Source organism: Uloborus diversus, chromosome 6 (genome assembly GCF_026930045.1).
Source record: "Uloborus diversus isolate 005 chromosome 6, Udiv.v.3.1, whole genome shotgun sequence".
NCBI lineage: Eukaryota > Metazoa > Arthropoda > Arachnida > Araneae > Uloboridae > Uloborus > Uloborus diversus.
Genome location: NC_072736.1, coordinates 167408964 through 167481052, shown reverse-complemented (window position 1 = coordinate 167481052; position 72089 = coordinate 167408964).

The window sequence follows — 72089 nt, the reverse complement described above, 5'->3', positions numbered from 1 at the left end:
ACGTCAAAAAGCACAAATTGCAGATAACTGCACACACATGTTTCGGCGTTACAAAGAACGCCTTTTTCAATGCAAAGCTCATTTCTTTTGCATTGAAAAAGGCGTTCCTTGGGGGCCATTCATTAATTACGTAAGGATCCCGAGGGGGGGGGGGGGAATGGTGTTGGAAAAATCTCTACATACCCTTACTTGGGGGGGGGGTCCAACGCATTCTTACGTAATGTTTTCCAAGTCAATATTTTACATTTGAAATCGCCTGGTCAAGTGCTTTGACAAGGATTATATTTCATTTGCGTCTGGAAGGTAAAAAACGCATTAGGATAAGCGGTTTTTTTATTTGTTTTAGAAAGAATTAATAGTGTAAAATGTAATAAAAGAATCGCACTATGTGTGGCATGTTTTATATCGTATCATATACAAAAAAATGTCGAAAACACATTTAGTCCAGATTCCAACTTTTTAGTAAATATTTCTTTGGACAAAAAAGTTTAGTTTAATAATAGTGAAGTGAATTAATTTCGTTTCCAGTGATGTAAGATTCGTTATTTTATTGTTTTTTTAAAACGAAATGGAATATGGAATCTTATGTAAGAATATGGGGGAGGGGATTGAAAAATCTTACATACCCTTACATGGGGGGAGGGGAGTCAAAAATTGCCAAAATCATCCTTACGTAGTTAATGAATGGTCCCTTGTAACGCCGAAACACGTATCTGCAGTAATCTGCAATTTGTGCTTTTTGGCCTTGTTATTTCTTACTTTACTTTTCAGCACAAAGGCATTTATTTATCTTACTGCTTTATATGTTTTAATGCTGCTAAATGTTTTTTTTTTAAATCAAGCAATCGTTGGTGTCTAGAAACGTTTAACCTTTTACCAAACAGGCTTGGTTGGTTTTTGAATTTTCAGCGCATGTAACTTCATAGAATTTTGCAACATTAAGCAAATTACTTCATTCGTGCGTTTTGAGCGGGACAGTCCCGTTTTCAAGTATTTTGTCCCGTTGTCCCCGCACATACTGAAATGTTCCGTTTTCTGAAGTGACAAAACGCATCACTGAATGCTTCAACCAAAAGTCTCCTTCTATTTAAGCATTTTCATACCTGAAAATGACATCGTGTATAATAGGGAAGTTGCAACCTATTAAATGTTCATATTTTGGCTATTGGATATTGTTAATTGACCCTCAAAACTAAAAAAATCACCATCGCCGAATTTTAAAACACCGTGGTTGATTTTCAATGAATTTTTGAAAATCCACGCGCAAAAGTGCGCTCTTCTGAAACGTCACGAGCCTACGTCAGAGGGCGCGAATGGGCAGCCTTTCGCCGAAGATCCCTTGTTTTCGCTAGGGACATTTTGAGCGCGCTGATATTTTTATTTTTTAGAAATTCAATAGTCCTTTTGAACACACTATGGAGACCGGATTCGTTAAAGCACAATCTAAATAATCTTCCTCATGTAACATTAATGATGATATTCGAATATTTGCGAGAGGATGAGAGGTTTAATGTTACAGAAACGCGAGGAGTTAAATGCGAGTAGATAAGCATTTTACATTTCGTCTTCGAAGTCGAATGCGTGACCTTCGACTTCTCCCCTATCGGAAGAGCGCATGACGTCACTTCCTATGCCATTTGACGTCACAAGCGCTTGAAATTTAAAAATTAATTTAAAAAAAACTACTAATCGTATCGCAAAATTTTTTTTACCTATGATGTTCATACATGTTACTCTATCATATAAAAATAAAATTGAAAAATCGAAAACTTCCCTATTGTTTAATGTGTACAAGGTATGATTCAAAAGTTTTAAGACTGACCTCAGAACTAGAAATTTATTGGACATTTAAGTACAGCGGACTAAACTTCTTCAAAATATGATCCTTCAGCATCAACACTACGCTACCAGCGCTTCTTCCACTGTTCTTCGTAGCCCTTCTGGAAATCCTCGAGCGACATACTATCAAGAGCTCTCGTCGAAGCCTGCTGGACCGTTTTTTTTCCGTCGATGGAGCGGAACCGCTTACTTTTTAGGCCTGTTTTGATTCTGGGGAAAGAGGAAAAAGTCACTTGGAGCCAAGTCGGGGCTGCGGCAGTGTTGTCACGTTGAACTTGACCAAAACTTCGTCAGCGGAAAGCGACGTGAGAGCTGTGCTGCGCTGTCGTTGTGGAAAATCCAATCACCCTTGATCGCCGGGCGGACCCGATCCGTCAAGCGGCTAGGTGCTCTAAGTTCTGCTCCAGTTTCGCATCTCCCACTTATCGTCCGAGGTCAATAACACGCACTCACGCAGCAAGCGATGCGCACTCTCCAGTTTCTTAAAGAGTGTTCAGTGTCTGTCAGATCGCAGTTCTTAAAGCGACGTTGATTTTAAAAGTAAATTGAACGAAATTTTACCAAGAATTGCTTGTTTTTTTGAATTTTTGAAATCTGCACCAGACAAGCAAATTTAATTTGTACATTAAAAAAATACATCAATTCTTCATTTTAAAATGATTATTTCTGTTTTTGTTAGTCATAAACTATAAAATTAAAAAAAAAAATCACAAACTTATACATTCAGCATTTATTTGAATTTTGACTTCTTGGATTCAAATTATGTTTTTCGCGACCACGAACTACGAAGGACCCTACTCGTTGAGTTTCTTGTTTCTACAAATGGAATAATTGGCCAAGAAATTTGCACCCGTCATATCTGTACCTCAAAGCCAAAAAGACGTAAGCTACATTATGACAATTTTACAGGAGAGGGGGAAAACTTTTTTCTGACGCATGTAAAGGATGGGATCTTTTATCCCTGCTAAAAAAAATTGAAAGAGACTTCTTTTTTAGAATTACGGGGTTCATAAGGTTCGATGCGAAATAGGAATCTACATACAATACACTCATAAACTGAAAATCGCGATTTTCGTACTTACGTCAGTCTGGCTCTGAGGTACAGATATTATGACTGTTGATTTTCAGGAATAAATAATATGAGGCATCATTCATCAAAAAAAATGGTGATTAGGATGCAGCAGGAGTGCCCCCCCCCCTTCGAGTAAGAGCGCAACACACACTCGTGATTACGAAAAACATAATTTGAGTTAGAGATGTCAAAATGCAAATTAATTATCCCTTTTTTTTTACACTCTGTTCACAGAGGTACCATTTCCCCCTCCAAAAAAAGAAAAAAATATCCCTCAAAACAAATCCCCCTAAAACTTTTAATGGCGCAGTCTGCGTCATGACCCCCCCCCCCCCCCTCTAGGTGGGTACCCTTAGGTTGCGGTAGTAAAGATAAATATTTTATGGCAGATATCCACCAGTAGTACACGTATCGTGAAGATTATTTACAGCGTGTAGCGTTATGTATTGTTATTTCTTGTTAACCTGAAATGATAGGCATTAGTAATCTGGAAATTTTGCATTTAGCGGAAGTTTCGCTGTCTAAGTTCATCTATATAGGGCTTTTCCTCCCGTAAAACGGTTTTTTACACAGAACCCCCCCCCCCCCCCCCCCCCCATTTTTTTTAACGTAACGTCTGCTTGAGTTACGCCCTGAAAAAAAATACCGTAAAGTGGTACAACTTTGTGCCTTAGTGGCATCAATGGGCCACTGTTGCCATGGTGATGAAATCGCTCCTTAGTGGCATCTTTTTCGAACTTACACGAGTTCGAAAAAAATTCACCTGGTAGTGCAGCCGTTTAGGTAACTAAAGACGCCTTATTAGAGATTGCCATTTTCATTTTAAATACCTTAGATACTCAGTCGTTTTTATTGCGTGATTCGACTCACTCGTGCAAGTGCCTAAAGTCTCCTTTGGGAAGACCACTTACACTGTTCTTCCAGATCTGGTAAGTTCAGATTTGCTTAACTATTTTGACAATTACGAATTAAGCCACTTGTTGACTTAAAATGTGTCCATAGTTTACACAAGCTCGCAACTGTTATCGAAAGCGGGAATGTTGGGGTGCAACAAAGGGCCACCTATTTTTCGTGGTTTTTAGTGGCTTGGAGCTTCATTTTATTTTCTTTAGGGATGCCTTCGTCATATTTTGAGTTATTTGTTGTAAATAATGGCAAGAAAAGACAGAAGAAAGTTTGGGGGTTGTATCGCCCGTATTCAGTGTAGAATTGCGTTCCGAAATCCGGACCAAGAAGATTCCCCAGATTATTTTTTAAATAATTTAGTTTGATGAGCCTTGGAATGTGAAATGTGATTTTACATTTCATTTTTCAAACTTTTTGTTGATCTCGTTTAAAACTTGTCAGGCCTACGTAGTTTCTGAGACCTAAGTATTAGTACCTAGCCCTCAGTTTGTGATATTTTTCAAGTTTTCAAATGTTTCTATGTCAAAACCTAGGTAGATAATAAAGAACGTTACCTACAATTACAATGTTGAACTTTAATACTCACTCTAGACTTCAAATAATGGTTAAACCTTGAAAAATTGAAAAAAAAAGGTATAAAAAAAAAAGAAAAATTAATTTGAATTTTGACATCTTGAATTTGTTTCTCTCTTGTTTTTCGCAATCACGAGTGTGTGTATGTAGGCATGTGTGTTTGTGTGTGTGGGGGGGGGTGTTTGTGTGTACGGGGTATGTGTGTTCATGTCTGTGTGCTGGCATAAGTGTGGGGGGGGGTATGTGTATGGGTGGTGTGTGGGGGGGGGTATGTGTATGTGTGTGTAGGCATATGTGTTTGTGGCTGTGTGCAGGCAGGAATGTGTGGGTAGTTGTGTGTGTTTGTGTTTGTGTGTGTATGTGTTTGTGTGTGTAGGTGTATGTGTGTATGTGTGTATGTGTTTGTGTGTATGTGCGCGTGTGTGTGTGTAGTTGTGTATGTATGCGCGTGTGTGTAGGACATGGATGCAACCTGGAGACGGCTTTCGCTATAGGTGCAGCATCGTGAGGAGCCCGCCTGTCCACGGTGATGGTGCAGAGGGTGGCGGTGGGAAAAATCAAAGGAACGTCAAAAACAGTCAAATGAAAGCAATAAGCAATCGTGATTGCTCAAAAAGATGGACTAAAAAAATTTTTTATACAGCTTCGAACAGAATGCAACTTGTATCCTCAGACAACAATAGGCCAGTTTGTGATCATGTTTTCATTGTGTTTTCTAGATTAAAATGAGGTGGCCCATAGATGTTCCCCGAAGGAGTACAACTAGGGGCTACAGGAAAAAAAATTCCCCTTCCTCTTCTATGCAACTTATTTTTTTAACCTCCAACACACAAAGGAAGGGGGTTATAAGTTCGACGTGTTTGTGTGTGTGTGGCACTCTAGCGCCTAAACGGATGAACCGATTTTGACACAAAAAAAAATGTTCAAAAGGAGAGTTGACCGAGAGTGTTCTTAGCTGGGCTGCGCCTTCGGATGACATTAGTTAACGAAGATATTAATTAAAAACCTCTAAAAATTTTCGCGATTTTTGCAGTTTTACACAGAGTAAATCTAAAAATGTATAGAGAATAATGTCACTTAGATATTAAAATAAGTCTCTTTTGAAAGGATTTTCAATTTTCCCTCTTAATTCTACTTGCGACTCAGTCGGGGTGTTTTTAAAATTTTTAATTTTAGCTACTTGTTAAAAACATTTCGTTTGAAAGACGAGACGGAGAGCTACAATTGCTTAAGTCCTTAAATTTCTAAATCAAAGACACACTCGGAATTTTCATAGAAAACATCGAAAAATGGCTTATAGTTAGACCATTTTACGGTATGAATAAAATCAATATACAGACGATTTGTAACAATGCAACGAAAATTTCGCTCTCGTAATCTGAAAAATCAGAGCAACATCAACTTCGGTCAAGTGAAGATAATAAGCAATTCGTAATTGCTCGAAAAAAATAAATAAATAAAATAAAATAAAATAACGGCACACCTGCAGATGCTTAAATTTGGTAAATGTCCCGTTTTGATGGGAAAAATGAATAGTCACTTGATTCCAGGGTTCGTTGATTTAAACTGGCTTGGTTTAAATCATGATTTAAATCAAGTGATTTAAAAAATATATATATTCATTTAAATCAGCTGATTTGAATCAAGTGATATTTTTTAACAAAATCATTAATTAAAATCAGTTCATTTTATTTTTTTAAATTAATTTTGCAATTTTTAGAATGTGTTGCTCAAAATTTAACTACACTGCATTGTACAATCTTAACTTCAACAGGCAAAACTGCATAGATCCCTCTTTCTGTGTGTGAAACAGATTTTCACTCTTGCAATACTGCTTTTACTCCAAAATAACAGTTCAATTCAGTACAGAACCAAATAAAAACTTGCAGTTTTTCTTATACACCATCACTAGTGTAGTTATGAAAAGTAATTGCTCATCGTATTCCTTTACACTAAAACACACATGAAGACGGAAACCTTATTTTTAAGCAAAGCATAAACCAAAACCACTTCTTATCTAAGTATTATAATGTAACTAGCATTCCCGTACTCGGCATTGCTCGGGTAATGGAATTAGCAGGGGTTAACAGTGCCTGGTGCACCTAGTTTCGAAAATCCCCTATAATAATTACTTATTACCTATATTTTTTTCTAATTTTGGGAGGATCCCGGGAGCCCTGGACTCCTTATATATATGCCCTTGTCCTTAACCCATCTTTAACTGTTATTAACGATCCTTTTAAAGTATTGATTATCTTTGCAAACACAGGCCATCCACATTTTATTGTTATACCTATGTTTAAGCAAGAACTTCTTTGTATACAACATTTTTAATTTTTTTTTCTGGTGCTAAAATTATTAAGCTGCTTGATGACCTGACTTTGGAGCAAGCTACATAACATTGGCCGTGTTTGAAAAAAAGTCTTCTCTTAAATCGATCCCTGATACTTTTAATGTCTCTCCTTGTGACTTATTAACGGTTATTGCAAAGCAAACTTTTACAGGAAAATGCACTCTTCTAAATTCAAAAGGATAGTCCGCCTGTGATGATGTTCTTAAAAACCTCGTTTCTAGTTTTGAAAAAATGAGAACAAAAGACTGAAACATTATTATTTGACTTGAGAAAAGCCTCGAAGAATCACGTGAGAAACAAAAACAATATCAAATTTGAAATTCGCATGAAGTACTGAATAATGATTTGAATGGAGGAAAGCCTCCGAAAATAAGGGATTTAAATTTCAATGACAGGTTTTAATGTCACTGAAATTAAGGGGTTTTAATTAATTTCTTCTAAACTAATTGATATTTCGAAAAACCCTTTCTTTTAGTGGATACTTTCGTAATCATGTGGACATGCCTGCCAAATTTCAAGTCTGAGAGTCTTCAGTAGTATTGACTGTGCGTTGATATATATATGTTGTCTCAGGACATTGATTTTTATATATTACTAGTGGTACCCTCACGGCTTGGCCCGTAATAGAAAAATTAAAAGGTCTTATGGTTCGCCTGTATAACAAATAATGTATGGTGAATTTTCTCGCCAATTGGCGCCAATTATACCCATGTTACGGTTCCACGTTATGATAATTTCGTATCTCGCCTGTATAACAAATAATGTATGGTGAATTTTCTCGCCAATTGGCGCCAATTATACCCATGTTACGGTTCCACGTTATGATAATTTCGTATCTCGCCAATTGGCTTGTGCCCATGTTACGGGTTCCACGTTATGATAATTTCGTAAATTACTCGTCCATCTTATATTTTTGTTCTTAAAATTGTAATAGAAAAAGAACCACATCGATTTTTCGAAAAATCGCTTCGGGGTGCACACCCCCATGCTACAAATTAACATTGTGCCAAATTTCATGAAAATCGGGCCGAACGGTCTAGGCGCTATTCGCGTCACAGACATCCAGAGAGACATCCTACAGACATCCTCCGGACAGAGAGACTTTCAGCTTTATTATTAGTAAAGAAGATTATAGATCTTAAAAATGTATTGAATAGCAAGAGAACGTATCTTCCTTTTAAAAGTAAGCTGAATGGATTTGAAGAGTTTCCCAAACTGTGGTTCGCGGTGCTATCCAGCTTAAAACGTTGGTATAGTTGACATTGAAGGACAAGTAACGATATTTTAATACAAAATGAAAGCACATTTATCTTCTTTACTAATAATAAAGCTGAAAGTCTCTCAGTCCGGAGGATGTCTGGATGTCTGTAGGATATCTGTAGGATGTCTGTGACGCGCATATCGCCTAAACCGCGCGGCCGATTTTCATGAAATTTGGCACAAAGTTAGTATGTAGCATGGGGGTGTGCACCTCGAAGCGATTTTTCGAAAATTCGATGTGGTTCTTTTTCTATTCCAATTTTAAGAAAAAAAAATATCATAAGATGGACGAGTAAATTACGAAATTATCATAACGTGGAACCGTAACATGGGCACAAGCCTATTGGCGAGATACGAAATTATCACAACGTGGAACCGTAAGATGGGTACAAGCCAACTGGCGAGAAAATTCACCATACATTATTTGTAAATATACAGGCGAACCAAAAGACCTTTTGATTTTACTATTACGGGCAAAGCCGTGCGGGTATCACTAGTAAGGAATAAAAAAAGTTCTTGCTTAATTACATGCAAGATGCTGCACCCCCCCCCCTCGAAACTCTCGGGAGTACACATTAATTTTGTGTACATGACGAAGTTAATTTTGTTACAAAACTATACAGTCGGACCCCGATTTAACGAACCCCTATTTAACGAATTTCGCGATTTAGCAAATTTTTCTTTTTCCCCGACAAAAATGAAGGCAAAAACTTCTATTTACCGAATAATAAACCCCGAATTAACGAATTATTTTAATAACCGATTTTTTTTTTTTTTTTTTTTTGTTAATATGAGTTAGAAATATTGGATTGTTTTCTAAATGATATACCGATCTTGTCCGAAGCAGAAAAATACTTTCTGTTTTTTGGAATCGGCAATTTTTGACGGGTGAGGGCGCATTTAATGAATAGCGATTCTGGTGCAGAAAGCGATAATTGAACTCCCATTAAAACTTACTTTTTCAAATATGCTTTACGTGGTCTGGAAACTAAAAACATCTCTCATGCAGCAGGCTGTTAATGACACAGTATTTTCTTCTCTCCATAAAGTCGAAAGAGTACTGTGAAACCTGTATTATTACTCAGTACTTTAAAATTTTAAATTAAACTAGTGTGTAATAAGTCGCGGAATCTTTACTAATAATAAAGCTGAAAGTCTCTCTGTTTGTCAGGATCTCTGTGACACGCATTGCGCCTAGACCGTTCGGCCGATTTTCATGAAATTTGGCACAAAGTTAGTTTGTAGCATGGGGGTGTGCACCTCGAAGCGATTTTTCGAAAATTCGATGTGGTTCTTTTTCTATTCCAATTTTAAGAACAAAACTATCGTAAGATGGACGAGTAAATTACGAAATTATCATAACGTGGAACCAAAATATGGGCACAAGCCAATTGGCGAGATACGAAATTATCATAACGTGGAACCGAAACATGGGTACAAGCCTATTGGCGAGAAAATTCACCACACATTATTTGTAAATATACAGGCGAACCAAAAGACCTTTTAATTTTTCTATTACGGGCAAAGCCGTGCGGGTACCACTAGTGCTGAATAAAAAGAGTATACCTTCTAATTTTGAATATGTTTGTGCAGATGCTTATTAAGACTTTTGGATAAGGTAAGTGCAATTTTTATATACTTTTTTCGCACCCCGATATTACGAATAACCCCGATTTAGCGCATAAAAGTGTCGGTCCCGTTGAATTCGTTAAATCGGGGTCCGACTGTGTTAAGTAAAATGCAAACACTGAGGCACATTTTTACAGCTGGGATATTATATTTCAAATAAAATATTTTTATTCCTAAATTGAATTTCAAACAGAATTGTACTTCCATAACTCAAAATAATAATGTAAGAAATGAAAACCAGACAAGAGCTCTGAAAAATATACAGAACAATGAATAAATAAATTTAAAGGAAAAAAAATTTAAAATAAAAAATAGATTCAAGTGTGTCGAGATCTTTTTTTTTTTTTTTTGCTCGCGGGGGGGGGGGGGGGGTCCGCGAAGTTTGTAATTTTTCTGGAGGGGATTTGTGGAGGTTTGAAGTTTGGGAACCGCTGACTTGAAAGTAATTAATAACTACAAACTTTTGAAGATTTTTAAAATTCAAAAAAATCTGATTTAAAGGAAAAAAAATTGATTTAAATCAAAAAAATCTGGCGTTTTTAATTTTTAAATTTTTTTTTATCCGGTTTTTTTTATTTAAAAAAAATAAATAAAAAATTCACGAACCATACTTTGTTTATACCAAACGCAGAACTTAATAAATTTTTCTCCTGTTAATCACTCCCATTCTATTTTGAGTGTCCTATGTCATCGTCACAAATTAATGGGTCGTATTACGTAACGCAGCTTCATATCACTTGTCCGCGGTGTGATGCGGGACTGAATTTGCTGTCCGTTTTGCAATCAAGTTTGGCTGGTTATGTCACCTCTTCGTTATGTTTGTTTGGAGATTACGTGATGAACATTTTTGGTGGCTTTCCAAAACCGTAGCGCAGAATGAATGCATTTGTTTCGAATTGAATCCATTCGACTCGTGCAAGGACACTTGTTTCTGACATTGAAAGGAATTTGATGAATTCACGTCCATTAAAATACCTTTACTTTTGGCCATAGCCAAGCAGAAATCTCGCGTACGATTGAACCCGAAAGGTTTCTATCTATCCCCTCTCGCCTAGGGAAATCTCGCATACGATTCATTCATAGTGACGGCTGTATGCCAGGTTTTTTTAGGCTAGATGCGCTCAAACTGACGGGGGGGGGGGATGAATTTTTTGACATCTGGAATTCAAATTATGTTTTTCGCAATCACGAGTGTGTGCGTGTGTGTGTGTGTGTGCAGGCTGAGTGTGTATGTATGTGTGTGTATGCGTGTGTGTAGAAGATGCCCGCAACCTGGAGATGGTTTTTGCTAGAGGAGCAGCATCGGGAGGGGTCAGTCGACGGCGGTGCTGTAGAGGGAGCGGGGGGGGGGAAATGACATAGGACATCAAAACTGTGAAGTGAGAACAATAAGCAATGTGATTGCTCAAAAAAAAGAAGAAGAAAGAAAGAACAGAAGGAAAAAAAAGGAAGAAGGAAAAAGGGGGGGGGAGGGACTCCGAACAAGAGAAAACATAAAGATAAGGCAAAACTTACTCTTTTGGTATTTACTGTTGTGGCACTTAAAATAGAGTTAATTGTTCTCAAGTAAGCAGTTTCGACTTTTTGTTTCTTTCTTTCCCCCTTTTTTCCTCTTTTCTTCTTTTCCCCTTTTTTCTTTTTTTTTGGGGGGGGGGGTGCGGGAGGGGCCCGGCGACATAACTGACAAAGGAGCCCGCCTTGACTCTCTGCGACCCTGGCCATAGCTTTGGGGGCATTCATTAATTACGTTAAGGTAATTTTGGCAATTTTCGACCTCTCCCCCTCTCTCTCTCATCTTGATAGAGCGTAGGATTTTACGAGCCCCTCCCCCCTATTCTTACGTAAGATTACATTTCGTTTTTCAAGATAATAAAATGACGAATCTTACGTCACTGGAAACACTATTAAATTCACTATTATTAAATTAAACCTTTTTGGGTAAAGAAATATTTACCGAAAACATGGCATAATGCATAAACATAGTGAGATTCCTTTATATTTTACACTATTGATTCTTTGTGAAACAAATAAAAAACAGCTGATCCTAATACGTTTTTTACCTTGCAGACACAAATGAAATATGATCACTGGCCAAACAACTTGATCGCGTGATTTCTAATATAACATATCGACTTGGAAATTTTTTCGTAAGAATGGGTTTCACCCCCCTCCCCCGAGTAAAGGTATGTAGAGATTTTTCCAACACCCCTTTCCCCTCAGGACCCTTACGTAATTAATGAATGACCCCTTATGGATATAGAAGATAATAGCGGATTCCTGAAAACCTGTAAATTCATTGTTTTAAAGTTACTGTACACGGTTTGTTCACAAGAAATATCTTTGTGCAGAAAAGTAAAAGAAAATGTAACAGCGTTAAGTCGCCCAAATTTGCGTGTTTCAGAGCTTCTTGAAACCCCGAAACCAGGGACGCCCCGACGCACAGTGGAGTATTTGACTGAAAATCCTGGCCAAAAGTCCAAAATTAAAAATTTACCCGATTTTTATGAAAGTTTATTCTATGATAGTTGACTAATTGGTGCATCGATCGGCACCTGTTTTGGAAACCTGAGTCACGTACAATTCCTCATAGCCTCGGTAAAAGATGAGATTTCTAAAAGAATTTTCGCCTTTTTGTAACATTTCAGCTGAATTATTGCGTTTCAGTGTGGATTTTTTTGTGGCTTTATAAATGAATGGAATTGACCCAAATAAATTTTACGGGATAAAGAAATGTTAGGGCTTTGTGCTAATTATAAATTAAAGTAAATATTTTTATTTTCTCTTTGTAAAAAAAATAAAGAAAACTTGGTACGGAAGATTTTTAAAGGCTTTTCACCTTAATTTATAACTAGAGAAAGCTTTTTAAATGGGTGTCGGGCTCGGTCGGGCTATTTTGAAAGTTGCATCGTATTTGGCAAAGTCTCTAGTGCTAATTTCTGCAAAAAAATCTTCCGCCTACAACTGCCCTTTTTTTTAATGAATTTTTTATAAAAAAGTGCATAATCCGATCGTTTTGTGACAAGTCATGATTTTAAACTGAATTTACCTACAAAGATTTAATAAATTTGTAAAACGTTTATCAAAAGTACTACTGAATGAAAAAATCAACATATTTAAGCGAACAAACATCAATAAAATTTCAGACACGAGTTTCATGGTTACGAGAAACCGCTTCATCAATGTGTAAAGATGTAAGTTATGGAATAAGAATCATTCAATTAATTTCGAAACGCTTACCTTTATGCATCGCTAAAGAGATTCATTGCACCCATAAAACATGTGTTTGCGTTCAGTTATGTTAATTTTGTCATGTACGTTAATGAGTTAATAAATTAAATTATTTTGTGATCTCGATAAGAAAATTTGCTCTTCCTTAAAATTGAGATAGATTTTAGATAAAATAAATAAATATTTATATTTTTTCAGATCATTGCTGCAAATAATGTGCCGGGGGAGGGGGTCTTTTCCCCCTTATACGTAGCAAAAGGGGGAAAACACCCCCCCCCCCCCCACTTGCTAGCGTTAGGAGACAATTGTAATTGTCTCCTAACGTTCCTACGCTAGCGAGCTATCCATATTTAAGACATTTTACCTACTCATTGTGAAATTAAAGTTATGTAAAATTTTAGTTCCAAGTTTGTTCGTACAATTTTTAGTAGGGACACATCACGCGATGTAAAACTAAGGATCGACCCAAGATACGAGTACAATATATACAATTCAAAAACAAAGAGCTTTTGAATATTCATTTTCGAGTGTTTTTACAGTTATAATATCCTAGTTCATTTTTTTTTTTCAATAGAGAAAAGGTTCTTTGTAACCCCGAAACCCTTGTCTTTAATTCTTTTTGTGCATGATTGACTCAGGGTTTTAATGATTGAAACCAAACGAAAAGAATAAAATTGTTTTTTTTTTTGGTTTCAAATTAGTGTTTTGTACAGAATACTAGGATTTTTTAACCGCTTTTTGCTTTTTTTTTTCCTCGAACAGTGCACTTAATTACATATCTTCAAAGGAAAACAGCCATTCGCATCGAACATGTTTACTTATCACTTGTCTAAGCATTATTGGCAAAGAGCCAACCGTGGCATTCATTTCGGATCGAGTGAAAATTATTGAAAATTTTTATTTCAACTCATTGAAAAAAAATTCATAATAAATCAGTGAAAGAACATAATTTCACCGTTTTCGCTGTAAATGAAGGTAAGGTGTTTATATTATTTCCTTAAAAAGTTTCAGAGCCATAACATTATTAGAATATTGGATGCAAGAATTTTAGTTTACATGGATTGAATAATTGAAAAAAGTCGAAAAAGTGACCTCCCTTTGTAAATTCTTAGAAATTCGGTTAATTACGTTAGAACTTCAAACAAACCATAATCTTGAAGAAAATTATTTTTCCTATCTAGTGATGCATTGGGTTTTTTTCTACGTTTACTAGGATCGTTTTTACGGTCGTAAACATGCAAAAGTCTAAACCGTGGATAAAATATTAAATATTTCATTTTCTAATTCAAATTTAAAAAATCGAGTTTCAAATTGTAACATCAGACATTTCAGACAACTTGTATACCAAGTTTCGTGTCTATAAGTGGGATAGCTTCGCCGTACAGCGCACAAACGCACACAAGGGTGTCGCCTTCAGAAGAGTGAAAATTTCAAACTAGTTTTGGCCAGGATTTTCAGTCAAATACTCCACTGTGCGACGGGAGATCATGAGAAGTCACTGTGACCTCCCAAAAACTTCCTTATTCAGCAACTTTTACCAATGATTTGGAAAATTTGGAGACACTATTTCAGCATTGATGCTCCTTTTCCTGATTTTTATTTTTTACTTCCTTTTACAAAAAAAGGAAGTATTGTATTCGCGAAAAAAATTTTCACTCAAAAATCGGCCTTAATTTCCATTTTGCTCACCCCCGAATGAATGTTGAGTTTTTTTTTCAACCCGGCCACATGCGAATAAGTGCCTAAGAACGTACAAACACCCGAAATGTCCATTTTGACATTCCCCGAGGTAATTACAACGAGTTTTCGCGTGACGTCTGTATGTACGTATGTATGTGTGTATGTGTGTATGCGTGTATGTATCTCGCATAACTCAAGAACGGTATGTCCTAGAAAGTTGAAATTTGGCACATAGACTCCAAGTGGGGTCTAGTTGTGCACCTTCACTTTTGATTGCATTCGGATGTTCCAAAGGGGGTCTTTTACACCTTTTTGGGGTAAAATCATTGTTAATTTCAATGTATATTCAAGTGGTGCTATAATTTGGCAAACACTTGGCAACATATCGCCAAGCTTTTGGTCGCCAAGTTTTGTCGCCAACTTGGCGATGAATTTGGCGGATTATTTTTTATTTAAATCTGGTTTCAAATAGGCCATATTTAACCAATGAATCACATTAACACTGCCAATATTGGGAAAATATATCTGTATAAAACTGTTTTCTTTGCTTCGGTTCGCAACAGACTTGGAATGAAAGTATTTAAAATGTTTTTTTGCTCACTCTGAGGCACTATTATCTTTAAATCGGAGTAAAAGGAAGTCATGTGATGCACACATCAGCTCGTTTTTTACTTCCTTTTTACAAAAAAAAGGAAGTATTGTGTTCGCGAAAAAAATTTCACTCAAAATTCGGCCTTAATTTCCATTTTGCTCACTCCCGAATTAATGTTGAGTTTCTTATTTTCAACCCGACCACACGCGGATAAGTGCCTAAGAACGTATAAATTCCATCCGAAATATCCATTTTGACATTCCCCGAGTTAATTACGACTTTTCTCGTGACGTCCGTATCTACGTATGTATGTCGCATAACTCAAGAACGGTCTGTCCTAGAAAGTTGAAATTTGGTGCGTAGACTCCTAGTGGGGTCTAGTTGTGCACCTCCCCTTTTAGTTGCATTCGGGTGTTTCTAAAGGGGTCTTTCGCCCCTTTTTGTGGGGAAATCATAGTTAATTTCGATGTATACTCAAGTTGTGTTATAATTTGGCGGACACTTGGCGATACATCGCCATTTTGGTCGCCAAGTTTTTTCGCCAACTTGGCGACAAATTTGGCAAATTTTCTTTTTCTTTTTAATTTGGTTTTTCTTTCTTTTTTAAAATCTGGTTTCAATTTGGCCACTGGTGGTGATATTTAGTGAGTAAAGTATTGAATCACATTAAAACTGCCAGTAATGGGGAAAATGACATTATAATTGGAGTAAAAGGAAGTCATGTGATGCACACATCAGCTCGTTTTTAATTATTTTTTAATGATCATCATCATCATCATAGTTGGCTCGACAGCCCAGGGTGGGCCAAGGCCTTCCTTTGGAGAATCTTCCAAGACGTCCTACTTTTTGCCTCGGTTTTCCAATTTTTAACTTTGAGAATATCGAAGTCAGATTCCACAGAATCCAACCATCTCATTTTTGGTCGTCGTTTTTTAATGATGCCTAATGTTTTTTCTCATTTGACGTCATGTGTATATGATATGTGTGTTTGTTCGTCAGGGGTGCCGGGTACCCATTCTCTCCCCCTTAACCCCTTCAGACCTGGTGTCCGGTATACCGGACATACACTTTAAACAGCTGCTAATCATTTAATAATTGATTTAATTAGTTGATTTTTCTGTAGTTAAACTCTTTACATTCTACTTATTATAATCTGTGAAATAATTTTTCGTTTTGGGATTGACAACACTGACATATAAGGATTGAGAGATAGAGAGTGGCTCATTTTTCCAACCATGGATTTTCATCTAAAAAACGATGTTTTTTTTCCCTGATATTTTCTAAAAAATATATAATCTTTAATTAATCGTTTCAAACGTTTATATTATGTTGTACAATTGTTTGTAGAACATTTTATAATGAAGTTTGTTCGGTATTTTATCGTTTTTGTATATGAAATATTGATTTCAAAAATATAAGTCCGGAATATTGGACGTGCCATTACTCTCCTACAAACTCAAAATTTTGTCTATAAGATACCCTTTACCATAGTACACTGTGCACCGAATATCAACATTTTTGGTCCAATATTTCTTAATTCCGACTGAAGGGGTTAAGTTCAGTGGTTGGAAAAACTACATTTTTTTTTGTAGCGAACTACAACTACTTTATGAAAAATAGTTAATTACAACTACAACTACTTTTTTCGAAATGTAGCAACTACAAACTACTTTTGAAATGTAGTCGCTACTTCGCTACTTTTTAAAAAATAAATAAATAAAAACATACACATACACACCGTTTGAGGATTGAACGAAAAGAATTCAAAACGTGGTTTAGACTAATAAATTTGTTTATTTGAACATGGAATTTTACTAAGAATTATTTATTCTTTCCTTCCTTTAATTAGCCAATTTGTCATTCGAAGCATTTTTTACGATTTTTACGAATACAGTGAACCCTGTGTAAGTTGGACACTCGCGGTGCACTACTTTAGTGGTCAACTTAAACAGGTGGTCAACTTACAAAGGTGGTCAACTTCAGGTTTTACTGTATTAGCTTCAGGAAAGGATTAAAAGTTGAAAGAATTCAACCTTCAAATTTTTAATCCATTCCTAACAGTGAATATTTAATTCAAGAAGTGCAACTTGGCTACTTGAAAATGTAAATAGAAGCAGTCATAATTTAATTTAAATTTTACTCATACATACACATTCATAAAATTGATTTTAGATGATGAAAACATTTTTTAAACAAAATTTAACTATTATTATAGGAGTTAATCTTATAGAGAACTTATATTTTCTGAACTAATTAATTGGTTTTGATCATCAAGTTAGTGGTCCGGACCTGGACACTATCTCCCACCTTATGCCACTGATAAAATGAAGTAAAAGCATTTTTCAATTTTACCGAAAGCCTCAAAAACTAAAATTTTTAATAATTGACTTTTATTAGGTTAATGTATCAACACACTCAATCAGTTTAAAAAAAGAAAAAAAGAAAAAAAAAAGAAACAGAAAAATATGAAAAACGGTACTAGTATTTATAATCGAACATTAATAAATATCCGAAATATGAAATAAAAGCTTACTTCTCTTCAATGTACAATTTTAAACTACAGTGAACTCGAGCGGCAACGCGATTCGGTTTATGCGGAGTTTTCCTCGAGTAACGAATTTCGGAACTAACGCGAATTCCTCACCCGCAACACACTTAATATTAGTTTCGTGAATAAACTTTCCCTTTAGCAATCACTGAAAGCGGAAGTTCCCCACACCGTACTAGTCGAAACATCGCTTTGTCAGTGTACAAGTCGCTCCGCTTCTTTTTCATTCTAAATATGAAGTTGATAATACATCATTTCCCATAAGTTTATCTGAAGTTCAAAAATTGAAGGAAAAATAGAAAGTTTCTGACAACTAAACAAATGTAAAGATTTTCGGTATGCTAGAACAACTAAAGAGTGTGTAGAATATAATTACTGTATCCACTGTACAGTACTATTGTAATGTTACATTTTATTATAGCTACATACTATATGTACCGTACTGTTTCAATTTATGTCATTCTCCTCCATTGAGTTTGTGCATCCTAATAGTGCTTTCATTCAATAACACAGCTTATTATTTATTTATTTTTAATACAGTAAGATTTCAGTTCTCTATATTTAAATTCGGTAATATGAAGTTAAGAAATGGGTTGAAACTGTTTGAGGGATGTTTTTAAATGTCAAAAATTACAGGTATGTTCATGGAAAATCGTATAGATACTTTTTTGAGCCCCCTCCCCCACCCCTCTCAGAACACGCAAACGCGGTACAAAATTGGCAGTTATCGCTTTTTCTTTTCTTTCTAAGCCATGCTCTATTCAAGGCGAATATTTGGGAAATGTGAAAATTTCGATGCCTAACAAACTAACGGCGTCATAGATGGAACGAATGGCATCAAAATAATATGAGGTCAGCTCGAATTTTTCAGTCTTACAAATTTGATTGGTGCAAGTTATACTTGCGTAAAACTTGCACCCGTCAGATTCGCTTGAAACCTCTTTTTTTTTTTTTTCTTTTCTTTCTTTCTTTTTTTTTTTTTTTTTTTTTGAAAATTTATTTAAAAGTAGTTTTCAGAAATCGCTACAAACTGCTTTTTTTTGTATCGAACTACTCGCTACTCTACTTTTTTAAGAAAGTAGTGCGCTACACTACAAACTACTAAAAAATGTCGCTACTACAGTAGCGTCGCTACTTGTAGCGCGCTACTTCCAACCACTGGTTAAGTTCAATGGCGCAAATTCCCCCTCAAATTTTTTTTCAACTCTCCTTTCCTTGTTTATTTTTTATTTTCTAGTTCTCATTTTTATGTTTTTTATTTTTTAATAAGTTTTATTTATTTATTTTTTAAAAATCCTTTTTATTTAATTTTTCATTTATTTATTTTTAATTATTGTTATTATTATTATTTTATTAGAAAAGTTCTGTGCTACGCCAATGACACACACACAAACTAAATATATAAATGAAATAAAATATAGACAGAATAAAAAAAAATAAATTAATAAAATTAAAAATTAATCAATAAATAAATTTGAATAAATAGATAAAAAAATTAAAAATCCCGCCCCCATTTTTTTTGATGGCGCCATAATCCCCCCCCCCCCCCCGTGGAAAACCCTGCTGTTCGTATTTTATTATTCGGTGAAATTGGAATTTCATTTGGCAAATAAAGAATTGTCCCCGTCCCAAAAATTTTAGTTCTGGATGCCCCTGCCCGAAATACGTGTCTGAAGTTTTCTTCAAATTTGTGCGATTTAACGTTGCATATTAAAGACTTTGCTTATTAAGACTCAGTTTGCTTTCTCCGTAACAATGCCTGCGTTTCACTTCCAGTATTAAATTGTTGCTAAAAACAATGATTTTTTTAAAGGTACAAATTTACTGCACAAAATTAAAAATAATGTTTCAACTTTCAATGCAGGTTTTAAAAATCAAAAAAAAAAAAAAAATGTTCATTTTTATGCATTATAATTTTTCAAAACAAACTTCCATTTTTTTTTTCCATTTTGAAAAATATAAGATATTTTAACTATTTCCCTTTACCAACACATTTCCTTTTTTACTCTTTCAGAAAGAAGTAAAAAAAAAAACTAGCAATGGAAAAATTTAATTTCATCATGCAAGTTCAATTTTTAAAAAAGTGTATGTCCAAGAAAAACGTACTTCATAACAAATAATAGTGACCGTGAGTAGATTTCAGCGGCAATTCTCAAGACAAAATTGAGACCAAGTTTTAATAACAAATATTATTTTTAGCAATCTCAATTCTGTGGCTCTTGCAAAAAAGTTTTTATTAATTTAAACGGAAATGTTTGCAATTTCTTATGTCCAAAAACAACCAAATATAGCCGAGGATGTACAAGGATTGATAATAAAAAAGGCCACTTTGAAATCAAATAGAGGCTGCGTAAAAAAGAACAGAAAGGAAACGATTTCCTTTCTGTGACTGAGATATTGCTGTGAGGTTCTTTTTAATTTCCTGTTCGCAAATGGCATTTGAAGAAGAATAATGCTTGGAATAAATGATCCATTTTTTAAACCTCATCCGCGCAGAATGAACAATTCCAGTATGTCTTTGTGTGTGAAAGATTTTGGGTTATCAATTTTGATTCAAAATTTATGAAGAAGAAAAGATATGAGAGATGTTAATATTTGTTGTAATAACTCAGTAAAAAATTTGTTGAAGAGAGCAAACAATAAGCAAATAGAAATTTGATTATGACAAATTGAGCCTAGTTTTTCATGTTTCATGTTGAAACTGCTTTTTGTAAATTTATCGGCTGCTGTATTTTGCATTTATTATTTATCAATTTATGATCGTCTGCTTTGTATTATTTAATTCAACTATAAAACATTCTATCTAATTTCTTTTGTGGAAAAATTTACAAAAAGCAGTAGGTATCAACATGTCGTCGCTTCAGAGCAACAGAAAGATATCTAATCCCAGAAATAACACCAAGATATCCCACTGTTACTCTGAGGCGACGATGGTATTAAATAAAGGTTGGTTTGTTTGGGAGTTTTTAAAAGCTTTTATCAAACTGGCTCTGTCGTGCCAGTTTGGGTAGGACTCATAGAGTAAAGAAATTCAAATTGAGAAGACAGGTCTATGGTAAAAAGGAGATGAAATTGAAGCCATAACTATGGGATTCATCGTGCAAAAATGAGCGGGGTTATGATAACGTGGTCACTTCGTGAGAACGGTTGTCAAATCGCGTTAAGAAATCGAACGAAGTAGCTGGCGGATTGGTTTACATTTTAATTCACGTTTTAATGGAATTCAAAGACGTGCTTTATAAACTTGCAACAAAATCCAAGTTTTAATTAACTACCAATTGACAGGGGTGCCCACCTGGGGGAGGGGGTCATTGCGCAGACTGTGCCATTGAAAATGGGGGGGGGGGGTTGAAGTATTTTCTCATTTTTTCTAGGGGGGCTTTTGCTTTGGGGGGGTCTCTCCGATATTGAGGGGGTGTGCCCTTGCCCTTAGGAGGGTGGGCCCGCCCGCCCCTGCACTTGAGATTCAGTAATGCAATGTTTTGAAACAAAATGTATCCCAAGATCTTTGGTGAGAAGCAGAGGATCTTGGGATACATCGGTACAATTTCCGGCTTCAATTTCTTAGTATAACGTGTCCTCTCTATCTTACTCTGTGGATAGACCCGTCTAAACTGGACGTTTGCCAATTCCATATTACCCGTGGGCAGACTGTAGCTTTTAAAAGCTTTTCAAAAGGATTTTGCTCTCTTTTACTGCCGCGCTAAGCATAAAAGTCGGGTCGGCGCTTTTTATCAAAATTGAGTTTCGGTCACCAAGTGATTCTTTGTCACATATTTTACCTAAATGCTATGTTTTTTGGTCATATGCCAATGGGAAATATTTTTTTAAATATTCTGAAAAAGTTGCCATCTGTATCAAATACATGGAGGACCACAACTTTGAACGGCAATTTCTCATTGTGAACTCAGATGCAGATACGACTTTTGCACGTAACACGGCAGTTTTACTGTTTTCTCTTCAAGGTTACCGACTACCCCAAATATTAAATGCAAAAAACAGAAAAAAAATATCACCCCCACATTTGTTTGAGCAATCACGATTGCTTATTGTTCTCACTTGACTGTTTTGATGTGCTATCATTTTATTTTCCCGCCAGCACCCTCTGCAGCATCACCGTCGACCGGTTCCTCACGATGCTACTCCTATAGCGAAAACAGTCTCCAGATTGCATCCCTATGCTACACACACACGCATACATACACAACTACACACGCACACACAAATACATACACCTACACACACAAACACATACACACTCTCAAACACATATATACACACACACATACAGACACCTACACATACACACACAACTACCGACACACTCATGCCTGCACACAACTACCCACACACTTATCACACTCATGCCTCAAACACATATGCGCAGACACAAACACATATGCCTACACACACATACACATTCCCCACCACACACACTCATACCTGCACACAGACACAAACACACATGCCTACACACACATACCCCCTACACACAAACACACATACCCCCCACACACACATAAACACACATGCCTACATACACACACACTCGTGATTGCGAAAAACATAATTTGAATTCAAGAGGTCAAAATTCAAATTATTATTATTATTTTTTTTTAATTATTATTATTATTATTTTTTTTAAGAATACAACTTTTTAAATAGCAACAGTAAAATTTCTTTTCACTGAAAATTTCTATCTTCAAAAAGTGTGATGGGCGATTTTCGAAAAAATGTTCCGTGCGTAACGCTTTTTATATTATTCAAGTAACAATTGAATATGGGTTTAACTGTTATGCTTTGATAATATATTAAAGCATGTATTATTCCCCAACAGCATTATTTTTTGAAGGTTTTGATTAGCTGGAAGAAATTAAAAACTTAGCGTTACGCACGGGACATTTTTTTTGAGAATCACCCTAATTCACAATACACACAATTTGAGGAGGGAGGGGGGGACTTGTGACCTGACTTTAAATCGCAAAAGCATACGAAACAGAAAGGCCAACAACCCCTCATCTTAGAGGCACCCCCCACCCTCCCCATTTCGAGTTCCCTCATAGCTCCAGAGAAAACTTTTCAGAAAAGAGGTACACATTAACCGCCGCCCCCACTCCCGTCAGAGAAACACATAAGGTAATAAGAAAATCGCTCCCCCCACCCTTCGCACATCTTCCGAAATTCTCTCCCCGTCCATTATCTATCCAAGCACACACGCACACAGACACACACACACGCGGCCCGCTCTGCGCAAAGCTGCAGGTAGAGTCGCAGTGCGGAGGCCCTTCCGCACTGCTTCGTTCGCCTGACCGTAGTTTCCCTCTATTTCTAACAAAGAAGCGACGGAAGAAATTTTTTGAATAAATAACGGATTGTCAGTTTTTGTTTGAATTATCCATATCGGTAGGGGTGCTTACAGGGGTGGGGAGGGGGGTAGGAATATAGCGAAAGTTATGACATCAATTTTTTTGGGGGAGGAGAGGGGGATTTCTAATTTTTTTAAAAAATTTTAATTTTAATTTTTTTTATTGATTTATTTTTAATTTAAATCATTTATTTTATTTTATTCTCTTCATATTTTTGAGCAATCACGATTGCTTATTGCTTTCATTTGACTGTTTTTGACGTTCCTTTGATTTTTCCCACCGCCACCCTCCGCAGCATCACCGTCGACCGGCTCCTTACGATGCTGCTCCTCTAGTGAAAACCGTCTCCAGGTTTCGTCAATATCCTACACTTACACGCATACATACACGCACCGACACACATATACATATATACACCTACACACACATACATATATACACCTACACACACATACATACACCCATACACATACACAAACACATACACACTCACATACACACAACTACCCACACACTCATGCCTGCACACAGACACAAATACACATGCCTACACACACACACACACACATACCCTCCACACACAAACACACACGCTTACATATACACACACACTCGTGATTGCCAAAAACATAATTTGAATTCAAGATGACAAAATTCAAATTTTTTTTTTTTTTTTGTTTATTTTATTTCATTTACTTATTTAGTTTGTGTGTGTGTGTTTGTATGTATGTTATTGGTATAGCACGGAACTTTTCCAATGAAACAACAATAATAATTAAAAGTAAATGAATAATATTTTTGGAGAGAAAAAAAGAGCTAAAAAATAAAAAAGGAAAAGAGGGTTGAGAAAAAGAGGGGGGGGGGTTGCGCCACTGAACTTGGTGGGTAATGGGCACCCCTGGCCTATCGAGGGGAAGAATTCTGGTTTGGAGTCCGAAGGAGTTATCGAGTGGATTTGAAAATGATTAAGATAGGGTTAAAAGTTGGACCGAAAATCTTATTTTCAGTCTTAAACTTAGAGCAGATAAAGGCTTGAAAAGTAAATTTAATTTTTGTCATTTGCACAATGGGGGAAGAAAATAGGAATTTACATGCCTTCAGCCCCAACAAGGAGCAGCGTTTATGACGCTTTTTTTTTTTTTTTTGACTCCCGATCAGTAAAAATTGCACGGACCGATGAGAGGTATTAAAACAAAATGGGGGGGGGGGATATCGAAGAAATGCTACATAATTTTAAATTATCGCAATTATTATTTATAAAGCATAGGAATCTTTGAGAAAAATCACAGAAAATTATAAAAGTAATCACAAAATGCGCAAAAACCAGGGCTGCGGAGTCGGAAGGAAAATGGCCGACTCCGACCCCGACTCCGACTCCTGGATTTTGAAACGCCCGACTCCGACTCCGACTACGTATTTATTTTATATGTTTAATTTTATTTTTTCAACTCCCTCTCTCCCTTCAGGGGAAGGGGAGAAACCTCTAAAAAGAGATTTAAATATTAATTCCTTTTTATGAAAATTTCGCATTTTGTTTTTTATTGTAAACCTAAGACGCATACAACGTTAGAAATTCAATTTAAAAATCAAATTTTCCAATAGTTACGAGTTAAAAAGTGAGATGACTTAAAAATCCCTTTTAAAAAATTTGAAAAGGATTATCTGTAATTTGCCCCCCCCCCCTTTAATGTTTAACAAATTGATATTGATCAAATCGTGTGCTTTCAATTTTTGAAAGCTGTAACTTGAGAGAAAAAAAGCTTTTTTTCTAAATCCCAGTTCTTGAGACGGGGTGGTTTGCCCCGGGTGACACCCATCTGGTAGATGACACCACAAGTTAATTTCAGAGTTTATAAAAAAATATAAATATTTTAATTCTGAAAATTTTCGCGAATATATTTTAAATTATATTTCATCAATAAAATTTCAGCGAAAATAGGGCACATATACGTCAGGAGCTAATTTTACACAAAATACGGGGGTATACAAATTTATACGAATAGCTTTTACTATACCTCTATTTCTTCTTCGCTAAATTTTTAATTTAAATTTTATTGGCTGCTTTAACATTAACCTTAATATGAAGATTTTAAGATTAACTGCTATTATTGAGTGTTGTAATCAAGAAATCATTTACACTTATTTTGTTCCATACTTTTTAGTGAGAACCAAGCTTATAGAAAGAGTCTCAAAAAAGAAAAAAAAAAAACATGAGATTATTTCATCGGATCTTTTGGATTCGTGCTTTCGCGGCATAACTTTTTTGAATTTGCCGATCACCCTTAAACGTTTTAACCTTAGCTACGGGCCTCGACTTACTAATTTGTTACATTTCTTTTACTATTTTATAACCGAGATCGAACAAAACACTGTATTTCTATTTTTATTTGAAAGTGATTAATTGAAAATGTTAGGCAACAAAATCGTTTGCTGACAGTTGCTATTAGTTAAGTTCAAAAGCAAGCAAACTAGGGGACGGCTACAGAAAGTTCGGTAAGCACTCAAGCTAGCTGATTGCCATAACGACTGTTATTTTCACATTAGTATCTTTTTATACATGTAATCGAACCAATTGGTAGTCAGTTTTTAAAAAATGCAAGAAGAATCAGTGAAAAGGAAAGAAAATAAGAAGCCTGGAGTCGGAGTCGGAGTCGGCATGTTTTTGAACAACTCCGACTCCTTTACCCCAAAATCTATCCGACTCCGACTCTTCGACTCCGACTCCGACTCCACAGCCCTGGCAAAAACAATCGAATGAAGTACATTAAAGAAAATTCTTTGTTACTTTATTTATTTTTTCAAAATTTAATTGCTTCTTTCTTAATTTATTTTTAAACAAGGGAAATTTTTTTTAATGCAGACAGTCAAGAATAACCAAGGGGCGCTCGAATTGTTCCGCAGACCAGTGCCGGCTCAGCGGTTGAGAACCCCCGTTTAAGAGCATTTTAAGCTCTATAGTAGCTTAGTCATCTAATTCCGATACAGAGATACCCACGGGGGGGGGGGGGGGGTATTATGGTGCTAGTTACGCCATCAATTAATTTTTTTTTTTTTGAAAGGGGGTATTTTTTTCATTTATTATTTATTTGTTTAAATTTATGAATTTATTTAATTCTTAATTTAAATTATTTTTTTTCTATTTACATTTTATTTCATGAATTTATTTAGTCTGTGTATGTATGTCGTTGGCGTAGCACAGAAGTTTTCTAATAAAATAATAATAATAATAATAATAAAAACAAATAAATAAATAAAAGATAATAAATATAATAAAAAAGAGAGCTAAAAAGTAAAAGAAGGAAAGAGGGTTGAGGTTTTTTTCTGGGAGGGGGGGGATTTACGCCATTGAACTCGGGGGGGGGGGCACCCCTGTTCCGATATGTGCAGAGTTCTTTTTTTTTTTTTTTCATCTTGGCGTGTAAGTACTCCTTAATATTTTCAAAAGAAAGAGATTCATTTCGAATCAGTGAAAATTCTATTAAAGAACTAACTTTCAAAGGATGAAATAGAAGATGGCAGGAAAAGAAGAGATGTCCACTACTTTGATAATTCAAAAAAAATTGCACTCCCCCCCCCCCAAAAAAAAAAATTCAACCCTCTTTCCCTTTTTTATTTTTTTGCTCTCTTTTTTTATTTAATTGTTTTTAAACATTTTTTTAATTTATTTTTTACTATTATTATTGTTATTATTATTATTTTACTAGAAAAGTTCTGTACTACGCCAATGACATACACACGCATACACGCACACAAACTAACTAAATGAATGAAATGAAATATAATCGTACTAAAATAAAATAAAATAAAATAAAATAATTTAAATTAGAAATAAATCAATAAATAAATTGAATAAATAAAATTTTAAAAATATAACCCCCCCCCCATTTTGATGACGCAACTTGCGTCATAATCCCCCCCCCCCCTTCCCTGTGAGCATCCCTGGTCCCTGGTCACATATGCAAGCACACTCATCATTAAAATTATTTTTGTCAAGTAGTCAGTGCAGAATCCTAAAGGCGAGAACCGACTTCAAAAGCGACAAGGCGTCATTACATTTTTTAAAGAGAAGCTTTAAATTCTTTTCTTTTTCTTTTTTTTTTCTTTTTCTTTTTCGCGATAAAGGTTCCGCCATGGCATGCGTGATGGATGAAGTAGAATCAAATGTCCTTCTAAAGTTTCGAATACGTCGTGTGGTAGTTATCTAAAGGATCTCTGCATGTTCAATTCATTGACAAAACAAGTGCTTTAAAAACAGAAAGTAAATGAAAAAATGAAATGCTGCCGCTCTGACGTCATGTAGCAAGCGGAAGGTCGCCCGAGGCCTCTATCGCAAAATGGTTCTACGACTACCATGAGGACACGATTTCTATCAAGATCTTTGCGTCTGCTTCATGGTCTTTCTTTTTTCTTTTCTTTTTTCAAATCATTAAGGTCTGTTTTCAACTTACTCACTCACTAATTCCATGACGAGTAGCCAACTTGGTTAATTGAGCAACAATAGAGCATTAAAACAACTCTGCACAGCTTAAGATGATCTCTGGAGGGAACAGGGGTGCCCTATCCCCCCACCCTCCCCAAGTTCAATGGCGCAAATCCCCCCGCCCCCGCCTTCCATTTTTCTCGACCCTGTTTCCCTTTTTTATTTTTTAGCGCTCCTTATTAAAATTATTCTTTTTAAATATTTTTTGTTTGCTTATGTATTTATTTATTTTAAATTATTATTATTATTACTTTATTAGAAAAGTGCTGCGCAACGCCAATGACATACCACACACACAAACGCACACACAAACTAAATAAATAAATGAAATAAAATATAAGCAGAATAGAATTAAAAAAAAACAAAGAATAAATCAATAAATCAATTTTAATAAATAAATTTAAAAAAAATTTTAAAATCTCCTCCCTCCCAATTTGGATGGTGCAACTTGCGTTATACCCCCCGCACACAGGAATTTTGCAAGGGGAGGGTCCAAGGTCGAAGCTTCATCCTCATATCATACACGAATACGCTGTCAGTTTCAAACATATTGACTTGATTTTATCGATTCCCGAGAACTAAAAACAGTAAAACTATTGAATAAATAATTAACATTATTTAATGAAATATACTAAAATAAAAAACCAGAAAGGAAAATAATTTACGCTTTTACTTTTCTCATAATTAAAAAATGGATTAAAATTTAAAAATCTCATTTCAATCTGTAATTACCAAACTAAAAACGTGATTATTAGAGTGTATTCATTTATAATCTTGCTTCTTATAGGAAAAGTGCACAACACTTTCAAAAATCTTTTAACATGAGGATTTTATTTTTTCGCTTATTAGAGCTGAAATTATTGTTACCTTTGTTTGAAATCATCTAGGTACAAAATACATAGAACCGTAATCAATCGGGGGAAAAAAAGCAAGACCTTTGGGAGGGGTCCGGACCCCCTGGACCCCTCCCTTGTGTGCGCCACTGAACAAAAGCAAGAAACAAAATATTCATTTTCATTCTATTGAACAATTACCTTTTTCTTATTATTAAAAAGAAAACTGTAAACTCAAAGGGTTCCCCAAATGGAGTATTTATATTTTATTACGTTATTACCTTTTTCGTATTACGTATTTATAAAAAAAAGGAGCTGATGTGTGCGTCACATGACTTCCTTTTACTCCAATTTAATGTCATTTTCCCATTATTGGCAGTTTTAATGTGATTCAATAGTCTACTCTCTAAATATCACCAACAGTGGCCAAATTGAAACCAAATTAAAAAAAAAAAATCCACCGAATTTGTCGCCAACTTGGCGAAAGAACTTGGCGACCAAAAGACTGGCAATATATCGCCAAGTGTTCGCCAAATTATCACACCACTTGAGTATACATCGAATTGACAATGATTTCCCCCCAAAAAGGGGCAAAAGACCCCTTTAGAAACACCCGAATGCAACCAAAAGGGGAGGTGCACAACTAGACCACACTAGGAGTCTACGTACCAAATTTCAACTTTCTAGGACATACCGTTATTGAGTTATGCGACATACATACGCACATACATACATACGGATGTCACGAGAAAAGTCGTTGTAATTAACTCGGGGAATGTCAAAATGGATATTTCGGAAGGAATTTATTTTATACGTTCTTAGGCACTTATCCTCGTGTGGTCGGGTTGAAGAAAAAAAAACTCAACATTAATTCGGGGGTGAGCAAAATGGAAATTATGGTCGAATTTTGAGTGAAAATTTTTTCGCGAATACAATACTTCCTTTTTTGGAAAAGGAAGTGAAAACGGTAAACTCAAAGGTTGCCCATGTCTAACAAGCTGAATGCCCCTGGTCTAATTTTTAAAATCAATATAAATGAATATTTCATTTGTTGCTTTATTCAATACTAATTTTGCGACTTTAAGTAAAAGACTAGGCTTTGATATCCTAGTTTTTCTGCTTTTGTATTCAGAGGCTCCTTGAAAAAAAAAAAAACAAACCGCGGCAAACTTAGAGGGTTCCCCAAGGCTCAAAAGGTTGGACTCCTCTAATCTAAGCAAACACGTGCCGAATTTAAAGGTCAGAGCTCAATTTAGCAATGTCAAGTTCTCCATGCTTTCCCCCCTCTCTATCAACATAATTTTAATCAGCTTCCTTTTGTTTTTTCAATTCTAACCAGGAAACATCACGATCAAGGAAATTCAAAAAAATTCCAAATTGGTGGCATTCGAAAGAGCATTGGAAAACATGTTTATGGCACTGAAACTACGTGCCCTCGTGACCACGTTATCGAAATATGATGTCTTAAAAATTGCCGAAATTTTTAGCAAAGTCGCCAAATTTAGCGAGTTTTGTTCAGAAATGGAAGGTACGGCGCGAATTCAACATCTGCATCTGACAAGACATTTCACTTCCATATTTGGTCACCACCAAGGCGCGTGAGAAATATCGCATTAACTCTTTACTCGGGGTGACTACCATGGGGCGGGGTGTCGTGGCACAGACTGCGGCATTGAAATTTTTAGGGGCTTGTGTTCCGGGATATTAACGTGCAACTGTATAGGGGAAAACGCCACAGCCCGAAATATTGGTTTTGTTTCATTGTAAAAACAATGGAATTTTTTGTTATTCTTAAGACTGTTAAAAAACTGATGTTTAAAACTTTTATGCTTCTGCGGGTGAAATATTTCCACTGAAAGAGTTTTTTCGATGATGAAACTGTTTTGAAAAAAATATGATAACCGTAGAGAAACGGTAAACACACTTTAAAGTCTTTTTTTTTTTTTGAAAGTCGTAAATCTGAAGTCTTCAACAGTATCTAAATACGAAGAAAACGACATTTTTAAAGATTTCAAACCATGTTCTCAAATTAAAAAAAAAAAAAACGATTTCTGTCAGTTATTTCCAGTGTGTTTTTCGTTATGTGTATCGTCTTCAAGTTATGTGTAAACCCTCTAACAAGTCAAATAAAAAAAATAAAAAAAAACTGTATTAATTTTTATTTTGCTCGTATTTGAATTCCCTTTTAACGTGAAACATAATTGGTAAAAGTGACTTCAGTATTTTTAAAAATGACTAAATAACATGCAATATGATGTGCATTTACGTTATAGCGACTTTCAGTAGCAGTGACAGACTTTTTCGAACTACAAGGGTTGTTGTAATGAACGTCGACTAAAATTTTTGATAAGAATCTCTTATGAAGTAATTTTCGACATCGTTAGTTTTGCTGTGCAAATTTTTGACATTTACTATCCGTTGTTTTCTTTTTTTTAATTATTATTTTTTTTTTTTAAATTAAACATTTTCGCTAGCAGTGTTCAGACAATAAAACTTCATGAATGATAATAACTTTTGAAAAAATAAATAAGAACTGGGATACTACAATCCATGATCATGTTCTTTCAACATCAAAAACTATCCATTTTATTTTCAATATATAAGCTTTAATAAGCTTGTTTTTTTTACTTATTCATATTAATTCTCGTACATAATTATTAATTACTTACATCACATTTCATTACAAGAATACAAACTTAAATTAGTTAAGTAAAACACACTTGAAATGCACTTAAATTCTGAAATGCATTATTATCACGATTACAAAGTTAAATCCTGCGTTCAATTTCGTTATAAAGTTGTAGCTCCTCTGGATAAAGCTCTCTAGTTTCCATTTCACAGGCTTCATAGTTACTTTTTAATTTTACCCACACAAGTAAAGTGTTAATTCGAAACATCGTTTACGCGCTTTGCAGATGACCAGAAATGGAAATGAGAGTCTTGCTAGACGCAGGCGATGAAATCACGTGGTATTTTCCATTTCTTGCCAAGTCTTTAAATTTGGCGAATTTTCGTAAGATTTAGACAGACTTTGCTCCCCCATATCTCAAAAACAAAAGGACGAGGGCACACAATATTTGAGTCAAATTTTTTTCTAAAGATACTCTTTCGAATGCGACCATTTTTAATTTTTTTCATGATTACTGAACTCGTGATGTTTCCTGGTAAGTTATTGTTCTTTTTTTAACAGTATGTGGGAGATAATCCTTGATAATTAATTCAAAGTACGTAATAAAGCGGAATTTAATCACCACAACAAAAAATACAATTTAGCGCACAAATTTAGCAGGGGTGCCCCCCCCCCTAAGAGCAAGGGCGCACCCCCTCCCAAATATCGCGAAAACATCCCCAAAAGCAAGAACCCCCCAAAAATGAGGAAAATACCCGTCAAAGCGCTCACCCCTTAAAAACTTCAATGGCGCAGTCTGCGCCATGTATGCCCCCCCCCCCCCCCCCAGGTGGGCACATCTGAATTTAGCGAGAAAAACAGCCTTTTACAGATCTCGAAACGTTTCTATCGATTGCTAGTCAAATCAAAGCGTATTTTCTTCTAAATGGAACAGAATACATGCATCTAAAATGTCTTTGTCCCGTGCTAGGGCCATAACCAGAAAATAATTTCGGGGAGGGTTTAAAAACTTTCATATGGAGCTTTGCGGAAGAAATTGAAAATTTTTAAAAATAAACGAACATTTAAATTTCAAACCGAACTTTTCGGGGGGGGGGGGGTGAGGGAGGGTGAATCCTAAGGACCCCCCCCCCCCCCCCCCTTGTATACGGCCCTGTCTCATGCGGAAATGCACAATTTTCTTATTTATTCAACTCTCGCTAAACCTCGAACAAATTCGACTTTCGTTTGCAAAAGTTTTTATGTACTTATTTACAGAAATTCATGTCGAACATTTGCTCACATTTTAGCACATTTTTCAAAATTTTGCGAATTGAATCCATTGTTTTTTGAAACAATAGGTTCATAAACACGAAGGATTATCTTGTAATATTCTTTCCCTGTCCACGTGCAAATACAAAAACACAAATCAATGAATGTAATTTTACGCCTTATTTATTTATTTCTCCGAAGCATATCATCTACTTGTTAAGTATAAAAGTTTTTTTTTTTTTACAATTTATAACTTGAGCATCGAAAATAAAACAGGTTAGTTCAAGGAAGAAATACATAAAATCCGCTCGAATACAATGTTTTAAGGCACGAATTATATTGATTATAGCGCCATCTCATTGGAAATAAAAAATAGTGAAAGTTCAGATGTGATGAAGTTGAAATGGCTTTTTATGGACTGAACCTCGTAAAATAAAAATTCTACTACTTTATGAAGTTTTCATTGTTTCATGTGACATTTGTTTTATATCACCTTTATTTATGTAGGTTAGACATGAAGTTCGGATTTATCTTGCGTGTTTAGAATGAGAAAGGTTCATAATTTAAAAAGGCAAGGGGTGAATAGAATATATTTTGTCAAATATTATTCAATTTGACAACAAAAACCAGAACTATTTTGCAAAATATTCAAAACAAGCGCAACCTTTAAAAATTTTTAAATAAAAAAATCGGAAGGAAAAAAAGCACATTTAACTCGAACTAACTTTAAAATATGAATGTAAGCAGCACCCCAAACTTACATTTTGGGAGGGCGGAAATTCTCAAATTGACGTACAGATCTCCAAGTTTCGCCGAATGATGATAATTTTGCCGCACCGTCTGACAAAATTTGCCGAATAAGGAAATGTTTAGGAGGACAAAATGGACCTCCCGAATGTAAGAGAGGTAAAAATTTTAAGATTTTCCACCTTTGAGGACTTTTAGCTCTGAAGTAGAATATTGAACTTTACGAAATTTTCAAAATAAAATTAGAGTTTATTTTTTAAACAATACTGTTTTGTGCGTTTCTAACATTGAGAATCTGATGCTTTAACAAAGAAAAAAGATATAATTCACAAACTATTTGCATTCGATAACAAAGAAAATCTTTCACAGCTATACACCAATAAAACTGTTTATAAGGGTCGAAAATGATTATATTTGTGATCAAACAATCAAAAAAAAATTTTCAGTCTATTTTAACTGCACGTGATCTCCCATCGGAACGCCCCTCTGCACAACTAGTAGAAAATATGATCTGATAAATGGAGACCTGTAAAGAAAATGCATAATTTATTTCCTTTTCATCCATACCGCCCTTTTGCTTATTCTTTAGCTTACACCCCCTCCTTCTTTTCGGTTGTATACATAAACACATGTGTAATAAGTGGATATAAATTTGAATTGCTTGCACCAACAACGATATGCGAAAACACCACTTGCTGGTCCAAAACGTGAGTTTTTAAAATTCCCCACACAAGCACATAATCACGAAAAAGAAATTTATCTTTGTTATTACCCTTTGCGTTTAGAACTCTTTGTTTTTCTTTGTTTGCCGCCTATTGTAAATTAATCAACAGTGCCATCCTCGTGTCTGTACAACTTCAACATTTCTTAATCACGTCCTTCAGCCATTTTGTTTTCTAATCGGTCAAGGCTGATTCCGAGCTACTTCCACGTGTCAAGTAGATTTTCATCTGTTTTTTCAACGCAGAAAACGTGATTTAGAAAATCATATTTTATATTTAATTCTCTGCTTGCCCCCTCCCCCCTTTTTTGTGACACATCTCCCTAATACAGGACGTGATTGTGAATGTTTTTCTCAAGCGAAGGCAATTTTTATTTCTTTGACGTATCTTTAACCCTCCTCTACTGCTCAAATTATTATTTCCTGTTGAAAAAATTATTTACGTGCACAGAATGATAAAGTTTAATGCATTTAACACATATGAGGTGGGTATTTGTTAGTGATTTTTAAAAAAAAATCAAAATAGGTTGGTGACTTTGTGACCGTAATATTAAATTGTGTCAGTTCCAATAACTTTCATATAAAGCAGCCATTGCACCACGACCACTCAAGTCACATTGGTCAACAAAGGAATGACGCTCCTTTTGGGAAACAGGGGTGCCCTGATGGGAGGTCACGAGAGGTCACTGCGAACTCCCAAAAATGTCCTTATTCGGCAAATATTGTCTGATGATTCGGCAAAATTTGGAGTTACATTCATCAAATTGAGAATTTCTGCTCTCTCAAAAATTTAAGTTCAGGGCGCCTCCCCCCCCCCTCGCCCCTGGGACGTATAATGGTGAAATTTAACATGAATAAACTCAGAGTCTCAGTCGACAGTACAGCGTTAAATAACTAAATATGCAATTATAAGCTGCAAATACTTCTATTTGAGTTCGAAATTTCTTGTCTTGCTCTAAATTTATTTTTATGATTTTTCAAAACTTAAAAGTCAAAAGTGAACTTGTTCCAATTCTGGAAATGAGCTCTGATGAGGTGGTGGGGGGGGGTCCTAATAGCCCTTACATGTCTATAAGTTACCGCATTTGAATGGGATCGTTTCCAAAGTTTTAAAAGTATTTTTTTCTGAAAGAGCTTGCTTAAAAACGTAGGATCTGACCATTTTTTAAATGACCTGTTTAAGTTTAATATTTTAAAAAATTACTTAAATCGGTACGCTTTCATTGTTTACACCTCTGCCGATGACATCACAAATGATGAAATGCCATTCACTGTTGCCATTCGCAGAACGCAATATTTAATTTGCTTCTTTACTCACGTGTACTGGCAACGATAGGGTTGATAGCAAGCGTAGAGGGCACTGTTTAATTCGCTTCTTGATTATCATGACGTGGAAATGCGGCAGACAGATGGGCCAAAAGTACATCATTTGTGACGTCATCAAGACCACGCCTTGTTTGATAAGTCGGACATTTCAAAAAATTAATTAAAAAATAACTGTTGGGAAAATGAAAGTATTTTCTGGGTCCATGCTTTTTTTTTGCTTATTCTATCAATTTCAGAGACTAAAATTAGTACTTTTGACTGAAGGAAACAACCCCATTGACGATAGGACCAAAACTAAGGGTTCTGAGGGGTTGATATTTGTCCCCAGCAGAGTAGTTAGAAAAAATATTGGGGGATCTCACCATGAGGGTTGAGCGGGCTCACCGAAAAAAAGGTAGTTTGAAAAGTGTAGTTTCAAATCGATTCCCCAGTAATCCAGCACTTATTCGCAACTCCAATAAACTATAGGGGGCGCTGCAACCACTGTCTAATGGCGGAGGAAAAAGGTAAAACAAACAAATGCTGTAACTTATAACTTGCTTTGACGCTTAGTGAATGGCAGTAATTTTTCATCGCGTTTGTGGGAAGCTTTCTTTTCTATTCTTCTGAAATTACATTACACCATAAACTGTCTGAAGCCCGTAATTTACCCCAAAGAAAACACGTGGAACGGAATGTTTTACCTTTTTCTTTAGTATTGTTTATCACCGCAAGGTAGCGTATTCGAGCTCTGGAGTTGCAAATAGCCGTTTGCCTCAAAATCGAATAAAATATTTTGTTCGAATTTATCTAGGAGTGTTCAACTAACAGTAATGCTGCCCATTACTGTAATTTATAAACTTATCGTCTGCTGGAGCTTTACATTATCCTGTGCAAGTCATTTCTTTGCATTATTTAATTTAACTATCGTCTGCGCTATTTATTGTTTTTCTTTTTAAAATAGCAACGTTAATAAAAGAAGTCGGATAGAAGAGTGGAAACGTTTTAATGGAGTGAGAGTTGTTTTTCCCCTTCTGTTGGTTGTCAGAGAATCATAGCTGTCAAGTCTCTCGATTTGTTTAAGGGATCCGAATTTCGATGCCTTTTCCCGAGCTCCCTAATGAGGTAAGTGTCTCCCAAATTTTCATCAAACCAAGAAATTCCCTAAAAAATGTATTTTTCAGTGGTTAGAATTTCGGGGAAAATCTCGACCCACTCAAACGATCACAATGGCAAAAACCAAATCTTCTTATGTACAAAAATGAAAATTTTATACGTCCGATCATTTTCAAAAGATATTTATTTTATTTTCCTTTTTTTTAGTTTTTTTTTTTATTTCTAGAAAAAAGAAAAAAGAAAAAAAAGGCGGTGAAACGTTTCCAATTTTTTTCCAGATTTTCTTCTGAACTCCCTACATTTTCACCAGCAGCAAGGAATACAATGGGGTCGTTTCCAAAATTTTTAAAGTTTTTTTCTGAAAGAGCATGTTTAAAAACATAGGATCTGACCATTTTTAAAATAATTTAAGTTTAATATTTTTTATAAATTACTTAAACTGGCGCGCTTTCAATGTTTATGCTTCTGTCCGATGACATCACAAATGATGAAATGCCATTCTGTGTTGCCATTCACAGAGCAAAATATTTAATTCGCATCTTTACTCACGTGTATTGGCAACAATAGGGTTGATAGCAAGCGTAGAGCGCAATTTTAATTCGCTTCTTGATTATCATAACGTGGAATCGCGGTAGAAAGATGCGGCAAAGTGCATCGTTTGTGACGTCATCAAGACCACGCCTTGCTTCAAAAACCGGACATTTTAAAGAATTAATTAAAAAATAACTGTTGGGAAAATAAAAGTATTTTCTAGGTCCTTTTTTTTTTGCTTATTCTATCAATTTCAGAGACAAAAAGTACTACTTTTGACTGAAGGAAACAACCCCATTACCACTTACAAGGAAAAACAAACTTATGCATATTTTGAAACTTCTTTTTTTTTTTAAATTAATTATTTTTTAACAGAAAGTTTTGGTTTTCTTCAACTCAAATAAGTTAATAATATAGCAATTATAATAATTTAAATTGCCGACGTTTGGGTCCTGCCCGATTTCCGAACTCCGAATTTCAGATCCTCTACAGCAGAGGTTCTCAACCTTTCAAGCTCTATGCCCCCCCCCCTTTGAAACACTGACATGAGGTCACGCCCTCACGTCAGTCCCCCCCCCCCCCCAGTCGAGCAGTGCCCCTAAGAAAGGGTTGTGCTTTGAATAATCTATATAAGTTCATAGTTTTTTTTTATGATCATGCTATGTATATACACTGACATAAAAAAATGAAAGGAAAAAAAGACAGAAAAAGAAGAAAATAAGAAAAATAAAGAAAAAAGATAACGGAAGAAAAAAAAGGAAAAAATACAGTCGGATCTCGATAACTCGAAGCTTATAACTCGAATATTCCTTTTTCTCGAAGTTTTTATCGGGTCCCAAACTTTTAAGATTGTTGTGGAAACTATCCATAACTCGAACGTTTTTGCCGGTTCCTTGGGACTTCGAGTTATTGAGAGTGGACCTCCGAATAAGCAAAAACGTAGAATTTATTCTTCGGGTATTTACTGTTGTGGCACTTAAAAAGTGTTAATTGTTTTCTAGTAAGCAAATTTGATTTTTTTTCTTTTTTCCTTCCTTTTTTTCTTTTTTTTTCTTTTTCCTTTCTCTCTTTTCTTTCGTACCTTTTCTTTTTTTAAGGGCGAGGGGGCCCGGCGACATAACTGACAAGGGACCCGCCTTGATTCTCTGCGGCCCTGGACTCAACTACCTTTAAAAAAATGAAAGTCTTTACAAAAATTGAAGAATTTGACTGGCATTACTTAAGAGAGAAAAAAATATATTTATTTTAAACTCCAAAATCAAACATAAGGATCACCAGCTGTTGAAATGGGGAAAAAAAAGCAATACAAAACTGTTTTGTTCCGAAAGTCCCTCCTATTATTGGATTGTCCCAGTGCCTTAAAACTGGGGTGCCCACAGGGAAGGATTATGGCGCAAGTTGCGCCATCAAAATTTTGGGGGGGATTTAAAAAATTTTAAAAAATTATTTATTTAAATTTATTTATCGATTTATTTTTAAGTCAAATTATTTTTTATTTTATTTTATTCTGTTTACATTTTATTTCAATTATTTATTTAGTTGGCTTGTGTGTTATTGGTGTAGCACAGAACTTTTCTAATAAAATATTAATAATAATTTAAAATAAAAATATAAATAAAAAATATTTTAAAAAACAAATAAATTAAAAACTATTTTTTAAAAATAAATAAATAAAAATAATTTAAAAAAATAAACAAAAACCATTATTTTAAATAAATTAATAAAAAATATTTTTAAAAATAAATAAAATAAAAAAGAGAGCTAAAAATAGAAAGAAAGAGGGTTGAGAATTTTTTTTGGGGGGGGGATTTGCGCCATTGAACTTGGGGGGGGGGATGGGCACCCCTGCCTTAAAATTTAACTCCGGGTGTGGGGGGGACACCCCTCCGCTTTCCGGAAACCCTTACACAGCGCCACCAGTCGCGAAATGCTCTTACGGCATTACCAGCGCTTGTTGTGTCATACCGTTTCCATGGCGACGCTTCGCACGTGGTCCAGTCATCCCGCAGAGGGGACGCCGGAGATCCGCAGCGCTGCGCTTTTTCTTGTTGACGCTGCGAAAATTTAGAGAGAGTCGGTCGCATTGCGGTAAGGAGAGAGCTACTAGCTCTCTCTCTCTCTCTCTCTGCGAGACTTTTTGTCTTGCCTAAGTGGAAAATGCACTTTAAGTGGAAATCGATGGCCGTTTATGAGATCGATAACGTATTACCAAATTGTATCGACAATGGAGAAGGAAAAAATAGATAACATAATTTGCCTTCCCGCAACTTTTAAAGGTTGGGCTCCGTGTAATGCAAAGTTAATGGATATGTTGCGTTGCGAATTTAAACAAACTAGGGCAGCGGTTACCAACCTTTTCTGTAGTGCGTCCCACAAGTTTGGTAAAAGCAAAACTGGAATCCCAGTAACAACCAAATAACCAGGGGTGCCCACAAGGGGGGGGGGGGGATTTGCGCCATCAAAATTTTTGGGGGGATTTTTAAAATTGTTTATTATTTATGTATTTATTGATTTTTTTTATTTAAATTAATATTTATTTTATTTTATTCTGTTTATTTTTTATTTCATTTATTTAGTTTGTGTGTGTGTGTGTGTGTGTGTCATTGGCGTAGCACAGAAATTTTCTAATAAAATAATAATAATAATTAAAAATAATTAAATACATAAATTAAAAAAATATATTTAAAAGATTAAATAAATAAAAATATATTAAAAAGAAAAATAATAAAAAGTATGTTAAAAAAAATAAATAAAATAAAAAAAGAGAAGTAAAAACAAAAATAAGGGGGGGGGGGTGAGGAAAATTTTGGGGGGGAATTTGCGCCATTGAACTGGGGGGAGGGGAACCCCTGTCAAATAACTATACAAGTAATATAAATTCATAACGGGACGAGACTAATGAAGTTGTTTTAAAAAGTGGTTTTAAGAGTTTATTTACGTATATTTCACGGTATTACGGATATTTTAACTAACGAGTATTCATTATTTGAAGTAAATTTCAACTTCTCATATAATTTTCTTCAAATGGAATCCATTCCAGTAGATTTCATCTTCAATTTATGTGATTTTCTCTTTGAAACGTATTCTCTATTGGAAAACAGCCGCGGAGAGCTTTTGAGTAAAGGCACTCCTCAGTAGTAAATTACCCCGATGGGAAGTCACTGTGACCTCCCAAAAATTTCCCTATTCGGAAAATTTTGTCCGAGTACTCGGCAAAATTTATCACTTGGTTTATTTTGATTTCGTTTAAATATTCCAATTTTGTAAGCTTTTGGGTTATTTTCTATGTGAGACTTTTTTTTGGTTCCTACCCACCGAATAAAAATGTATTTCCTAACTGTGTTGCGAAAACAACTTTTCAAAGCTATTCGTGAAGTTTCGAACAATTTTTTGCTACGCGATTTTTTTCTATCTTAAAGATGGCTTTACTGCATGTCGAATTCTGTAATCTTACTATCATTTTATTCCACTCATGATAAAAATTAAAAATGGTTTAACTAAAAACGCGAAATCTCGCCAAGGCTACTTTGCTCGCACAATTCCAAAACTATAACCCTAAACAAATTTGGCGAAACCTTTCAGCTGAGAATAAAAGGAATAAAGTAAATTCTTTCTCGGTTAAACATTTTTCATTTTGTTCTACGATAATAAATTCAAGAAAATATTTTGCATACTGTCCATTCCAACTAAATGCTGCTGTAAAATATGATTAGTTAAATTAATTTAAGATTAAAAAAAACTCATATTGTTACAAATTCATACAAAACAATAAAAAAATTTACCTGGTATAACGTTATCCAATTTTGTTAATCCAGAGTTTTCTTGTTTACGCGCCCACCATTTAATACTTTTTTGAAAGAAATAAGGAAAACTAACATTATTTTGAGAAGCTCGAGAATACTCTTAGGGGACGAATGAATTTCTGTAGCTGAAAGCAAACTAAGACACATCGATTGCGTTAATAAATACTCAGAACAAACTGCCTGTGTTTACGTCAACAGACACACATGGAACTAAAACGTGGCAATGTTTTAGTTCCATCGGCAGTTTTGTAAATCACCGCAAGGTAGCGTATTCGAGCGCTGGAGTTCCGAATACTCTTTGTAAAGAAAGAAAACTTACAGCTGAAATGAAGTTCAATACTACTTGTCTCGCAATGTGTAAAAATAATTGATATTTTGAAGATCAAAATTTTAATTGGATATTTGACAGATAATTTCTTACTTTTAACTAGCTTGACCATCAAGTTAAGCAATGGATAATTTAGAAGGCTTTTACTTTTATTAAACCTATAAAAACGGTACGCAATGAAACCTTGGTTTTTGAAATAACATCGTTTGGTAGTGATACAGAAAGCAAAAACAAATCGAATTTAACTCTCTATATATAGTTATACGTATTTGTAATCTATAAATAGATATATTTTCAACTGAATCGTGTTCTAACTGCTTCGTGAAATCTGATTGGGAAACATTTTCCGTCTTCCACGCTCATGATGTAAATTAAGACGTTGAGGTTTTTATCTTTGCCCATTTCTGAACATCGAAGTTAAATTCATCATTTGCGTTTGTTTACAATCTCTTTTAAGCCTATTTTCCTTTGAAAGCTAAAGACAGAAAGAAAGGAAACATTGAAAGAAAGCTTAATGGATCGTAAAAATATCACTAAAAACAAGAAGTCTAGAAGTAATTTAATAAATATTGAAAAGTATAAAATCTGAAAGTGGACTCCGTAGATGCTTGCTCCCCACCCCCCGCCAATAACTTTGGAGGGAATAGTCACTTCGAACACTTTTTGCTTCCTTTTACAAAAAAGGAAGTATTGTATTCGCAAAAAAATTTTCACTCAAAAATCGACCTTAATTTCCATTTTACTCACCCCCGAATGAATATTGAGTTTTTTTTCTCGACCCGACCACACGTGGATAAGTGCCAAAAAACGTATAGTAGACAAGTGAAATATCCATTTTGACGAATCCCGAGTTAATTACAACGAGTTTTCTCGTGACGTCTGTATGTACGTATGTATGTATGTGCGGATGTGCGTATGTATGTATGTGCGGATGTGCGTATGTATGTCACATAACTCAAGAACGGTACGTCCTAGAAAGTTGAAATTTGGTACGTAGACTCCTAGTGGGGTCTAGTTGTGCACCTCCGTTTTTGGTTGCTTTTGGGTGTTTCTAAAGGGGTCTTTTGCCCCTTTTAGGGGAAGGAAGAATCATTGTTAATTTCGATGTGAACTCAAGTGGTGTTATAATTTGGCAGACACTTGGCGATAGATCGCCAGTATTTTGGTCGCCAAGTTTTGTTGCCAGCTTGGCGACAAATTTGGCGATTTAAAAGAATATTTATTTATTTTTTAAAATCTGGTTTCAATTTGGCCACTGTTGGTGATATTTAGAGAGTAAACTATTGAATCACATTAAAATTGTCAGTAATGGGGAAATCACATTGAATTGGGGTAAAAGGAAGTCATGTGATGTACACATCAGCTCGTTTTTTTTTTCAATTATCTCGGCCAGAAATGGGGTCGTTTCCGAAATTTTAAAAGTATTTTTTTCTGAAAGAGCATTCTTAAAAGCATAGGATCTGACCATTTTTTAAATAATTTGACATTTTATATTTTTTAAAAATTATTTCAATCGGTGCGCAGATTCGATTTTAATTTTTACGCTTCTGCACATGACATCAGAAATGATGAAATGCCATTCACTGACGTCATTAGCACAGAGTGCAATATTTAATTCGCATCTTTACTCACATGTGTTGGCAACGATACGGTTGACAGCAAGCGCAGAGCGCAATATTTAATTCGCTTCTCAGTTATCATAACGTGAAAACGCGGTAGACAGCAAGCGTAAACATTCAGCTCGCCAAAGTACATCACTTGTGACGTCATAAAGACCACGCCCAAGGGCTCCCATATGCAAAATTTTAAGCAGGGGGCTCAAAAATTTTCGTAATGGTTTAGCAGAACATTTTCCCCATGGAAACCGATTTCAGTACAGATTAGAGGTATTAAAATTTGACATTTTTAATAACTTATTCATTAATGGCTGGAAAAGAAATTTTTATACATTTTTGCGAAGAAGAAAGCATTAAAAGCAAGGAAGTTCTCATTTCTAAGGAGGGGGGGAATTGAGCCTCCACTTGCCCCCCTTCTATATGGGCGCCCTTGACCACGTCTTGTTTGAAAAATCGAACATTTAAAAAAAATTAATTAAAAATTAAAGTTTTGAAAATAAAAGATTTTCCTCGATGCATGTTTTTTTTTTTTTTTTTTTTTTTTTTTTTTTGCTCATTCCATCAACTTCAGTCACTAAAAGTAGTACTTTTGACTGATGGAAACAACCCCATTGAAAATGCATCATTTACATATTTAATCTTTTGGTTTGACCACTTTTTCGTTCCATCTTCAATAAAACTTAATATTAGTGCCTACGGAGAACTTTTGGGTAGTTCCAACTAAAAGGTGGTTTTGCTGCAAATACAATTTTTTGAAAAAAAAAAAAAAAAACTTCTGACGAAAAACATGCATAAAAAATCTTTTTTTTAAAAAATTATTTCGCTATTTTAATAGGTCTTTTTTAACAATTTAAACTTTTTTAACATTAACACCTACGTGATAAATTAGAAGCTTTTTATCTAAAAATTCAACAACTTTAAAAAGTATTTTCCAGTTCCGAAAAGTTAAGAAAATTCCTAGTATTTGGAATCTACTCTTAATTTTCGGATTTCCAAGAAATAGTAAAAAAGTTGTTAATGAAAACCGATACACAATTTCTCGTAGACTTAGCATTTGGTGAAAGCTTGAGTTTGATTGTGTGAACACCATTGGATAAATACACGTGAAGCAAAAATTAAGTGCGAGAAAACTGCAAGCTATTTTATTTTTGAAAAAAATTTTTGATTATGCATTAAAATCTTCATTTCGAAAATTAACTTTGTAGTTACAATTATTATTATTACAGTAAAACCTGTAAAGTTGACCACCTGTCTATGCCGACCGCTTTTGTCAGGAACGGAATTAGTCCTATCTTATATATTGAAAGAAAACCTCTATAACTTGACCACCTCTCTATCTTGACCACCTGTCTATCTTGACCACTAATGTACACCAAATTTGGTTTCGAGCATTGTAAAAACCCTTTGTAAACTGACCACTTGGTTTATTTTTTAAAACTTTCTTCAGCAACTATTTTATATTTTATTATTTATTTATTATTATTATTATTATTATTTTTTTTTTGATAGCTTTCCAAGAAAATTTTTAATGCTTTTACTAATAGACTAGCATTTTACTAACTAAATAAAACCGCAGCATAAAGCTTATGCTGCTCTTTATTCTCCAAACTTGTTTTTCATTCGTTGTTCTATTTAAGACAGCCTACCCTCTGTTCAAAGCAAATAGGTGTCAGTACAAAAGTACAAAGTCTTTTCTTTCAGTTGCAATATGTTGTGGCAACACTGGAATTGTACTAAAGAGCAGGCCCGGATCTATAAATTTTGGGCCCCCTGGCAACAAAATAGGGCAATGTAGGGCCTCTCCCTAGCCCTGTAGGGCCTCTCCCTAGTAGCCAGCAGTGTCTATTTGTAAAGTTAAAAAGTCTTAGAGCTAAGTTTTTTTCAATTTCTAGGGCCGTAAGCCCCCTTAGGGATGTGGACCCCCGCACTGCGGGTAGGCGGGGATCTAGGCCTGCTAAAGAGCAAAGTTACATATTTCTGGTGTTTGCTTTTATTAACTGGGAGAGTCGAGCTTGTTGCTCTTTTTGCTATAAGTTTTATATAAAAAGGCTTCAAAAAGAAAGTTAACTGAACTTGAGATTAATAAAAAGTATGAAATATGAAAATTAATTGAGAAGGGAGAAAGCCAGAGAAAATTAGCTGGGCACATATGGAATTTCTAGAATTAGTGTCTAATATGGTTGAAAATAAGGAAAAAATGACAAAAAATATTTGAATCGCATTTTTAATTAGTGTTTCATAATGTTAAACAATGAAAGTGAGTTGAACAGAAAGAGTAAGGGTGAATTCGTCAAAAAATGAATACATGGTGCAAGACTTGACAAAAAAAAAAAAAATCATTACCGCCCTTTATAAGTTGACCACCTGTCTAAGTCGACCGCCAAAGTACTCTGCACCGCGAGTGGTCAACTTACACAGGTTTCACTGTACTAGAAAATCGCCCGTAAAGGTATGACGGGTGAAAACTGCTTCTACATTTGAACGAAGCCATTGCCTGACCACACGTGGGTAAGTGCCTAGGAACGTACAGACACCCGAAATACCATTTTGACGATCCCCGAGTTAATTACAACGAGTTTTCTCGTGACGTCTGTATGTACGTATGTATGTGCGTATGTGTGTATGTGTGTCGCATAACTCAAGAACAGAATGTCCCACAAAGTTGAAATTTGGTACGTAGACTCCTAGTGGGGTCTAGTTGTGCACCTTCCTTTTTGGTTGCATTCTGATGCTCCAAAGGGGGTCTTTTGCCCCTTTTTGGGGGAAATCATTGTTAATTTCGATGTAAACTCAAGTTAAATAAATAAATAAATATTTCGAGTCCGACTCCGACTTCGTATTCCTGGCAGAGGTGCAGACTCGGGGGAAAATGTCTAACTCCGACTCCTGGAATCGTAAAGCATCCGACTCCAAGTCCGTGCTGGTTAAATATATGGACCTTAAAGTCCGGTGTTCGGTCGTTAGAGCAGTTACCATGGGTACAGATGGAGAGAGGCTAGTTGTTAGAAATTTCAATTGAAGCGAATGGTATGGTTAATCAGAAAGGAAAACTATATATGTTATCAGCACAGTCGTCTTGTTACGAAAATCGCGCATATTGTACATTTGGGTAAACAATACGTGAGCAGCGTCTTGCAACTTGTATATAGTCCCATTTCATATAACAGTGACAACTGTTAAAACTATCATATTAATCAAAAGAGGAAAAAAATTGCTCCACTCCAGCAAGTTACTCAACCTATTTCTAATCAAACCATTACTTTCTCTAATGTATTAATATTTGTCATTTCTGCAAGTCATCCAAATCGATCAGCGCAATCGATTTCCCTTTTCAATCTCTTTTTCCCCCCGCGACAGCTTACCTGAGGGATTAATACCAATTGCATTTCCCTGAAAGTGGCAGGTGACAGATGTTTCTTTAAAGAGTTCCATTTCCGCTTTTTTTTATTTGATGAGACTTTTTTTTTTCTTTCAATTGCTCATTAGGGATTACTTAGGAAATTTATCATTCGCTCTGCCTTTAGAGCTATCAACGGGAAAATGAAACGTGTTAATCTTGAAAAATTTTCATCCTCTATTATTATACTATCAATAGAAATAGTAGAAAAGATTTTCGGTTTTACTTTCGCTTTAGTACAATTGCCTTAAATGCGCATTTCTTTTGATTTTCGGTTTCGTTTTGTCACATTAACAGTAGGCTGGCCAGATTTCTGAAATGTTCAACCGGAACACCGGAATGCCCCCCCCCCCTTTCTCCCGGCCGAGTATTTAAGAGTACACATCCCTGGCTGGCTTTTAGAATATGTTCCATAGCAGTGCAATTTTAATGCTATGAGTAAACGGTTACTAATTATGAACATAGATGAATAAAAAATAGCACAAGCAGATAAATTAAAACATTTAACTTCTTGCATGTGTTTTTAGTTCTACAAGTGTTTTTTAGTAAGAAGAAACACTTTGAATGAGGATTAAAAAATAAAATAGTATTTACATATACTTTTCATTGGCAGGGACGTTTTTTAGAAAGTCTTTTATAAGTACCTAAGAACGTATAAACACCCGAAATATCCATTTTGACATTCCCCGAGTTAATTAGAACGACTTTTCTCGTGACGTCTGTATGTACGTATGTATGCATGTGCGTATGTATGTCGCATAACTCGAGAACGGTAAGTCCTAGAAAGTTGAAATTTGGTACGTAGACTCCTATAGTGGGGTCTAGTGTGCACCTCTCCTTTTGGTTGCATTCGGGTGTTTCTAAAGGGGTCTTTTGCACCTTTTTGGGGGTAAATCATTGTTAATTTCGATGTAAACTCAAGTGGTGTTATAACTTGGCGGACACTTGGCGATATATCGCCAGTCTTTTGGTCGCCAAGTTTTGTCGCCAACTTGGCGACAAATTTAGCGATTTTTTTTAAAATCTGGTTTCAATGGCCACTGGTGGTGATAATTAGAGAGTAAACTATTGAATCACATTAAAATTGCCAATAATGGGAAAATGACATTAAAATTGAGTAAAAGGAAATCATCAGCTCGTTTAGTTTTAATCTTGTTGTAAAAATTCTCACAAAAAAAATCCGTGATGTTAATTTTTCAAGTCAGTATTCCCAATGGCAAAATAATTATTCCAGATAATCCTTCCCAGTTAATTATTTTTAGACTTTTTTGGTTATCTGTAGGCAAATTTATCTTTTTCCGGGACATGAAGTAACCCGGACGGGAAACCGGGATTTTGTCTGAAAACTGTGGTGTATCGAACTAATTGAACTCCGCTATCGTAATCGTAGTGACGTCAGAAGCCACTGACGTCACTGGGGAAAAATATCCTCTCGGAACAGAGCAGATCGGAACGAACTCCGGAGATGTGCGCATTGGCGACACACTCTGTCTTGTATATAGTATTATGTATATAGTAAATGAAGCAATTAGAATAGTAAAGTCTAGTATTATAATGTCTGAATGATCCATTACATGTTCCAGCAAGCATAGGTTCCCTAAAAGGAACCATAACAAAAACCAGGACGTCTAGCAAGCCTAAAACAGTCCTCTCCTTCTGAAAACGCTCATTTGAAGACCTCGATGCAAGAAGCTCCACTTTCTAAAATCTTTCAGGCATCGCAAAAAAGTATCTTCTTTAATGATTTTTTCTGAACAGAAGAATCTTGTTTATCCGGCTGCCGTTTATCCGGATCTCCGGTTAATCCGGATCATATTGGTAAATTTTTAAATAAGTTTTATACATATACAAATAATAATTTTAAATCATGATAGCTGAACTGTAAATGAGCCACACATTTTTTTTATTATTTTGATTAAATCTACAACTCCTGTTTAGATTGTGCAATAAATTATAGCAATCTAAGCAGGGGCGGCATTTCAGCATTTCGTTTGGGGGGTCGAGTTTCTCGAACATGACTTTCCTTAGTACGGTATAAATACTTATTGGTTGACAAGAAGTGATAATATAATGGTTTTAATGTTAAGAATAATTAGGTTTGTTAAGAACAATTAAATTTTTTGCGACTAATGCATTAAATTTGTTTTGTAATAAGTAATCTCACAAAATATCTCGGTACTAGTTTTTATTTTTTGGCAAAGTTTTAATCTGCTATTTTTGGAGTCATGAAGAACAGAGAATTATATTTAATCAATATTAGTGAAAAATTTGGGGGTGCAACCGCCCCCTCTCGCCCTCCCTATTTGCCGCCCCTGAATCTAAGAGATATCATGGCCTACTTAGAGCGTCAGTCCGATACTACTGAAGTCAAACTATAAATGATAAAGTGGATTGTGAGAAATAATTCTATGTATTTTTTTTTTACAAAGCATTGTTTTTTTTTTTTTTTTTTTCGAGCAATCACGACTGCTTATTGTTCTCACTTGACTGTTTGGAATTCGTATCATATTATTTTCCCACCAGCATCCTCTGCCAGCACCACCGCCGCGTCGACCGGCCTCACGATGCTGCTCCTCTTGCGAAAACCGTCTCCAGGTTGCGTCCATATCCTACACACACACACACGCCTACACACACTCATGCCTCCACACAGACACAAACACATATGCCTACATACACACACACGCGCGTACACACACAGCACTGCATACACAACACGCACTCATTTGCATACACAACACGCACACATTTGCATACACACACACACGCACCCACACACATGCGCCTACACAAACACACGCGCATTCATACACACACACGCTCGTGATTGCGAAAAACATAATTTGAATTCAAGATGCCAAAAATTCAAATCAATTTTTTTTTTTTTGCTGTAACAAAAGATATGTCTGCTTATATAAGGTTTTGTATCGCTAGTTTTCCATAGTACTATACGGATTGCTTTTAGTCCCAGTTAGTCCGGATGAAAGAGGTTCTAGTGTAGGTTTGATATTATGTTTGAATTTGTCTCTACGAAACCACCATCAAATGCTATTCTATTAAAAACCAGGCCAGCCATTTCGAATTTTTTCCGGGAGGGAGCAGGCCTGACGAGAGGCCATGTCAGCCTAGTCGGAAACTAGGTGCCCGGACCTTGGGGGGGGGGGGGCGACACTGACGCGAAAAAAAAGAAAGAAAAGAAGAAAAGAAAAAAATAATGGAATAAAAAAAGAAAGGGGAGGGGGGGGGGGGTACTCCGAATAAGAGAAAACGTAAAGATTAAGTAAAATTTACTCTTTTGGTATTTACTGTTGTGATATCCATTTTGACGATTCCCGAGTTAATTACAACGAGTTTTCTCGCGACGTCTGTATGTGCGTATGTATGTCGCATAACTCAAGAACGTTGAAATTGGAAATTGTCCTAGAAAGTTGAAATTTGGTACGTAGACTGCTAGTGGGATCTAGTTGTGCACCTCCTTTTTTCGTTGCATTCGGGTGTTTCCAAAGGGGTCTTTTGCCCCTTTTTTTTGGGGGGGGGGGATCATTGTTAATTTCGATGTAAACTCAAGTGGTGTTATCATTTGGAGAACACTTGGCGATATATCGCCAGTATTTAGGTCGCCAAGTTTTGTCGCCAAGTTGGCGACAAATTTAGCGATTTTTTTTTTTTTTTTGAGCAATCACGATTGCTTATTGCTTTCATTTGACTGTTTTGATATCCTATTATTTTATTTTCCCACCGCCACCCGCCGCACCATCACCGTGGACAGGCGGGCTCACGATGCTGCTCCTATAGCGAGAACCGTATCCAGGTTGCATCCATGTCCTACACTTACATGCATACATACACGCACGTGCAAACAAACACATACACACGCATACATACACATACACAAATGCATACATACACCTACACACATACATAAACACATTCATACACCTACACACATACACAAACACATTCATACACCTACACACCTACACAAACACATACATACACCTACACACATACACAAACACATACACACACACGCATACATATAGACACCTACACATACACACACACCTACACACGACTACCCACACACTCATGCCTACACATACATACACATCCCCCCCCCCACCACCACCACAAACACTCATACACACAACTGCCCACACACTCATACCTTCACACAGGCAAACACACACGCCTACATACACACACACTCGTGATTGCGAAAAACATAATTTGAATTTCAGATGTCAAAATTCAAATTAATTTTTTTTTTTTTTAATGTGGTTTCAATTTGGCCACTGTTGGTGATATTTTGAGAGTTTTCTATTGAATGACATTAAAAATGCCAATAATGGGGAAATGACATTAAATTGGAGTCAAAGGAAGTCATGTGATGCACACATCAGCTCGTTTTGGGAAGTGGGAGGCCCGGCGACGTAACTGACAAGGGCCCCGCCTTGGCTCTCTGCGGCCCTGGGAGGGAGGGGGGTAAAGACTATGTACTCAATGCAAGCATTATCGTCAGTTAGTTTTTCCGATGACGATAAAATCACAATCAAGATTTTGTTATCCTGCATAAAAAAAATGGGTGGTTGGCTTTATTGGTTTACATGGCCTTATTTAACGCATACACCTTAGTTAACATTAAGCCAATAGTTACACGTTAATAAATAAAAAAACATCATGATTTCCCTTCCAAACAATGACAACAGATATTAAAATACTTTTAAGAAATTAAATCCAGAAAGATGGATTTAAAATGCGTTATCCTGCATAAAAAAAATGGGTGGTTGGCTTTATTGGTTTACATGGCCTTATTAAACGCATACACCTTAGTTAACATTGAGCCAATAGTTACACGTTATCTCTTCTACATTAGAACTAAAATTTATTAATGTTTTCATACTATCAAAACCAGTGCTGAAAAGTAGCGCAATTGCATGAAAATTCATTCATTAAAATTATGCAAAATGGAAGAGAAGAGGGGTCGTAAACGTTTATGTAACCACTAGTTGCGTTGCACGGCTTTGCCCGGTATACCTTGAAAATAAAAATTTTGTCAAGTGACGTATATTCAACAATCAGGCGTAAAAAATAAATAAAAAAAACATCATGATTTCCCTTCCAAACAATGACAACAGATATTAAAATACTTTAAAGAAATTAAATCCAGAAAGATGGATTTAAAATGCGTTATCCTGCATAAAAAACATGGGTGGTTGGCTTTATTGGTTTACATGGCCTTATTTAACGCATACACCTTAGTTAACATTAAGCCAATAGTTACACGCTATCTCTTCTACATTAGAATAGAGTTTAGTAGAATAAAAGGAAATAAACTTTTTTTGATCAAATGTTGTTTCGGAGCAAAACAAATCTGGTGATAAATTTATAGTTTGTAGTTGAAGTTCCTATTTCAAAAAAGAAAAGAATAAGTGGGGGAGGGTGTGATTTTTATTGCGTTGAATTATACTGTGTAAAAAGAGAAATGTATGTTAAATATGTTTGCTGAAGGGATCAATGCCATATTTGTGCAATAAATTAAAATTTATCAATGTTTTAATTTTATTTAAGCTATTGTTTAGAAACATAATGTAATTGCATAAAAATTCATTTTTTGAAATTATTCACAACGGATGAAAAATAAAATGCAAAACAGATAAAAAGGAAAAAAAACTGGGGAATTCTTGCTGAGTACAGTTATACTGTACAAAAAGTATGCAAAAAAAAGTTTTCTTTGCTGAATGAATCCCTGACGTTTTTGACTAAATGCCGCAATAAATTAAAACGTGTTGATGTTTTTATATTATAAACTAGTGGTACCCGCACGGCTTTGCCCGTAGTAGAAACTTAAAAGGGCTTTTGGTTCGCCTGTATATTTACAAATAATGTATGGTGCATTTCCCGCCAATTGGCTTGCCCATGCTACGGTTTCATGTTATGATAATTTGGTAATTTACTCGCCCATCTTATGATAATTTTGCTCGAGAAAATGTTCTTAAAATTGGAATAGAAAAAGAACAAAATCGAATTTTCGAAAACTCGCTTCGAGTTGCGCACTCCCATGCTACAAACTAACTTTGTGCCAAATTTCATGAAAATCGGCCAAACGCTATGCGCGTCACAGAGATCCTGACATTCAGAGAAAGATCCGGACAGAGAGACTTTCAGCTTTATTATTAGTAAAATAAAAAGAAGCCAGACTTGAAAGAGGTGCTGCAATTGCATTAAAATTCATTTAAAGTTATTAAAAAAAAGATGAAAAGAGTGGGGCCGCGTCAACGTTTGTACCATCTGGTTACCTTAACGTCTGTACCATAGGGTTGTTGCAACGTTCCACCCCCCTCCCTCCCTCCACGAAAGTCCAACGCCCTTATTTTTATTACTTTACAGTGAAATTTACAAAAAGTCCTTTATTTCTAGAAATTGCACATGGGAAAGGCAGTTCATTTATATTCCACCAATTGAAGGCCTCGGGGCGAAAATGTGACAAGCCACAAGGAGTGACTTTTCGATCAAAATTTTTGTTTCTCTTAACTAAAATTGAAATATTAAACATGACAATGGATCATGTCATTTGGAGAAAAACATATCTGGTTTTAAGATCGCAGAATATAGAATGCATAATACCTTTGAAAAATTCTACAAATATTTTTTATAAGCTAGAAATTGGCCTGCTGAAAATTCACAGCTTGCGGCATATCGCATTCCCGCCTCGAGCCCTTCAATTACTTTTACAAAATGGATTGGTGCCATTTTTGAAGTAGTTTGTGCAACAAACTAAAATTTATTAATGTTTTCATACTATCAAAACCAGTGCTGAAAAGTAGCGCAATTGCATGAAAATTCATTCATTAAAATTATGCAAAAAGGAAGAGAAGAGGGGTCGTAAACGTTTATGTAACCACTAGTTGCGTTGCCCGGCTTTGCCCGGTCTACCTTGAAAATAAAAATTGTGTCAAGTGACGTATATTCAACAATCAGGCGTAAAAAATAAATAAAAAAAACATCATGATTTCCCTTCCAAACAATGACGACAGATATTAAAATACTTTTAAGAAATTAAATCCAGAAAGATGGATTTAAAATGCGTAACCATGGGAACCCAAAAAAAAAAAAAAGTTTTAGGAATTAAAATGCGAAAGAAAAGGGTTCACAATTTGAATGGAATCGAGATTTCTTAAACTTGATTTAAAAAGGCTTGTAACTTTTTTTCCTTTCGAGATAAAAGCTTATAGACGGAGAGCCCAAGGCCGCCAGACCTGACCAGACCTAAGTTATTTTCTAAGTAACAAAATGTGTAGGACAGAACAGAGTTAGCATGTACTTTCATTATACGCGTGTTTATTAACTTAGTCCGCGGGCCAATTTGCAGGTACTGGGTACTGAATGTACGCAAAAACAGTGGTAAACTAAGTTATTTTCTAAGTCTCAATTTTTATATTATGATACCCAGGGAACTATTCCAAGGCATTTTGTAGGCTGCCTGACCAATCGCATGGGCCAAACATCCCGCCAGACACAGTTAAAACAACCAACCAAACTACCAGATACCTCCCGTGGGCACTAATGGCTGCCAGTGGCGCAACCTTACCTATTTTCTAAGTCTCAATTTTTATATTATGATACCCAGGGAACTATTCCACAGCGTTTTGTAAGCTGCCAGACCAATCGCATGGGCCAAACATACCGCCAGACACAGTTAAAACAACCTACCAAACTACCAGACACTTCCCGTGGGCACTAATGGCTGCAAGTGGCATAACCTTACTTATTTTTTAGGTCTCAATTTTTATATTATGATATTGTGCAGCTCTGGCTAGTTGAATATATTTACCGGTTTTAGGGGAGTTTAGTGAAAAATAGACGCGTTATTGGCTCGGATTTTAATTGGAATATTTTTGGAAAACTACTAAGAAAGTTTCTCAACTCAACTTAGCGCCAATTACCCCTCCCTATTTTCCGAAACAAAGGTAAACATTGTCAGAGTCGGAGCTCAACTTGGCAGAGCCGCACAACACTCAGGTAACTATTCCAAAACATTTTGTAAGCAGCCAGACCAATCGTATGAGCAAAACTTCCTGCCAGACACAGTTAAAACGTCGCTGGGAGTACAAGCGCGTAAAAAAATAAGTAAAGTTATCGCTGTTTTTGCGTACATTCAGTATCCCGTACCTGAAATTTGACCCTGGGTCTAAGTTAGCAGGCATAACTGGGGGACCTGATGAAAAAACGTAAAATGTGGAGAAAGCGTAGATTCGGGGATTCGGGGGACGTAAAATCGGGGTTTCACTGAAATCCTATTTCATGTTTTTTTTTACTAGGTTTTCTGCTTTAATAATATTGCTTTTTGAAAGCAGACGATATTTTTCAGTGCTTAAGCGCAAGAATAATAGCGTCGCACTCGTACTCAGAGCGACGTTTTAACTGTGTCTGGCGGGGTGTTTGGCTCATACGATTGGTCTGGATGCTTACAAAATGTTTTGGAATAGTTCCCTGAGTATCATTATATAAAAATTGAGACTTAGAAAATAAGTAAGGTTGCGCCACTGGCAGTCATTAGTGCCCACGGGACGTGTCTGGTAGTTTGGTAGGTTGTTTTAACTGTGTCTGGCGGGGTGTTTGGCTCATACGATTGGTCTGGATGCTTACAAAATGTTTTGGAATAGTTCCCTGAGTATCATTATATAAAAATTGAGACTTAGAAAATAAGTAAGGTTGCGCCACTGGCAGTTATTAGTGCCCACGGGACGTGTCTGGTAGTTTGGTAGGTTGTTTTAACTGTGTCTGGCTGGGTGTTTGGCTCATACGATTGGTCTGGATGCTTACAAAATGTTTTGGAATAGTTCCCTGAGTATCATTATATAAAAATTGATTCTTAGAAAATAAGTAAGGTGTCGCCACTGGCAGTCATTAGTGCCCACGGGACGTGTCTGGTAGTTTGGTAGGTTGTTTTAACTGTGTCTGGCGGGATGTTTGGCCCATACGATTGGTCTGGCAGCTTACAAAATGTTTTTCAATAGTTCCCTGAGTATCATCATATAAAAATTGAGACTTAGAAAATAAGTAAGGTTGCGCCACTGGAAGCCATTAGTGCCCACGGGACGTGTCTGGTAGTTTGGTAGGTTGTATTAACTGTGTCTGGCGGGATGTTTGACCCATACTATTGGTCTGGCAGCTTACAAAATGCTTTGGAATAGTTCCCTGAGTATCATAATATAAAAATTAAGGCTTAGAAAATAGGTAAGGTTGCGCCACTGGCAACCATTAGTGCCCACGGGACGTATCTGGTAGTTTGGTAGGTTATTTTAACTCTGGCGGGATGTTTGGCCCATGCGATTGGTCTGGCAGCTTAAAAAATGCTTTGGAATAGTTCCCTGAGTATCATAATATAAAAATTGAGACTTAGAAAATAACTTAGTTTAGCACTGTTTTTGCGTACATTCAGTACCCAGTACCTGCAAATTGGCCCACGGACCAAGTTAATAAACACGCGTATGTTGAAAGTACATGCTAACTCTATTCTGTCCTACACATTTTGTTACTTAGAAAATAACTTAGGTCTGGCGGCCCTGGGCTCTTGGACTATTATTGTTTCGACCATAGGTCGAGTCAGATCTGGAGTAAAAAAGGTCGCTTTTTCCAATGGCGTCAAAAAAAAGCTGTGGGACAATTCCTTCACTTTTTATTGATTTATTTAATGTAGAGTAGTAGCCTAAATTTCGCGTAAGCCTAAAAAAATCGAGCTAAAAACGCAAATAACTCCCGCCCAGGACCGCGCCGTCCCTATGTGCAGGGTCGTGCGGCGCACGACGGCGCCAGAGTCAAAAAGGCGCCGAGCTCTACCAATCAAAAATGCTCCAAATGAGTGGAAAAAATCTCCAACCCCCCCCCCTCCAAAAAAAATTAATAATATTGAACTTTTCATTATATCCAATAGTGATAGTGAAATTATACTGCTCATTAAAACAAGCTATCCTCCTCGTTGCCTTTCTAAAAGGAAAAATATTGCCTTGTTAACATACTATTCAACATGCGCAATCTTTTACACTGAAAACACATTATGCCAATTTATGCATACATGAGCATTTTTCTTCATATGTGGAGCCGTGAATGCTATTTCGGTATGTCTGTAATTTCAGAAGGTTGAGCATACGAAGCAGCGCAAGAGATTTGCTATTCCCCATTTTGGTTCTTGCAGTGAATATGTTGTATTATAATTTATGCAGCTCCAGAATGCTGAGTTGAATATTTTCCAAAAATATTCTTTATTATTGAAGAGAGGAGCGCCTTAGGAAAACAAAGTGATTTTGATAAGAAAAAAATAGTGATGTTGGGGGAAAACTTAAGTTTCTTTCAAAAAGAAATCTTTGAATTATAAATTTTCAGTAAGTTACAGCTAATTGTTTAGCTACTTCGCCCTCCGTCCTATTTCTTTTCTTTTTTTCCTTATTATTTTTCTTTTTTTCTAGTTCGTTTAAAAGTAAGATTGTCTTCAAAATGCTACTCCTCCGATTCTCTCCCTCTCCCGCCGCCAAAAGCATTACGGAGCATCTCAAATTTCGCAAAATTTTCAGGGAAAGTCCTCAAATACCAAACAACATTGCTTGAAACTGCGTTCGAAAATCACCTAAAATTGCGTTTTTGGTGCTTCAATTTCGAAAGATTGCCGGCCTTAATGTTACCAAATATGGTCTTACAATCGCGTTTTTATGACTTCAATTTCAGAAAACATTCGGGCAAGGGCCTCCGATCCGCCTTCCTTTAATATCATTAAAATTTAGGTTTTGAAAACATGACTTACGTTAAATTTAAGTGAAATAGCCTCTGAACTTCATCTCACAATATCATAGAAAATTACTTTAGTTTTTAGGGCTTAAATTTTGAAAAAATTTCCAGGTTGGAGTTCCAAAATCTCCTTCTTGTAAAAATCTTGAAAGTTGTCTACAATTGCGTTTTTGGAAGTTAAATTTCAAAAAATTTGGAGGGAAGAGGAGGAATTGATTTCTATCTGTTTTACAAAAAAAAAGTCGGGTAGAATCCCAGAGTTCCATTTTTTATTCTAACGTCAATAAATATGGCCTATAATCGCGTTTTAAGGCTTTAACTTCTACAAATTTCCGCGGGGCCCCTTGTACCGTTTTTCCCCAGAACACCGCCAAAGACCGTTTCAAATTGCGTTTTTAAAACTAATAATTTCAAAAATTTTAAAAGATTTTTTTTTTTTCAATGTGCCCCCACTAAAACTTTTCTTGTTGCGCCACTGCTCCTGTTGTCATGTTTTGACAGGCATAAGTTTTATTAATTATTTTTCTCTTAGAGATTAAATAGATACTCACAGTGGCGTGAACTTTGATATTTAAAACATTTTCCTTTTTCCAAAATGCATTATTAGCATATCAGAGGAGTTGCTGTACTCTAAATAATTTCGAGACATAAAGTAAAAACGTATGCCAAAACGTGTTCCAAAATTAAATGTTCACACATTGTTTTAATAAATTAAATGCCAAATGTATTTTTTTTCCATTATATATTTGTTTACAAAACCTCTTTCCAGGTGTTAACTATGTTTTCCCCGAACGCCAGAGCATAAAAGCGCTCAAAAGACATTTGCACGACGGCGCCGATCAGGCTTGGCGCGGCCCTGCTCCCGCCGTAATAAAGTTAGAGCATTGAAACAAATTGCGTAGAACGCAGAAAATTCTACCCTTTTTAACGATATGTAATATTAATATGTGCAGGTAATTTTTCACCCCCATATTTGAGAATTTATGTGTAAATTGGACGTAAATTGGAATAAAAAGAACTATTCGTCGAATTTTATTCGAACTGGTCTGCAAACCTTTTCAGGACTTAAAGGAACAAACTGTGAAAATTTCAGCGCAATCGGTCGGGTAGTTCTCGAGTTTTGCGAGTTCAAACACACAGACGCTTTTTGGGGACTTCATTTTATACTATGTAGAGATTAGATCCCCCCCCCCCACACACACACATACTCACAAAAGTCCAACGTCTCTTTTTTTTTTATTCTCTCATAGTGAAGTTTGTAGTAAGTTCTTTTCTAGAAATTGCATATGGGAAAGGTTGTTCAGTTTTTTCCACCATTTTCTCTCTCACTCCATTCTACACCTCCCCCAAAACTCTTCCCGTTTTCTTTCGAGAAAAACGCAGATGAAAATAGTCTGGAAGAAAAATGATTGTAGAACTAAAACAGTGTAAAATAGTTCGCGCAGAATAATTTTACGTGTTCCCGAGATCGATGTGATGCTTCGCGCCGCAATTCGCGCGCATGCTCGCTGGGTCACGAGAAGCGCATTCGAGAGCAGACGACACCTTTGCGCGTTTTCCCCTACTGCGTCGGCTTCACCGCAGCGTTTGATTTTACTGCAGTACGCGGATAAACAGAGAAATCAAACTTAGTTTTGATGACAACTGGCGAATCTCTTTTCTTTTTAACCGTAACCTTTGTTCTACGATGCGGAGAATGCATAGAAAGTCTCACTCAAGAATCGGGAGTAGTTATCGATCGCAAACATGCAATGGGGTCCATTCGAATGCATAGTGGCAGAACAAAGTGCATTTTTTTGGCCTGAAAACGAGAAAAGGAAAATAAAATGCCATGAAGAAAAAAAAGAAAATAATTGAAAAAAAAAAAAAAAAAAGAAAGAAAAAAATGATTAAGAAAAAAAAAAAAAAACCTACTTATTTTAATGCAGACAAATTGGAAAAGAAATACATATATTAAGGGAATTAATCAAACTGTCAAAGTTTATTTTTTCCGGAAGAGCATGCTTAAAAACATAGGATTTGACCATTTTAAAAATAATTTGACAAAGTTGAATATTAAAAAAAAAATACTTTAATCGGTGCGCTTTCATTGTTTACGCTTCTGCCGATGACATCACAAATGATGAAATGCCATTAACAGAGCACAATGTTTAATTTGTTTCTTTACTCACATGTGTTGGCAACGATATAGTTGATAGCAAGCGTAGAGGGCAATATTTAATTCGCTTCTTGATTATCATAACGTGGAAACGCGGTAGATAGATGTGCCGAATTATATCATTTGTGACGTCATAAAACTCACACCTTAATTTCAAAATCGGACATTTAAAAAAATTAAAAATTAAACCGTTGGGAAAATGAAACTTTTTCTCGCTCCATGCTGTTTTTCTGCTTATTTTATCAATTTCAGTGACTAAAAGTAGTGTTTTTGACTGAAAGAAACAACCCCATTATCATGTCTAAGCGTTTAAACTTAAAAAATGTTCCAAAACTACTCAGAACAAAAATAAGCAACTAAAGGAAGGAATAAATAAATGTAAAATAAAAACAGTGTTTTCGCAGGAGGAAAAAAGTAGACGATAATATTTATTAGAGACGCGCATTTCTGTTTAAAAAAGCAGAAAAGAGAGGATGATAAATGCAAATGAAATCGTTATCGATATATTCTAGTTTTTATTGCATAAATGAAAAAAAAAAAAAAACATAAAGTTTAAAATAAATGCAGGAAAAATCATCACTTACGCACAGTAAACATGCAATGATATAAATTCATATGCACGCGTGCAAAACAAGTGTATGAGAAAATGGTTCAAACTCCAAGAAAAAAAATTCGTAAAGCAAGTAAGAAATGCTTTAAAACATTTGTTTTTCTTTGCATTAATGACAAAAATGAAAAAGAATTTAAATGTGGTTGTAATACTACAAAACTTGTAATCGTTTGTTCACATGCAATGATATACATAAAATTTATATGGGTATAACTAGAATTTATATGGGTATAGAATTTATATGGGTATATAATATGGGGAAGTACAATTCCTTTAATGGGGTTGTTTCCTTCAGTCAAAAGAAGTACTTTTAGTCACTGAAATCGATAAAATAAGCAAAAGAAAAAAAACATGGACCCAGAAAATTCTTTCATTTTCCCAACAGTTATTTTTTAATTAATTTTTTAAAATGTCCGATTCTTCAAACAAGGCGTGGTCTTTATGACGTCACAAATGATGCTCTTTGGCGCATTTTGTACCGCGTTTCCACGTTATGATAATCGCACCCACCGCCCCTCCGTTGTATTCGCGTCTGATTGAGGACAAAGAAAATAAAAATGGTAAAGGGGAAATAATTGTGACTGAGAGAAAATCCCGAAGAGTTAGGAGAAAAAAATTAGAAGAAAAGACTAAAACAAAAGCCTACTGAATTCGAAAAATGCCTAATGATTAGTGCAAAAAAGATAAAAATAATTAGATGATACAGCTATACTATATGGATCTGTTTGGTATACTTCTTCACAAATTGCGGTAAGAGCTTTTTTTTTTCTTAAATTTATAGCGTAATCAATTAAACTACAATTACTGACATTGAAATCACACATTTCCTACTGTTTATTAAGTGCGTCATCTTGAAATTGTTAAACTGTATTGATATAAAAAAATCATTCCTAATATTATGAGCAAATGTCACAGAAAAAATAGTACAGAGGGTTAGCCTTTCAGTTTAATTGACGCAGTAAAAGCTATAACGTCGAGGGCTTTTAAAACGAGAATGTTTCCTCCAACAAATAAAAAGAAGACGTAGTTTCTGATCTCATACTAATATTGTATAGAATTTAACTAGCTTCACAGGAATAAATTCCGATTATTGAAAAAATAAGGCTTTTAAAATGGTTGTCAATAAGAGAGATAACTTTGTCCCTCATTAGATTTCTCCTTTCACTCAATGTTGCGTCTTTCAGCTCATGTTTTAAAGTGATTTTATTTCTCAGTGAATAAAATGTAAGGCTGCCTTAAATAACTAGTATGTTGTGGCCATCACGAAACTTTCTTCTATATTTTTCCTTTTTCTGATCCCTCCCCATGCTTGACGAGGAAGCAATATTCCTAAGAAAAACAAAATGACACATGCAAAAACTTGACGACCATCCCAATGTCTGGATTATCGTAAAAACAAAACAAAGAGCGAAAATTGAAAGTTACTTTAAAAGCCTTACTTGAATTAATTACAAATATTTTATTTATTAACAAACATAAGATGGCAACAGTTAAAAATTTTAAATCATTGAGATAATATTTCCGATCATTTCCATACAATTAAAATCACGAGAAATACGCTGACGACAATCTATTACGATTTATCTTTCTTATTGTTGCATTAATAAAGCTATTTTTATTCGCAAAAAAAAAAAAAAAAAAAAAAAAATCAACACCTCTTGGAGCGATTGGAGTCAAAATTGAACCAAAGCCTGTTTACGTATGGATTTACATATATTCCAAATTTCAACCAGAACGTAGCATTACTTCTTGAGATAGGGCACTCACAATGGAAAAAAAGAACGGGCGATTGTGCAACCCCCTTTTTAGCTGTTGACACCAAAATAAAATCAGCTCTTATACCCACTAAGGGCTATTTGTCAAAAAATTTTTGTTTGATTCCGTTCGTTATTTCTTGAGATACAGCAGTCACAATTGACGACAAGAAACGTTCTATAACTCAACCCACGTTTGAGCTATTGACACCAAAATTGAATCAGCACCTGCTCCTGTTAGGGGCAACATATGGACCAAGTTTTGTTTGATTCCGCCAGTTACTTCCTGAGGAATAGCAAGCACGCGTAACTCAAAAAACGTCCCATTGCTCCACTCCCCTTGGAGGAATTCGCGCCAAAAACCAATGGGCACAAGTTCACATAGGGGCACATATGTGTACCAAATTTCGTTCAATTTCATGCGGTAGTTTTTGCTGTAGAGCGGCCACAAAAAACTGGTCACACACAGACGTGACACACACACATACACACACACACACACACAGACAGACAGACATTTTCCAAAAATAGTCGAAATGGACTCAGCACACCTCAAAACGTTCGAATCCGTCAAAATTCGAAATTCGAAAATTTGCACGAATCCAATACTTTCTTCCATATATTAGATATAGAAGAAAGTAAAAATGAGAGTGTAAAATTCAATAGTTGCCCACATTTAAATGATACACGTTAGGTATCTCTTTTGTGTAATTGAGGGCAGTAATGCTTTTGAATTGAATTTGATTTTGGTTAGTAAATGAAGTAACAGAAGCAAAGGGTATAAGTTACAAAAGGAAAATTTGGAGATTACTAGTGCAATGATTCCTGAAACACCAATCCATTTTGTGGCAACAGGATGCTATTGCTAATTATTGACAATAATAAATCTTGATAGTAACCAACTTGACTTAGAAAAAAGAAAAACTTACATGACGATTTTCATATGGTGACTTTTTTCCTCGAGTTGCAAAAATCTTTCTTTTGCCATTGACGTGGAAAGTATATAAAAAGTTATATATCTTTTATGGGAACACATTTTAGAAAATTCTGAACTCTGATGCTTAGTAATAAATCAATCAATAAATAAAAAGAAAAAACTAAATAAATAATAATAACAGCAAAAATTAATTAAAAAAAATCCTTAAAAAGTGCAAATAAAAGGGGAAAAACATTTGCATTTTCTGTCTTGAAATTGCAAAAATTTCGCCTGACACTGCTTTTGATTTGAAAAAAAGTATTTTCTCTAATTAGTTGATAAAAGGTTTTTTAAACTAAATTCTTAAAATGTATATTACTCGGAGAACACGAGTTTAGTTTCTTACGATCTTTACGAAGATGAAAGGGAATATGTTTTTGAAATGTTTTTCATAAAACTGCAAAATAAGCGACTTCAAGCTTTTGATTTAAGAGAAGCTGCTTTGACTGTGTTTTGCTGTTATGGTTAATTCTTAACCGTATATTTTCTAATAATATATCATTCTTCAAAAGGTTACTTGTAAGGTTACAACAAAAATGTTCTTTGTCTTATTTTGCCAAATGACTTGAAAAAAACTGAGCAAAGTTTAACGCGTTATCCAAAATTTCTGAAGTGATTGTTTGGAAGCTACTTTTGAATGCAGATTAGAAGTTGTGGAAATCTCTCGCCCATACACTGTAACGTTCTATGCAACTTGAGGGGAATAATTAAAATAAAAAAAAAACTCACGTTTCTACGTAATAAAAATGAAGATAATTAGCGCATTTCGACATTTTAATTTCCCAGATTGGAGGGTCCTGCAATAAAATTTTTCGGAATGGAAATTCTCAATTTACCAAATGGAATTCCGAATTTTGCCGAATGATAAAATACGATCATAGATACATGCAATAACTATGTTACATCATATAAGAAGAGGCATTTAAACAATTAAAAAAAAAAATCAAAAACAGCAAATGCAATGTTGCATCTAAATTTGCCGAGTCGTCAGCAAAATCTGCCATATGATTTTTGGAAGGTCAATCCCGTAACTACCCATCGGGGCGCTGATGTTCCCAGTAAAAATTTGTACCTTTTTGGTTGAAATTTATTTTACACTAGTGGTACCCGCACGGCTTTGCCCGTAATAGAAAAATTAAAAGGTCTTTTGGTTCGCCTGCATATTTACAAATAATGTATGGTGAATTTTCTCGCCAATTGGCTTGTACCCATGTTACGGTTCCACGCTATGATAATTTCGTATCTCGCCAATTGGCTTGTGCCCATGTTACATTTCCACGTTATGATAATTTCGTAATTTACTCGTCCATCTTATTATATTTTTTTTCTTAAAATTGGAATAAAAAAAGAACCACATCGAATTTTCGAAAAATCGCTTCGAGGTGCACACCCCCATGCTACATACTAACTTTGTGCCAAATTTCATGAAAATCGGCCGAACGGTTTAGGCGTTATGCGCGTCACAGACATCCTACAGACATCCAGACATCCTCCGGACAGAGAGACTATCAGCTTTATTATTAGTAAAGAAGATAAAGATAAAGATTATTTCCCATTTTATTAAATTTCTGTGAAAAATGGGCTTAAAATTGGAATAGAAAAAGAACAAAATCGAATTTTCAAAAAATCGCTTCGAGGTGCACACCTCCATGCTACAAACTAACTTTGTGCCAAATTTCATGAAAATCGGTCGAACGGTCTATGCGCTATGCGCGTCACACACATCCTACAGACATCCAGACATCCTCCGGACAGAGAGACTTTCAGCTTGATTATTAGTAACTAGTGGCACCCGCACGGCTTCGCCCGTAATAGAAAAATTAAAGGTCTTTTGGTTCGCTTGTATATTTACAAATAATGTATGGTGAATTTTCTCGCCAATTGGCTTGTACCGACGTTACAGTTCCACGTTATGATAATTTCGTATCTCGCCAATTGGCTTGTGCCCATGTTACGGTTCCACGTTATGATAATTTCGTCATTTATGATAGTTTTTTTTCTTAAAATTGGAATAGAAAAAGAACAAAATCGAATTTTCGAAAAATCGCTTCGAGGTGCACACCCCCATGCTACAAACTAACTTTGTGCCAAATTTCATGAAAATCGGTCGAACGGTCTAGGCGCTATGCTCATCACAGACATCCTACGGACATCCTACAGACATCCTACAGACATCCAGACATCCAGACATCCTCCGGACAGAGAGACTTTCTGCTTTATTATTAGTAAGGATAAGGAAGGATAAGGAAGAAGATAAATATAAAGATTCTTTCCCTTCCACTCTTTTAACTTATCCGAACAGACACCAGTGTTTTACTAAATATTGAAATGCAAAAAGAAAAAAAAAAGAAAAGAAAGAAAAAGAATTAAAGCACTAAAGCAAAAAAATAAGAAAGGAGAAAAAAAAAAAGTAAAAGGAGATTACTATATCTAACAAAGAAGCAGGGTTATATTTAATCATCGAACAAAATATTTTTACAGCTGCTGTGGCATCTCCACAAACCAAGTCTCGCAGTTAGTAAAACCGGTAGTCAAACAGCCGCGTTTTTTCTTCTTCTAACCAAGTTCATAATTCCATTCGTTTCTTTTATTATTATTTTTTTTTTTTTTACTGTTCCATACCGGTGCCTAATTGTACTTTCTCGTGCGCCATTAACAGCGTTCTAAATTCATAAGTAAGTGATTTTCGTCTTCGTAAGAATTAGCATTTTCTCGCATTCTAAATTGTTAACATAGCTTTTCACTTGGTGTTATAAATAATGAATGAGGTACGTCCAGCATGGAATGTCTGTTAATTATTTACAGTTTGGTTAGTGCACTATTAAGCTTAATGAATAACTCAGAATTTTGAATTTCGCACATTTTAACGTTCATTCATTTTGTGTCTTTAGTTACAACCCGCACATTAATAAATAATGCTCTTTGAGTAATAACTTACAAAAACATACAAAAATGCTTGAACTTTTTTTCTCCAGATCATTTTTCTTTCAAAATAGGGGTGCCCACAAAATTTTTAGGGGAATTTTTTTTCTTAATTTTATTTATTTAAATGTATTGATTGATTTATTTTTGATTTTAGTTATTTATTTTATTTTATTTTGTTTATATTTATTTATTTAGTTTGTGTGTGTGTGTGTCATTGGCGTAGCAATACTACTAATGATAATAATTGAAAATAAATAAATAAAAAAATAAAAAATATTTGAAAAAAAAAACTAATTGAATATATATATATTTTAAATAATGAAATAAAAAAGAGAGCTAAAAAAAGGAAAATAAGGTTGAGAATTTTTTTAGGGGGGGGGGCATTTGCGCCATTGAACGTGGGGGGATGGGTACCCCTGGTCTCAAAATATTGAATTTTTTGTGGAATTCGAAATGATGCTTATTCATAGACCTTACTCCGTAATGTTAATTATCATATAATTTCTTTTCTATATTCACTTTAAGTTGTGCTCCTCAAACTTCTTAATAGATACAGTCGAACTCGCTTCTAACGAGCGAAAAGGGACCGCGATATTTGCTCGTTATAACCCAGTGCTCGTAAAAAGAAAGTTCGTGAAAAAAAAAAAAATCGTAAAAATTCATCGCAGTTGCTTTTTTTCTTCTTTTTAATCATTGTTCAGTCAGAAAAAAGTTGGTTACTTTGCTTTAAACTGTCTGAATGTCTCTGATATCATTGTTATTGGGGAATACACATGTACCTGGTGCCACTACCCTCAGGTGAGACTGCGACTCTTGGCATTTTTAACCCGCGACTCCTTTACCCCAAAATCAGTGCAACTCCGACTCCTTTACCCTAAAATCAGTGCAACTCAGTCAGACTCCAGTCCTGGTTTTTACCATCGATGTTTTTTCGATGTCGATGTTTTATAATTGGACCAAAAATACCCTTAAAAAAATTGGTGTTACTTAAGTTTCCCCAAAATATAAACATGAGTTTAAAAAATATGTATGATTTCTTTTGTCATTAAAACCTTGATTCGGCAACGGTTAAACGAAATTCAAAATTTCTAATGAAAGCTTAACTTTAAAATACAGTGAAACCTGTGTAAGTTGACCACTTGCGGTGCACTACTCGAGTGGTTAACTTAAACAGGTGGTCAACTTATAAAGGTTGAATTATATGATATAGATCTAATTCTGTACCTGAAAATAGCGGTCAACTTAGACAGGTGGTCAACTTTACAGGTTTTACGTACTTTCAATGTAAAAAAAACTGCCCTTTTCTCTCTTTTGTTTTCTGATGTAAAAATCTACTGTTATTCTCCTATACTTTTTCAAATGTAATCTACTGTTTATGCTTTTTCCAAAAACCGCAGGTATACATATGGATGCGCCGAAGCGAAGAACCCCAGAGAAACAGAAGTCAAGTAAGTTATGCCTCTTTCAGTTCTTTTAGCTACTATCACTCATTCCGGATGCTTATGTAATTGCTTTTTTATGATTCTGTTTAATGTGATTGTTCGTGCTAGCTGTGCAAACTAGAACCTCAAGAAATTCTACGCTTTTTGATAGTCTGAATCGAGATTTAATACACTATAATATTAAAATCTGTTCGCGTCCGTCTGTCTGTCTGTCTGTCTGTCTGTCTGAAAATCGATCTTCTCGAGAACCACTGTGAATCGGGAGTCAAACGGGATACCGATCAATTCGAAATTTTCCAAAGAAAACAATAGGACCAATCTCGTAATTGTGCGACTTTAATTAGCGGATATATTAATTAAAATGTTAATTAACATAACGTTATTCAGGAATTTTTATTTCTTTCCTGTTGCCATTTTGCATATGTGTGAGCAAATAAAATTCTAAAAATTGTTTTAAAAAAGATTTTTTTGGCTGCTGTCCAAATCTTAAAACAACGTTTCCATCTAGAATTTCATTTTAAATTAGTTTAAAATTAGTTTAAAATTGGTTGCTCTATTCGGACATTTATCGTCTGTCCTTTCTTATTTTTTCACATTCAACGTTCTTAACTCTTTTCAGCATATGAAAAATGTTTTTTTAATAATGTTTATTGATTGTAGTGTAAGTTTATCATTCACCGGCCTCATATTTTGGTACATTTAGGATGTGCGACTCATTATGTTTATTTTGTTGAACCTTTTACCGTCACATGGGTGAGTTTTCGAATTGTAATAAATCTCTTTTTCTTTCCTGTTTCGATTTTTGCAATACAGTTTGTATCGTTAAAAGAACACGTTAAATTAAGATTGTTTGGATTTCCTTTAGTGAAACAGAGTTGAACAAAAAAGATTGTTTTTAAGGATTTCAACTAAAGCTTAATTGGAATCCGATGGCTTGATATTAAATTAATGCTTATTGGTATTTAATAAGTCTTGGTGCTTTAGTTTCACGTAATCAACAAAAAAGTGTGTGTCATTTTATGTAAAAAGCTGATTGTAATTGTACATAAATATTTCAGATATATTCTATCAGATTGAATTCAGTTGAAAGTGAGCACATATTATAGTTGAGAATGCATATATTTTCATCTTTTGTGCTAATTGAAAATACTCATAACTTGTATCATTGATAACTATGATTAACGTTAAAGAGGTTTTTGCCAAAAATATGCTCTACTGGTGTTTTGCAAACCTTGCATTAAGCGTAATTATTTACACCTTAGCGCTTTAGAAACTGATGTCAGAATAATACAAAAACATCAATTGAACAGCTCTTTCATTTTTTAAGTAGCCCGTGCAACGCCGGGTACGCAGGCTAGTCTTTTATAATAACAACTGCGTGGATTTAAACAATCCGTTTCCACAAAATATTCTCAATTAAAGACTGGCGAAATCTAGGTCTTCATTTTATATGAAAGGCGTTTTGGGTGTCGGAAAGTTACATAACCTGTGTACGCAGATTCGCGCCTGGCCTGACCGTCCATGTCGTGCAAATATCTTTTGAGCGCCTTTATGCAGTGGCGTTCGGGGAAAATAGAGTTTACACCTGGAGTGAGGTTTTGTAGACAAATATAATGTGGAAAAAAAATCGTTTCACATTTAATTTATTATAAACTAGTGGCACCCGCACGACTTCGCCCGTAATAGAAAAAATTAAAGGTCTTTTGGTTCGCTTGTATATTTACAAATAATATATGGTGAATTTTCTCGCCAATTGGCTTGTACCGACGTTACGGTTCCACGCTATGATCATTTCGTATCTCGCCAATTGGCTTGTGCCCATGCTACGGTTCCACGTTATGATAATTTCGTAATTTATGATAGTTTTTTTTCTTAAAATTGGAATAAAAAAGAACTACATCGAATTTTCGAAAAATTGCTTCGAGGTGCACACCCCCATGCTACATACTAACTTTGTGCCAAATTTCATGAAAATCGGCCGAACGGTTTAGGCGCTATGCTCGTCACAAACATCCTACAGATATCCAGACATCCTCCGGACAGAGAGACTTTCAGCTTTATTATTAGCTAGTTGTACCCGCACGGCTTCGCCCGTAACAGAAAATTTAAAAGGTCTTTTGGTTCGCCTGTATTTACAAATAATGTATTGTGAATTTTCTCGTCAATTGGCTTGTACTCATGTTACGGTTACACGTTATGATAATTTCGTATCTCGCCAATTGGCTTGTGCCCATGTTACGGTTACACGTTATGGTAATTTCGTAATTTAACCATCTTATGATAGTTTTGTTCTTAAATTTGGAATAGAAAAAGAACCACATCGAATTTTCGAAAAATCGCTTCGAGGTGCACACCCCCATGCTACATACTAACTTCGTGCCAAATTTCATGAAAATCGGCCGAACGGTTTAGGCGCTATGCGCGTCACAGACATCCTACAGACATCCTACAGATATCCTACAGACATCCAGACATCCAGACATCCTCCGGACAGAGAGACATTCAGCTTTATTATTAGTAAAGAAGATAAAGAAAAAAAGTGTAAATATTTTAATTTTGGAATACAGTATTTCAACTAACGTTAACAACGATGGTTTAAAATTGCATTTTTGAGATTCAATTTTACAAAATGTTGCAAGCTCCCGAACCTCTTCTCCCCCTTACACTCCGATGATAAAATTCTATTTTTAGAGCCCCAATTTCAAAAGTTTGGAAGTAGCGAGTTCTCAAAACCTCATCTCTTCTCTTAACGTCATCAAAGGTGACTCGCAATTGCGTTTTTAAGACTTTACTTCTGAAGCATTTCTAGTTGAGAGCTCCCTTAAATTCTTCGAAAAGTATTTTAAAAACACTTTTGGAACTCCAGTGTCCAAAAATTTGTGGGTGATCGCCCCCCATTGCCCCTGACTTGTATCCGCCCAAGAGTTCTTATGAAGAGATATTCCAGCTAAAATGTTAAACTAAAATCCTTTCCGAAAAACCCACTTATTCTGAAATACGGAATCTTTAAAAAGGCATTAAATTCAATACCTAAAACAAATATATTGTACAAAACTATTTTGTTAATTTAATGCACAAATAGTTAAAGCGGGGGGGGGGGGGGGACAAGTAACTATGGTCAAGTCGTTTTTTTAGCAACTATAAAAAGCATAACTATTTTATGTATAAGTATAAAGGTACAGATGTGATATACCCCCCCCCCCATTTGGCGACATTCGATTTTTTTGCACAAAATTAAAATATTTTTCTCGCCAATGAGGCGATAATTTTTTATGCATGGCATCCCTGGCCAAACTAACCTGTGTTTAGCAACCCGAAGGCAATCTTACAGATCTGTTCAAACTTGTGTACTTGGGTTGTTTGGGTTTCACGCAGGAGAGATACGTGGTGTTGTTTCGTGCAATATACCTTACAGGAATGCTTATTTTGTGTTAGTTTAAATTCAGTAGTTGTGTTTTGAAGTAAAAACATTAGAAAATGCCAGTTTCTTCAAACTTGAAGGTTAATTAAAAGTTAACTCCAACGTGGTGTGTATCTGTAACGTGCCATTGTCATATGATGTATTGTTTTAGACTGAGTGTGAATATTTATACCATATAAAAAGGTAAGTTCTTTATTTTAGAATTCAAAAAAAAAACCTCTCACTTCCAAAATTCTTTGTTTTTACAAATCCTTGAGGGGTTCTTGTAGTTTTTAACTTTATTTTTACTGTATGTAAATTAATTTTACAGACATAGTACGGTTATTTTGTTCTAAAAGTTAATTCTTATCGATGCCACGAATTATTTAGACATTAACGTGCCTCCTTTAGGTACTGAATTTTATGTTAACAATTGAAAGTTCTTTCGGTTGTACTCTTAAAAATGCTGAATTTTATTAATAAATCTGCACAATAATGGTGCATATTTCACAGTTAAAACTGTGTCATTATTGTACACTGAACGGAAGGAGCCACCCTTGGGTGTACATACACATGAATATGCATAATATACATAAATATACATAATTGTGACCATACTCCGACTGTAATGTATGTTAACAGTCGGAGGGATAACGGACCGAGCGGAGCGAGGTCCTGGCGAGCCAGAGGTCTCATAGTACTTTCGTAATGAGACCTCGGCTCATGAGACCGAAGGCTCGTATCCCGGGGAAATGTTGAAAAAAAAATTAATGCATTAATTTCGACTTGTAATTAATACAATAATTTATTTCATTGTATTTTAATATGTTTACAAAAAACCCCGGCCCTGTACATTTTTGAAGCATATATTCGTGATGTTTTTTGTTGTGCTTTTATGTTGTTTTTATATATATTGTGTTCTGAAGTGCTTTGATCATGTTTTTTTATCTGATTTTTTCCTGTTGGCGCTAAAAAAGCATTGCTAAGAACGATGTATGACATATGTCGTCATACATCGTTTTCTTGGCGACGCTTTCTTGGCGCCAACAGGAAAAAGTCGCCAAGGGTGGGGTATATCACATCAGTTCCAGTATAAATGTATGAAACTAATCTGTAAATGTATAAGTATTACGAACAAGTAAATATTATGCAAATGTGCTTACTTTATTTTATTTTTTATATATGATAATATGAAGCAGTCGAATAACCACGAACGAACAATTAAGTCACAAAAAGACATATTGCACAAATTATAATATAAAATGTTCACCGCTAGAACCAAAATGAGGAATAGAAAATTTCTTGTGCTTCGTATTACTCAACGTTGTGTGCTATAAATATTGTATGTCAAGCTTGCCAAATTTCCAATTTGTCCGAAACTTACCGAAATAGTATTCTCGGCTCCACTTCAAGAAGAAAAATGCTTTCGCAACGCATCAGGCAATAATTTTTCCTTTTAAATGGGCAGCGAGACGGATTGCTTGTTTCAGTGAGCAGTAAAATTTCACTGTCACCACCATAAGATATAATCAAATGTTTAATTTTATTTCTTTAGTTGGAGTCTTTTCCCCTTCCATTTTGGATAATTTTTGATTGCTAGAGCTCAGCGCCTTTTTGATACCGGCACCGTCGTGCGTCGCACGACCTCGCACATAGGGACGGCGCGTCCCTGCCTGACGTAGCTTTCCATTGTCATTGCCCTTAAAATAAGAAAAACAATAAAATGATTCAGGGTTGCTAATCCTCTAGATTTTAAGCCAAAGCTCCAAATATACATGTAAGGTCTATTATCACTCCCCCACCCCCCGCCCAGGGGAAAATTCTGGCGGCGCCGATGCACCTCTGAATAAGATTTTTTTTCATGATAATTGAAATGAAACAAGCAATAATATTTGTTTTTTATTAGCAACTTGGAAAAGTTCACTCCTTCAGGCCATTTCACATGAATTGCGACAGAAACGAAGTCACTTTGTTTTTTCAGACAGCGAGAATTATTTCAAATGACGTCATTGTAAAAAAAAAAAAAAAAAAACACGGTCCTCAGGGAAAAGTATTTTTTTTCTTTACTAATAATAAAGTTGAAAGTCTCTCTGCCTGGATGTCTCTCTGTCTGGATTTTCTGTGACGCGCATAACGCCTAGACCGTTCGGCCGATTTTCATGAAATTTGGCACAGAATTAGTTTTTAGCATGAGGGTGTGCACCTCGAAGCGATTTTTCAAAAATTTGATTTTGTT